Raw genomic sequence first — 62,072 nt, forward strand, 5'->3', positions numbered from 1 at the left:
AGGTTTATAGTAGCAGAAAATCATGGTTGTGCTGTCCTTAATATCTTTTGTTTCTTTTTTTTTTCTTTTATTTATTTTTTTGTTAGTGGATATTTATTCTCTATTAATCAAATCAGCACCATTAATTTTTAATGTCGTCCAAATTTCATCCTTTTTCCTTCCATCAACGTGATAATATATATATATATATAATTTAGTGACGGATCCAAAAAAATTTGATAGTAGGACAAGGCAAAATATATATATATATATATATATATATATATATATATATATATATAATAATAATTTTTATAATAAAAATATTATGTGTACATAAAAATTAGTTATCAAATTATTTATTAATCATTATGTATTCGTATATAAATATATGTATTATTGTTTAATTTATTTTTAATGTGTATTTTTTATTTCAATATATATACAGGTAGTTATTTTCGATATAAATATAACATGATTAGTTTTTATAATATCTAATTTTACAAATTAAAATACTAAAATAATCATTTATAAATAGGATAAAGTATATTTTTTGTCCTTAAAGTTTGACAAAAGTTTAAAAAATATCCCTAAATTTTATTTTGTTTCAATTTTGTCCCAAAAAGTTTTTGATTTGCATCAAATATACCTTTGACGGCTAATTTTTCAAAAAATTTAAGATCGATTCAATAACAATTTCATAAGAACAACCCCTCAACATAAGCAAATCAAGCATAATTTTTATGTAATATTGTTATATTGGTGTTAAATTTTTTGAAAATTTAGCCTCTAATAGTATATTTGAGAATTGATCATTCTAATGAAATTTAATATAAAATATCAAAAATTAAGTAAAAAATTATTATAAGATCAAATTTAATAATTTAGTGGGAACAAATAAATATTATTATCATATACTACTCAAAAGAATTTGGAATCGTAGTGGGGGCGATTGCCCCACACTAAGTATATACATCCGTCTATATATATATTTGAGCTCATTTATTTTTACCCAAAAGTGTGCATATATAAGCTTCATATATCAGCAAAGAATGACCATCATGAGACTTATTTAGAAGGTAGGTAGTTTGGTCCAAGTTGTTAATCCATCTAAAAGCTTATCTGCATTCATATCATTAAATAATGAGTTAAATTTTTGCTATTATACCATCACATTTAATTAAACAATATAGATTCATTAAACAATCTTTTGAGTTTTCAAATCCAATCGAATATGTTTGTTATCATAAAAAATAATATTATTATTTTCTAAATTTAAGATAATAAAAAAGGAAAATTAATGTATTAATTAATTGAGTTAGCTTATTATAACCTAGAGTTCTTTTATTTTAGATTTATTAGGTATACACATATGAATGAATTAGTAAATCTGGATAATCAATAATGTAAGTTGTTTCTAGCCGACACAAATTGCTGGCACCCTTAAAACATTACTATATATGGAAAAAGGATGACATCATTTAGGACCAAGGATGACATCATTTATGACCACTTGAAAATAGTAGATGTCATCAGTTCAAACTCGAACGCAAATAAAAGGCTTGAAAGTGGAGATCAAAAATGATTAGTTGCATGACCTTCTTACAAGTTACAACATATTTAATATGTATTTTACTATTTTATACGGGTTATGTTAGGTAATTAATAATTTTTTTTAAATATAAATAATTACTAATTAAATCAAAATATATTATACTTTTAAATTATATATCTTAATTTTAATATTAGAATAATTATCTACATACTTAATAAAATAAACATATAATATATTTATTGTTTATATTATTTAATATTTTCATTATTTACCTATATTTTTTTTATAAAATCTTTACAATAGTAATTTTTTTTTTAAATAATGAAAAAAAAAAGGTTATAATCTAGTTGCCGCAATTGCCAATTATTGGTGAGAACAACAAACCATATGCATAATGTGGACACAGCTGTCGGACGATTCTTAGCAGATATAGAAATGGTCATCAAGCTTTTTGGACTGGAATATCCAACAATAAAAAAGATTTACATACATAGCAACATTATATATATATATATATATATATAATTAATTTTTAAATAAATTTGTCTTTTAAAATTTTTAAATTAATTATGTTAGGTCTTTTGTTATTTTATTTGTTAATAGTATCAAAATTTATTAACATAACACGTTAAGTAACACTCTAAATCTCTATAATACATTTAGAAGTCTTAATTAATTATTAATAAAATAAATTTATAAAATTAGATTAAATTAAAATCTAATTGAGAGAAGAACTTGAAGTATTAATTTCTTCAATTTGAGATTGATTTAATTTAGTATTATAAATCAATCATGTTAATAGTCAATTAAGATTGTTAAATGTGTATTGAAATATCATTTAACGTGTTATATTAGTAAATTTTGACATTATCTATAAATAAAATAATAAAAGAACAAACATAACTAAATTAAAATCTTTAAAAAATAAATTTAATTAAAAAAAATTTTCAAAAATCAATTTAAAAAATGAACAATTTTTAAAGGATTAATTTGACAATTTATTCCATTTTCGTTTGATGGGTTGCATATAGCAATAAGTTATGGCAGGTCACCACTGCGCTCCCACTAGATAGCTAGTTTCTTTGATGGCTTTTGTGAAGCGCAAACACGATTTGACCGTTTTGTCGATTATTTGGGTCAAAAGACATGTGGTATATCCATAACGAAAACGAATGCATGCAATGCATCTCCAATATAATAACAAAGTTAAGAAACTATTTATAGAGGAGCATAATGCCTTCATTTCTCATCAAATACAATAAACTCGAATCAATCATAATAATGATGCATTCCTCAACCATATTCCAGATCTGCTTCCTCCTCCAACTAGTGCTAACAGCACTCTCTGCTTCAACAACACAGCGATGCCACCCTGAAGACCAGAAGGCGCTTCTCCAAATCAAGAAGGACTTGAACAACCCAGCCGCCCTCTCCTCATGGCAGACCACCACCGACTGCTGCCGCCACTGGAAATTGGTGAGCTGCGACAGAGGCAAAACCCACCGTGTCAACTCTCTCAGCCTCGAAAACATAGACATGAACCCTCACCCTCTTCCCATGCCAGCTTCTGTCTCCGCCCTCCCTTACCTTACCATTCTCGGATTCGGCCCCGGCAACTTCACCGGCCCCATTCCAAGCTCCATCGTCAACCTCAAAAGCCTTCACACCCTCCAGGTCACCAGCACCCTCCTCTCCGGCACCATCCCGGAGTTCCTGTCCCAAATCACCACCCTCACCGACTTAAGTCTCTCCTTCAACAATCTCTCCGGCGAGATCCCCGCCTCCTTGTCTCGCCTCTCCCACCTCCAATCCCTCGACTTACAGTCTAACAGCCTCAGCGGACCGATCCCGGACATATTCGACTCCTTCCCAAACTTCACGTTCTTGTATCTCAGCTCGAACCAACTCTCCGGGAAGATACCAAAGTCGATGGGGAATATAAACGTGACGTATTTGTACCTGGACAACAACAAGCTGGAGGGTGACGCTTCCATGCTCTTTGGGTCCAAGAAGGACACGTGGACGATAAACCTTGCGAATAATAAGAAGCTGGCCTTTGATCTGGGAAAAGTGGAGTTCTCGTATGAGCTTCAAATATTGAATCTGAGTCACAATGAAATCTACGGGAACATCCCGGAGGTACTAACGGCGGTGAGAGACTTGGTTTCGGTGGACCTGAGCTACAATAATCTGTGCGGTAAAATTCCAACCGGATTGTCCAGTATCGCCACTGCATCTGCGTTTGCTCATAACAAATGCCTCTGTGGCTCTCCGCTTCCAAGCTGCAGTAGGCGCCGATCATTTTAGATCGATCGATGCAGCATCAACTGGACGGGACTGCATAATTTAATACTAATAATCTTATGTGGTATCCATTCCTTCTTTAATTTGCAAGGAAGCATTAGCATTAGACAGAAGGATTTGTTTTTTATTATTACATTTTGCATGCAATAAATAATTAATGTTATAATGAAGTCAAAAGGATTCTGACTTTCATTTCCGATGTAATAAAAGCTAGAAAAATTGCGTCTTTTTCTTATCTTATCCTTGTAATCTGTGTTCATCTTTTTTTTTTTTTAATGATTTTTGATAAACATTTGTATTCATCTTTGATTTCCAAATTATATTACAGTACTTTTTATACTTTAATTAATTAGCGTCATCATGATGGTGATAACATTCCTAATTAGAACTAGAAGCTTGCAGATCCTAAGCTAAAATTAAAATTAACAAAGAATGTTAGAAGCTAATTCTTTAATTAGTAAAAAAATAAAAAATTGACTAGTATATATTAATTTAATACAAATAAAATAAATATAAGAAAATATTGATCACTAATTTTTTTAAATGAAAAATGAGCTAGTTATCTATCGGTTTACAATAACCTTGTGCTTTATTTATTTTAAATTTAAGTATACACATAAGTTAATTGATTATATATTATTATATAAAGAAATGAAGTAACTATTTGATGACAAAAGGGAAACATCTTTGTTCTAGACACAAAATGTGAATATTGTTAAACCATATTTAAAAAGTATTTTTATTAAAAATAATTTTGTATTTAAATAAAAAACATATTAAGTATTCTTTTAGCAGACAATTCATTATTTTTTTAATATTTTATTTTTTCTTAAAGTAACATATTACTTGGATAAAATAAAAGCAATTTTTTTTAAAAAGTAAAGTAACAATTAAATCGTTGAAAATTTTAATTTCAAACTAATTAATTTTAAAAAAAAATATCAATTTAATTTTTTATAATAATAAATAATAAACATAATATATCTTTCTATCGATTTATCAAGTAAAATTTATCATAATGTTTTTTATGTGCATTAATAGTAATAAAATAATAAGCTAAAATTATGTACCGATTTTAATATTATATAATAATATCATATGTCTAAAATATCAGGCTATTTCTGTTCTATTTTCTTTCATTGGTTTCATCAATATTCCTCTTCTATTATCTTTCATTATATTATATAAGGTCTAATTTGCCAATAAGCTTCAAGCACCAAAACACAATTCGCCTAATAATTAATAGAAAATATTCATCATTCGTTTCAATTTCGTAAGTGTTCAATCTTTGATGTATTATTTTTTCATATCCTTTGCTTTTTTTTTTCTTTTCTTTTTTTCTATTTACTTCTTCTTCAATGTTTTTTTAAGATTTATTTCATACTTTTCTTCTATATTTCCTTTTCTATTTTTATTTATAACAATCTATGTAAAGAATAATTACATAGTGGAAGTTGTTAAAAATATTATTAAATTAACATCTATAATTACATATATAACATTCATATTTGTATATATTACATATAATAATTCTCAATTCCATGCAACACATCTAGTATTAGATCTAATTATTAATCCATTATTTTTTAATTGTTCTATATATCTTATTAGAACTAATATGATAAGATAAAAATAATTGGTAAAATTTGTTTTATATTTTTTATATTTTATTTTTATTTTATAATAGTCTATAAATAAAAATATGAATTGTATAATAATTATTAAAATTCTCTAATTTAACTTTCATAATTTTATATGTACTGAACCTCCACAAAATCGGATAAAACCGAACAAATACTTCGCCTCAACGGCTCAAATCAAACGAATCACGTCCCGCGGATCTCGGATTAAAACGTCCCACTCAATCTCGGACTACAACAAATAAGAATCACGGAGGCTAACGAACCACTAAGTGAACAGACTACGTTATAAAACCAGGCCGAGGAATTAAGCAACACACACGAGAAAGAGAAAAAACCCAGCATACTCACTGAGATCACCCCTACTCTCATCCACCTCTTTTATTTAATCTTTTATTTTACTGATTTGGGTATCGGAGTCCTTTTTGCAGGTACCACGCTCGGGTTCAGATTCTTGAAGATACAATTCAACCAGCTTGGGTTGCCGAGCTTAGCTCGATTGATAGAAAACCGACGTATAGCTCGGTATCAGTATCCATACAGGAATATTTGGCGCCCACCGTGGGGCCCGATAGTCTAATTTCGCCCACGATCATTTTAATTCTCATAATTTATCTGCATCTACCTTTGTTTTCATTCTTCTTTGCAGGAAGGACATTATGACCGATTACTCGGAAACTCAACAACCCCCCCGAACTAATGCCGATCTCACGGCCGCAAATGCCGCACTCCTAGCAGAGAATCAGCGAATGGCCGAAATATTGGCAGCAATGCAAAACAACGGAGATCGGAAGGTCGACAGCAAAAGGACAAACGCTGACCAGCACGAAGAGCATCAATCTGAGTCAAACGCTAAGACGGGGGAAACTACGCTGAAAATCGAGAGACGACGAGCCAACCCGTTCTCTGAAGAAATAATGAATTTCAAAATGCCCATGAACTTTACGCTCCCAATGACCCTAACACCATACAAGGGCGTCGGGGACCCTAAAGTGCATGTCACGAAATTCGAATCCATGATGTTCTTGAATAGTGACTCTGACCCTATTTTATGCCGATCTTTCCCTACATTTCTAGATGGAGCCGCCTTACTATGGTTTTTCAATTTGCCTGCAGGGTCTATAACTAGCTTTGACGAGTTCGCCAAGATGTTTATTAATCATTTTGCAGCATCTAAAATTTATGTAAGGGATTCCGACTACCTCAGCACAATCAAGCAAGGGCAGCATGAGAGTCTGAAGGATTACATGATGCGTTTCACCACAGCAGCTATGAAGATTCCCGATCTAAACTCGGAAGTACAGCTACATGCAATCAAAAGCGGCCTTTGACCCGAAAAATTCCAAGAAGCCATAGCTGTAGCAAAGCCGAAAACATTGGAGGAATTCAGGGAAAAGGCCACAGGACAAATTGAGATAGAAGAGCTGCGGGAAACCAGAAGAAGTGAAAGACCACCATCTTAGAAAGAGGACGACATGCTGAACAGGTCCCACCATAAGGACCCTAAGAAGACTTTTAAACTAACACCAAAATTCGATTCTTATTCCAAGTTTAACACCAGGAGAGAAGACATCATTAAAGAGATACTGCACAACAAAGTCATAAGGCCACCAGTCAAGGCAGGAACGTACCAAGATCAGAAGTACGTGGACAAAAGCAAACATTGCGCATTCCATCAAAAGTTCGGCCATACAACTGACGAATGTATGGCGGCAAAAGACCTCTTGGAGAGATTATCAAGACAAGGACTCTTGGACAAGTACGTTAGCTCTAGGAGTCGCAAAGAATCAAGCGAGGACCTGCACAAACCGAGGTTCACATCTGAGCACAGAGAAAGAGGAACTTGGCGTAATCCAATAGAAACTCCCGCTTCCAAAGGAGTCATAAACTACATTTCGGGGGGGGGGGGTTTCGCCGGAGGAGGAATGACCAGCATAGCCAGGAAACGAAGTTATCGGACGATGATGACGATGGAAAGATCTCACCAAAGCTTACCCACCCCGACTTCCACCGCCCACATCAGCTTCAGCAAAGATGACTACAAATCGCAAGCACCGAACTTAGACAACCCGGTGGTAATTTCGGTACACATGGGAGAATTAACGGTGAAAAAGGTCTTACTAGACCCAGGGAGCAGTGCCGACATTTTATTCTATTCAACATTCAAGAAGATGCAGCTGAGCGATAAGGCCTTACAACCATCGGGAGGGGAACTGGCAGGATTCTCGGGCGAAAGAGTCCCTATAGCGGGATATGTATGGTTAAGAACAACATTGGGAGAACCACCGAATTCCAAAACATTAGACATTCAGTTCTTAGTAGTAGATTGTGTTAGCCCATACAACATTATCTTGGGACGTCCCTCCCTTAACTCTTTCGGAGCCATAGTCTCCACCATACACCTTTGTGTCAAATTTTCCTTGCAGGACAACACAATAGCGACAGTTCACTCAGATCACAAAGAGGCAAGACAATGTTACAATGCAAGTTTAAAGAAAATCACACAAGGGAAATACCGAGGATCAACTCCGTATACAACTCGGAAAGCATTCCAAGCCTCGCCGAGATGGATCCCAGGAACGACAACAGCCATCCCTCCCCAACAGACGAAATGCAAAAGGTAATACTAAGGGATAAAAATCAATACACTAACATGGTTCCGCTTTTTCTATAGAAAGGCAACAGCATTTGGAAGATGTTCTAAAAGCAAACGCCGACCTCTTTGCCTGGACTCCTGGTGATATGCCCGGAATTGACCCAAACTTCATAAGCCATAAATTAGCAGTCAATCCCAACGTCCGACATATAAGACAAAAAAAAACGAAACCTAGGCACCGAAAAGAGAATGGCGGCAGCAGAAGAAACGCAGAAACTAATTGACGCAGGGTTCATCCGAGAGATTCAATTCGCCTCATGGCTGGCAAACGTGGTAATGGTCAAGAAAAGCTCTGGAAAATGAAGGATGTGCGTCGACTTCATAGATCTCAACAAGGCCTGCCCAAAGGACTCCTACCTATTGCCAAACATCGACAGACTAGTGGACAGTACCTCGGGATACGAAGTGCTAAGTTTCATGGATGCCTACTCCGGATATAATCAGATACAAATGCACCCAAACGACGAGGATAAAACGGCATTCGTAACCGACCAAGGAAACTTCTGCTACAAGGTAATGCCTTTCGGCCTGAAAAATGCGGGAGCAACGTACCAGAGAATGATGGACAAAATAGTCAAAGATCAGATCGGAAGAAATATCGAGATATACGTCGACGACATGGTCGTCAAATCCAGCACTGAGAAACAACACGAAGCCGATTTACAGGAAATTTTCCAACAAATTCGGGCTCACAACATGAGACTAAATCCAGAAAAGTGTGCATTCGGCGTACAGAAAGGGAAATTCCTCGGATTTCTGCTGACAAACCGAGGCATAGAGGCAAATCCGGACAAATGTCAGGCAGTCTTAAAAATGCAGTCACCAAAGACAGTTAAAGAAGTACAGCGACTCACAGGTTGCCTAGCAGCCTTATCAAGATTCTTGCCAGCTGTAGCAACAAAGTCCTACCATTTTTTCAAAACCATGAGAAAATCAAATAAGTTCACCTGGACAGAAGAATACGAAAAGGTATTTGCGGAATTCAAACAGATACTAGGATCACCACCTATATTGAAGAGGCCAAAGCAAGGTAAACCATTGTATTTGTTCCTTTCAATTTCCACTAACACTATTGGTTTTGTCTTGGTAACAAAAACAGGGAAAGAGCAGCATCCAGTATATTTTGTAAGCAAAGTCCTGCAAGACGCCGAGCTCAGATATCCAACAATAGAAAAAATGGCATTCGGCTTAGTAGTCACTGCGCGGCGCTTGAGGCATTTCTTCCAGACACATCCGATCATTGTACACACGGGTCATCCCCTACGACAAATATTATCAAAACCGGACTTAGCAGGGCAGATGACAAAATGGGCGATTGAGCTCTCTGAATTCGACATATCATATCAGTCAAGAGGATCACCCAAAGCTCAAGCATTAGCCAACTTCGTAACAGAATTCACAAACAAAGAAGAGCATCCCAAAGTATGGGAATTATATGTGGACGGAGCATCAAACGAAAACGGATGTGGGGCAGGAATCCTCCTAAAGGATGATGAAGGGGTCCAGGCCGAGCAGTCGATCAAATTCCTCTTTCAGGCGACAAACAACCAAGCCGAATACGAGGCTTTATTGGCGGGCTTACGACTGGCCAAGGAAGTAGGGATCTCTAACCTAACCGTACACTGTGACTCACTACTTGTGGTACAACAGGTAAACGGCCAATTTCAGGTACGAGATACACTCTTAGAAAAATATTTGAATTCGGTCAAAGCCCTAATAAAATCTTTTCAAAATTTTGAAATATTACACATACCTAGAGATCAAAATCACAAAGCCGACATTTTATCAAAATTAGCCACACATAGGGTAACCGAACAAACGGATAAGCTCCGCCATATTACACTAACAGAACCAAGTTTAGATACAAAATCTGTTTTTAGTATCTCACGGGAAGAAGAAGATTGGAGAAAAATATTCATCGCATACTTAAGAAGCAGAGAGATACCAGAAGGCGAAAAACCAAGGGCGTTCAGATACAAGGCAAACCAGTATACTCTATTGGGAGCCGAACTATACAAACGAGTAATCTCCCGACCTCTTTTGAAATGTCTTGGGCCAGCAGAAGCAGAAACCACCATGAATGAGTTACATGACGGAATCTGTGGAAACCACACCGGAAGTAGAAGCCTAGTTACGAGAATATTACGAGCTGGCTATTACTGGCCGGCGATGAGAAAAGATTGCAGAGATAAGGTACAAAGCTGTGACGCATGCCAAAAATGTGCACCGCTTATCCACAACCCAGCCGAACTCTTACACACATCGACTATCAGCTGGCCTTTTCACAAATGGGGAATGGATATACTCGGACCATTACCAATCTCTACAGGACAGGTAAAATTCCTACTCGTAGCTATTGATTATTTCACAAAATGGGTGGAAGCACAACCTCTCGCAAAAATCACAGCCGAAAAGGTACAAAATTTTATTTGGAAGTCAATCATATGTAGATTTAGTTTACCTAGAGAAATTTTATCTGATAATGGTAGGCAATTTACGGATAAAAAAATTGTATCATATCTCACAGACCTGCATATCAAACACCATTTTTTCTCTGTCGAGCACCCACAAACAAACGGGCTTGCAGAGGCAGCTAACAAAGTCATCTTGCAGGCATTAAAAAAGAAATTAACAGATGCCAAAGGACGATGGGCTGAGCTCATACCAGAGGTACTATGGAGCTATAACACAACACCTCACACAACAATAAATGAAAGCCCATTCCGACTAGTATACGACGCAGAATGTATGATACCAGTCGAAATAAGCCAAGGATCCAGCAGAACCGAATACTTCAACGAAAAAGACAACTCGGAGGATAGAACAACCGAGCTCGACCTAATTGATGAAGAACGAAGCCTTGCCGAACTAAGACAGCAGGCAATGCAAGCAACGATAAGGAAACAATATAATAAAAGAGTAAGACCGAGAATACTACAAGAAGGAGACTTGGTCCTGCGACAAATGGAAGAAGTCCAAAAACCACCCGGACAGGAGAAGTTGGCCGCCAATTGGGAAGGTCCTTTTCGCATTTCCAAAGTCATCGGAAAAGGAGCATACTGCCTGGAAACACTAGAAGGAGTGCCCCTCCCCAACACTTGGAACATTTCATCACTAAAAATGTACTACAGTTGAATTTTTTCAATGAAAATATGAGCTGGCCATGTACTCTTTTTCCTGATCACGAGGTTTTTCCCTAAGGAGGGTTTTACTCGGACAAGTTTTAACAAGGCCGACCATATCATATGTCAAACAGTTCAATAAATATCACTATCAACCTATCCATACATATCTCTAAAAACAATGCTAAACGTGTATAAATCAAACAAGCCTTGCAAATTGATAACAACAAATAACAGACCGACCCTATGAAGTCGGAAACGACAATTAAACAAGCAGGGAATATCTATTAACAAAACAACTAGCATACGAAGGCTAGCACAAATATCCACAAGTGAAAGTCAAAAGCCGACAACAAGTCAGAAATAAAGTTCAAAACACTCCGATTAAAGCGGAGAATTACAAAATAACATAAAAATCCTTTTTCAAGGAGGAGGAATGCTTTCAGCCTGATCTTCGACACCTTCATCGTCAGCAAGGTGACCGTCAACAACAATTTTCACCACATTAAGCTTCCCGACATCAAATTCCGGGGAGAACAATGAAATCTGGCTGACAGCACGGTCAAACCCAGCAATGAACATGTCCATCTTTTCCTCCTCAAGCTCATTCAGACGAGCAGTCATTTCACCTTTAACTTTATCATTTTCCTTGAAATCAGCCTGGAGCAGTCTAATTTGCTCCTGAAGACGCCCCACTTCGTCTTCCTTTTCTTTCTTCAGCAATCTGATCTACTCTTTCAGATCCACCATTTCATCTTCTTTCTCTTTCATCTTAGCGGTCACATCGACAACAACCTTTTCCTTTTCCTTCAACAGACGTTCAAAAGACGCATCTTTCTCGACCACAACCTGTTGCTCAGAACTCAACAGCTCGGTCGTGCGACCAACGCATAGTAACCAAGAAGCAACAATCTGCATAAACACATATCTTAATATAACAATACAAACTAAACAAGAATGAAAGGAACGTCGGCAGAAAGGATACCTGAATAAATTTTCCCATCCCCTCAAGCCCTACCCGACGAGTGAGAGCCATGTCCCCAGGATACTGAGAAACACGATCTGCAAGCTCTGCAAGGGGGAATTGGTCGCTCCACAGCGAATGCGAATTGGCACCAGGCAAAAAACCATGCAAGCGACACTGTCGCTCAAATACAGACCTCGTAGCAGGATTCTGATCACCCTCGAAAATCACCTCCAATGACTTCTCAGATTCAGTCCTCCTCCTTTTTGGGAAAGGGGGAGCCTGGGTAGCAGAAAAGGCAGCATCACCCTCCGTATCTTTCACAAGACCAGAAACGCTACCACCTTTTTCACTTTTCTTCTTCAAATAAGCTTGGAACTTAGCCGAATTCAGATTTAGCAACTTACTACCTGCAACATCAAACACAAAGAAATCCGAGGTTAGCAAATACGAAGCCAAAGAAAACAAAAACACAAAAGGTCCAATTACCTATATACAATTCCAGCTCATTCACGTCATTTTCCGCCTCAAATTTTAATAGGTCGGGAATACACAAACATTCTCCCTCAGCAAAATTCTCAATAAGATACTCTAGCAGACAATCCTCTTCCTCACTCCTCTCATCAGCTTCTAGAATTTGTAAAGGCTCCGAACACCAAAACAAAAGAAACTTCTCTATCATCTCATCATCCAAATAAAACGGATATACAGACTCCAACGACCGAACTTTGACAAACATTGACTTGAAATTTTTAAAAGAAGACTTATACAGCAAAAATAGGGAGCGACCAGGAAAACTACTCAAACAGACCCATAACCCTTTATGAACCCCTTTAGACTGAAACAGAGAAAAGAAAACATTTAACGAAGGGGGAAAGCCAAGAAAACCCATCAGAACCTCGAAGACACGCAAGAAGGCCCACGAGTTGGGATGCAACTGTGATGGGGCACAGTTCAACTGGGTCAAAATCCTACACTCAAAATCCGAGAAGGGTAAACGTACATGCAACTCAGTCAAACAGGGGACATACATATAGAAGTAGCTCCAGTCCCCCCCGCCTCACTAGAACAGGGGAGCAACTCAACACGGATATTCGACCCAGCCCTAACAAACCCTTCAATACCCAGAGAAGACTCAGGATCGCAAAATGAAGAGGCACGAGTCTTCACATCATCGTAAACCCAATGATAAGGGTTATCTTTATTTACTTCGACTACCTTAATCTTCTCTTTCTCTTTTTCTCTAACCATCTTTCTTTTTGAAGATCAGTAAGAAGGGAAGAAATAAAACAGAATAGAAGAAACTAAGAGACAGGAAACTAACCTCTGGAAGACATGACTCCTGAGAACTAATAACACTTTTTTGCAAACTGAAAATATGTTCCGTTAAGCATACATGTTTAATTATTGCAAGCCCACTATCTTAGTGGGAAGTGGAAACAACAACAATCACGCGCCCAAATGTAAAACGGTTCGATTCCAATATAGTAAAAGCAGAAAATTTATTACATCCCGGTTTACGAGGTAAAAGATCACCTTAAATTCAAATCAATTTTCAATTCTTACTTTCAGTTTCTCATCTTTTAAACTAAAAAAAAATTTCCTGAAAACCCAAGCTTGACACGCGCGTTGAGCTTATGAGCTCTAAAATATCTCACTACGCCGAGGTATAAAATCCAACAATAAGCTCAACTTGCTGCAAATACACCAAGTCAAGCTTGGGGGCTGTGTACTGAACCTTCACAAAATCGGATAAAACCGAACAGATACCTCGGCTCAACGGCTCAAATCAAACGAATCACGTCCCGCGGATCTCGGATTAAAACGTCCCACTCAATCTCGGACTACAACAAACAAGAATCACGGAGGCTAATGGACCACTAAGTGAACAGATTACGTTATAAAGCCAGGCCGAGGGATTAAGCAACACACACGAGAAAGAGAAAAAACCCAGCATACTCACTGAGATCACCCCTACTCTCATCCACCTCTTTTATTTAATCTTTTATTTTACTGACTTAGGCGTCGGAGTCCTTTTTGCAGGTACCACGCTCGGGTTCAGATTCTTGAGGATACAATTCAGCCAGCTTGGGTTGCCGAGCTCAGCTCGATTGATAGGAAACCGACGTATAGCTCAGCATCAGTATCCATACAGGAATATTATACATCTAACATTTATAGTTTCAAACTCATAATATTCATAATAAAAAAATTGATGCTAATTTATTATTTTTATTATTTATCCGTTATTCTTTTATTTTATATGTCATAAATCAACAATTTTAAATATTTCAAATTTTAATATATAAAGACGGATCAAATTTAAGATATTTGAATTTTTATTTTATAAAATATATTGTGGTGATTTGAAATATTTTTTAGACTTAATAATATAAAAATTTAATATTTTTGTTTAAAAGAAAGATTGTATAATTATTATAGATATAATAATAAGGGAGAGTTTTTTTAGAATTTTATTCACAATAAATTTAAAATTAATTTTTGGTGTAATTAAATAATAAAATAATATAATTATAGAAAAAATTAATTATGTCAATTAAATGAAGAGAGTGATTCGGACTCCTTTGTAAGTGAAAGTGTTATTAAACATGTATTATTTGTGATGTTTTGGCTACTTAAAATTATTAGAATTTTAATTAAGAAATAAAAAATTTTTATTTAATATTAAATTTAAGATAAAAATTCATATATAATTATTTTTATGTAAAATTAATAGTTAAAAATTATTAATAATTTGACATATTTAAATAAATTATTATCTAATAGTTATTAACAATTAATTTTATGTAAAGATAACTGCCCATAAATTTTGATCAAAATTTAAACGTTAAATATATAGGGTTGATCGAACCCTATATATTTAAATTTTTCATATTTGTTTAAGCGGATTAATGAGTTAATTACTAGATCAACCTAACTTGTTAGGATGTGTAGCGTTATTTAATAAACTTTTTTAGGTAGGCAATGTTTTTTTTGAATAATGTAAATTAAACAATAAATTCTAAAATTGGCCCAATAAAATAAAAATATACTACATTTCTAAATTACTCACATAAATCTTAATATTAGGATAACTATCTACGCACATAATAAATTGAACATTTAATATATTCATTGTTCACATTATTTAATATTTTTATTGTCTATTTATATTTTTTTTATTTAATATATATATGGTATTGTTGACAAATTGATCAATTCCGGGCGGATTTAAAGGTGGATGGGATAACTTGAAAGCAAAAAGATCCGAAAGTGGAGAACGTATAAAAGAGGACCACAAGACCCAAACCATTGAATTTCAAAAGTTAAGGTCAAAACCAGACACCGTTTCTTTATAAATATTAAAATAAAGAAATTCGAATTTTAATTATAGGGTTTCAAAAAAGTATAGGTAGAAAATGAAAATATTAAACAATATAAACAATAGATATATCGAATAGTCAATTCAATAAGTATATAGATGATTATGTTCATTATTTTTAATTAGATGACTATTTTTTTTATTCGATTTACTGGTGCATAATTAATAATAATTGGATGTTCAATTCATTAGGTGTGCAGATGATTATTCTAATGTTAAGATTTAAAAGGTAATTTGTGGGTGAAGTATTTTTTGATTTTATTGGATCAATTCTAAAATTTATTATTCACATTATTTACAAAAGTCATTATCTATCTAACAAAATCGAAAAACTATTTATCGCTTTCAATTATTAAAGTAGTTGTCACATTTGTAAATCAATACTTACTTTTTAATTAACTTAGTTTATTGAAGCAAGAAGTGCAGTATAATTTGTTTCGGAAATGTTTGGTAACCAAAGAAAATCAGCCAAAAACAGTCATAATTTATCTTATTTAACATTCATTAATTGTTACGACAATTAATTAATACTAAATAAAACAAGTTCTGGCAATTTTTTTTTGTCTACCTAACATCACACCCAATTTGTTTGATATGCAAACTATACATGGCAACTTGGTTCATATAATCATGGAATAATTGGGCAATTGTTTAATGCATGGGCGCCACCACTACTCTTCCACCAGCATTCATTTATGGCTTTTGTGAAGGACGCCACCCGGTTTGACTTTTTGGTCGCTGCTGAGACTAGGACAATACCATTACCAGTCCATGGTAATAAAATTGCCATGAGCTAGCCGTTTTCTGATAACGAATGAACGAATGAATGCATGCATGCATCTCCCATCCAAACCTCAACTATAAATAAGCCAGTACGTTCCCCTCATTTTTCATCCCAACCCAAAATCAAAACTACTCTAACTACAATAATAATGCATTCCTCAACCATATTCCAATTCTGCTTCCTCCTCCAACTAGTGGCAATAGCACTCTGTGCCACACAGCAATGCCACCCTGAAGACCAGAAGGCGCTTCTCCAAATCAAGAAGGACTTGAACAACCCAACCGCCCTCTCCTCATGGAAGACCACGGCCGACTGCTGCCGCCACTGGAAAGGCGTCAGCTGCGACAGAGGCAAAACCCACCGCGTCAACTTCCTCAACCTCGACCACATAGACATGAAACCAGGTCACCCTCTCTCCATTCCTTCCTCCATCGCCACCCTCCCTTACCTTAACACTATCCAATTGGGCCCCGCCAACTTCACCGGCCCAATCCCACGCTCCCTCCTCAACCTCACCAACCTCAAAGACCTCTCGATCACCAGCACCCTCCTCTCCGGCACCATCCCGGAGTTCCTGTCCCAAATCACCACCCTCACCGACTTAAGTCTCTCCTTCAACAATCTCTCCGGCGAGATCCCCGCCTCCTTGTCTCGCCTCTCCCACCTTCAATCCCTCGACTTACAGTCTAACAGCCTCAGCGGACCGATCCCGGACATATTCGACTCCTTCCCAAACTTCTCCTTCCTGTGGCTAAGCTCGAACCAGCTCTCCGGGAAGATACCAAAGTCGATGGGGAATATAAACGTGACGTATCTGTACCTGGACAACAACAAGCTGGAGGGTGACGCTTCCATGTTGTTCGGGTCCAAGAAGGACACGTGGACGATAAACCTTGCGCGGAATAAGCTGGCTTTTGATCTGGGAAAGGTGGAGTTCTCCAATAACCTTCAAATATTGGATCTGAGTCACAATCAAATATATGGGAACATCCCTCAACAACTAACCACAGTGAGAGACTTGACTTCGATGGACCTGAGCTACAACAATCTGTGCGGTAAGATTCCAGGGGGAGGCGCCTTGTCGAATATCGTTGCATCTGCGTATGCTCACAACAAGTGCTTGTGTGGCTCCCCGCTTCCTAGCTGCACTAGGCGCAGATCTTCCTAGATGAACTAAATTAGTTATCTCAAGGGCATGGATAATCTACTACAGTAGTGCAATCTGCATTCATGTCCCACTACTCTTCCTTTTTGTTGCATGTACCAACGAATAAGATACCCTCTGTATTGCAATAATGTAATAATGTTGTAAGGGATAAGATAGGTACAGCAAATTTTGTAATTTTTAACTATTAATTAATTATTAATAATATTTTTAATAATATAAAATTATTTAATAATATAAAATTATTTAATTTTTTTTATATTTAAATATTAACCAAAATTTAATAAAAATACTAACTCCTAAGTCTTGACACTTCTCATATTATAATACACGTGTCTTGTCTTTTTCTTATCCTGTTCTCTATTCATTTTTCACATGTCCAAATGATTTTACCACTTTTTATGCTTTATCAGTTCCGATATACATGATGGCAGCAGAAACTCGATGCTCGAAGACCCAAGCTAATAATTCAAAAGAATCATTTTGTAACGGAGGATCGGACCCACAATTTTTGTTTTTTTTGTATCGGATAAAATTTCACATAGATAGCTAGCATTTCACTCCATAATAGGATGAAAAGATCATTTATACTAGGCTAATACTGTATATACACTAACATTAGTTATTAAAGTCGATTATTAATATAAAATATATATTAAAATATAAATATATATTAAAAAATAAATTAAATTACACATGTATTTATATATAAATATATTAATAACTAATTTTAAAGACTAATTTTAATATATAAATAAAATTTTTATTTATACTATAAAACATATATAAATGAAAAATGCTAAATTACTGTAAACTCAGTTTTTTTAATTTAGTAATTTAATAATATTTTTTAATTAATATTTTTAAATATTAATAATTAATTAATAACAAAAATTAATAAATTTTATGATTTTCTAACATTTTTTATACATAAATATATGAGAAAAATTTAAAATTAATAATTTTTATTTATATTAATTTATAATTTTAGTTATTATTACATACATTTTATTAGTATATTTAAACTTTTTTAACATCAACTTATAAAAATACATTAACCGACTAAATCTTGGTCAATAAGAGAAAATTAATAAGAACATTTACAAAGTTTCATGAAAAGAAAAGTTCAAAAAAATTTTAATGACATATAACTTTTACTTAAAAACATAAAAACTACTTTATATTGAATAAAGTATTCGTTCTTTATAAAGTAATATTTAAAATATACAACTATATATAGCCATCAATATTTAACTATGAGAACATTTTGGAACCAGTAATTTTTAAAATTTTTTGTTATTATTTAATTAGTACAAATATTAAATTATTTTTAACAAATAACTTTTATTAATTTATGTGTACAGATTATAAAAAATATAAATATAAATTATATTAATTTATGTATGAAAATTCTAATAAATATAAGTACAAATAATATTTTTTTTTCTAAAAATTAGTGCAAAAAATAAAATTGCCCAAAAGAATTGGCTTTTTTACTTAAATGCGCATCTAAAAAACATTAATTCCCAAAATGCGCATGGCTGAAAATTTTTCTGTAAATACGCATAGCCATTTTGTGGCCGCTGCCCGTGAAATGGAAATGAACTCCATTTTAACTATGGTGCCCACGAAATGGGCCACCAATTTCATGCCAACCACACACGAAATGGATATTCCATTTCCATGAGGGCAGCAACGAAATGGAAGGTGATAACTTCAGTTGCATAAAATTTATAGTGCTTGGTTTGATTGATTAGGTGTTTAATAATTTTATACTTAAACATAAATAATTAAGATTAATGTTATAATATTGAGCCAGGATAATGCAATGATTGGCCAAAAACAAGAGTAACATATATATATATATATATATATATATATATATATATATACAAAAATAGAATAATTTAAAAATTAAATTATGATTTTGTTGTTTTTAAAGTAGTTTTTATATTATTATATTTATTAAATATTGTATTTTTTTAAATAATAATTTTTTTATGCGAATAAAATTGGATAAAATAGAATTAGATGTAGAATTTAAGGTGCAAGTAAAATTTGAAAAGAAAAATTGTTGCTAGCAATTAATACGTTATTATGAATTACACTAAAAAACAATTAAATATTGATATCAAATTCTATATTGTTAAAAACATATTCATTAATTCATATACCTTTATATTAATATCAAATTTCTAATTCATTAAATAGCATTCAGCACATATCAAATATTTTTACTAATTTTTTCATCTGAAATTATATCTATTCTCAAATTATTCTATTTTTGCATATATATATATATATATATATATATATATATATATATATATTACTCTTGTTTTTGGTCAATCATTGCATCATCCTGGCTTAATATTATAACATTAATCTTAATTATTTATGTTTAAGTATAAAATTATTAAACACCTAATCAATCAAATCAAGTACTATAAATTTTATACAACTGAAGTTATCACCTTCCATTTCGTTGCTGCCCTCATGGAAATGGAATATCCATTTCGTGTGTGGTTGGCATGACATTGGTGGCCCATTTCGTGGGCACCATAGTTGAAATGGAGTTCATTTCCATTTCACGAGCAGCGGCCACAAAATGGCTATGCGTATTTACAGAAAAATTTTCAGCCATGCGCATTTTGGGAATTAATGTTTTTTAGATGCGCATTTAGGTAAAAAAGCCATTTTAAAATGTGCTCTGCTAGGATTAGCTCGAATAATCCTAATTTCACAAAACACAGTCAACTAGATCCAATATTGCAATGAATGTTGCAACTCAGGGAGAAGGACAACGGAAAAATATGGAGAAAGAGGAGGATGTAGTGAGGGTGGAGAAAGAAGATATTCAATCTGGTGTTGAGAGATGCTCTAGGAGTCTCCTTAAAAGGTTACTTGCTGATCGACCCTTCTCTGGAGGTACTCTACAGGCAACAATGCAGGCAATATGAAGACAACCAGCAGGGTTTAAGGTCACGGACCATGGAGGAAACCTCTTTCAATTTTATTTTCACGAGGAGATGGATATGATAAGGATTGGAAGAGGAGCTCCATGGCTCTTCAAAAATTATATCCTAAATTTGAGAAGGTGGAAGGAAGATGTGCTAATGGATGATGCAGAATTTTCTCAAGTATCTATATGGGTCCAACAGGAGCTTCTGGAACATCATAAAACCAAAGAGATTGACCGGAAGATAAGAGAAAATATGGGAGAGATTCTAGACGTGGATATTTTTCAAGTGAGAGGAAAGGAAAACAGAATAATCAAGGCTCAAATTAATCTTGATATCACCAAACCCTTGCACAGAATTACTAAAGTGGCAGGTCCTAACAAGAAGATAATCGAGGTAACACTTAAGTATGAATGCATTGGTATATTTTGTAATTATTATGGACACTTAGGCCACGAAACAAGAGGCTGTAAAAAATAGCTAGAGGACTCTTTGAAAAGAGAGGTGGATGAGGAAGGATGGGAGAGTGGCTAAGGTCATAACAGGGTGGAAAGCTGGAGCAAAACTCAAATGATACCATTATATATTCCTAATTCTGTAGTGGAAGATCGGATATGGATAAAAGATAAAAAGTCAATACTAGTGAGTTTACTTAAAGGTATAACTAACTTATCCATGGAGGAAAAATCAGAGGAAAAATGGGAAAGAATTGGTAATTAACTCTCTCAATAAGAAGAAACTGCTACTGAATCTTGATGATGAGAGTAGTAAAACCAATGACCGTGTTGGGAGTTCTCAATAATATTCAAGGGAGTGATGAATGCTTTGTATTTAAAGAAGGCAGCAGCTACGAAAAATAGAGTAGCCAGAGGAGACCCAAACTGAAACAATTAGCTGCGAGAAAAATTATTGACATTATAGGAAGGAAAAGAAGATCTCAGGAGAAAAAGGATAATATAGGGCAGAAAAGGGTTTGTCAGGAGATAAATGTTGGTGTTAACGATGGAGAGGGTGCCATCCTTCAAAGGGCATCCGAAGAGCTATGAAGATGATAATGTGGTACTGTCGGAGTTTGGGAAAACTCCTGACAATTTACATCAAAGGGATTATAAAATCCCATTCTCCCAAAGTATTATTTCTCTGTGAAACTAAAGTAATACTTCGACAATGGAGAGAGTGATTATAGGAGCTGATTTTCAGTTGCTGTTTTGTGTTAAGCCGGTTGGTCTTGCGGGAGCTTAGAAGAAAGAGGTGAAATTGTAGATTTTGCCACATGATTCATTCTTTATACATTTCACTTGGGAGGATCAGCAGAATATGAAGGTTTGGGATGTCATAGCAGTACATTTACACACGGATGAGACAGCTAGAGCAGAATAATTTGCTAAGACCTTACGAATTAGAGAGTCGACAGGAAAAATCTAGTAGTGGCGTGGGAGACTTTAACGCAATTAAAGGTCATCATGAGAAGGAGAGAGGAAAGATGAAATCAGTCTCATCTATTCAGAGCTTTACTGACTTTATTTATGAAGGTGATTTGGTGGATCTAGGGTATGAATGAAAGAAATTTACATGGTGCAACAGGCACTTTGGAAGTAATTTCATTCAAGAAATTAAAGGTTGGATAGAGCTTTAGCATCTAAGAGCTGAAGGACAGCATATCCGAATGGTTTTGTTGCTCATTTAGATGATACCGGATCATATTGCTTCCCATTATCAATTAGCTTAGAGAGAGAAAATCGAAGAACTAAAAGAAGATTCAGATTCCAAGAGCGTTGATGTTTAGAAAGGAGGTTTCTACAATTGTTAAACAAGCTTGGGACCTAAATGTTGTTGGTTTTCCTATGTTCAAACTGGCTGCGAAATTAAAAAATTGCAGCCATAAGCTGGTAGATTGGCAAAAATCAACGGCTCCTAATTCAAAAATTCAAATTCAAATCCTGCAAGCAAGGTTGGATGATGAGAAGGCAAAAGGAGTGGCGGCAAATAGCACTACTGTCCGAATTTCGGAGGCTGAATTAGAGGAAAACTTGGAACAAGAGGAGCGTTTTTGGAAGGAAAAATTCAGGGTACAGTGGCTAAATTGGGGTGATAAAAATACAAAATTTTTCACTCTAAATTTCAGTTAAGATGTCGCAGAAACAAAATTCAAGAACTGGTAGACGATAAATTTAGCATTGGATCAAGTTGGTATTGCGGCAGCTGCGCAAGATTATTTTGTTAAGCTTTTTACAACATCTAACCCGATGGATCCAACTGAAGTTCTTTAGAAAATAGGCACTAAAATTGATGACACTACCAACCGTTTTCTTACAAATTCAGTGACAGAGAAGGAGATTAAGTCAGCAACTTTCTCTATCAATCCTTTCTTATTCCCCGAAGATGATGGTTTTACGGCCAAGTTTTTTCAGTTCTATTGATAGCTAATTAAAAAGGATGTGATATGTGCAGTCAAGAGCTTCTTTTCAGGAGGTAAAATGTGAAAGCTTTCAATCATACAAATATTTGTCTTATTCCAAAAGTTAGAAATGCTAACTCTATGAAGCAGGTCAGACCAATAAGGCTGAGTAGTGTTTTCTATAAAATACTCTCTAAAAGCCTAGTACACAGATTACAAAATGTCATGAATAGGATTATTAGCGACACTCAGAGTGCTTTTATTAAAGGGAGATTAATTAGTGACAATATGCTGATTGCTCACGGATTCATGCACTTCCTGAATAAGACCTATGGAGATTATAAATTAGCATTAAATCTGGATATGAATAAAGCATATGACAGAGTTGAGTAGAGTTTTGTATGGGCTATTTTGAACAAAATGGGTTTTTGCAAAAAGTGGATTGACTGGATCAGAGAATGTGTGGAGATGGTTTCTTACTCCATTACTATGGAAGGTCAACCTCATGGTTTCTTCAAACCATGCAGAGGTTTATGTCAAGGCGATCCCCTCTCTCCCTATCTATTTTTATTTTGTACAAAAGGTCTATTCCGTCTGCTCCACAGAGGAAAACGAAGGCTAAAAATCTCTGGTTTAAGGCTGAACTCTAGATACCCTAAGATCAGTCATTTATTCTTTGTGGATGATTCCATTTTGTTTAACAAAGCTACTACTAGAGATTGCAAAAATTTGCATAAGGTACTACACACTTATGAAGAAGTTAGTGGACAGGTAGTGAATCTCGATAAGTCCTCTGTTTTTTCAGCAAGAATACCCCTTCCATTGTTCGGGATCAATTGGCTGGTCTACTCTCAGTTCCACATGTAGGCTGCCAAAACAAGTACCTTGGCCTCCTAGCTGTGATTAACCAATCCAAGAAAGAAACCTTTAACTACATGAAAGACAAGGTTGCGCAGAAGCTCTAGGGAGAAGTAATTTGGTTAAGGTCTATGAAGATAACTGGCTTAATCAAATTAACCCTATTGATATTCGTTTGAATAACACAATAGGCCTTAAACCAGAATGGGTATCAGATATTATACTACCATACGAGTATTGGAACCAAGCAATGATCACAACAAATTTTGAATCAACAGTGGCACAGGAAATTTTAAGCACAACAATTTATCAGAGTGAGGATTGTGTTACCTGGTCTAAAGAGAGGAATGAAAACTATTCCATTGCTTTAGGGTATTTGCTGGCCTTCTAATTTTACCATGCCCCAGCTAAATTCTTACCAGAGCAGTGCAGAGTAAAAGCGGTTTGGTCTTCGATTTGAAACCTAAAATGCCAATCGAAGATTAAGTCTTTTTTGTGAAAAGTGATGCATGAAGTGATACCAATAAAGGAGAGGTTACATACCAGGATCAATTCGGTGTCCCCTTACGCCCTCGGTGTATGGCGAGTGACGAGTTCACTATCCACTTCCTTCTTTTTTGCCTAGACTCAGAAATTGCTTGAAGAATGAATGAGCTTCGATTTCCATCGCAACAACTGAAACCATGGAGATGGTAGTTGTGCGTTCAGAATCAGATTAATAGAGAAAGTGATGCACAAAAAAAATCCAATTTATAGCATTCTTTACCTGGCATATTGAAAAGCTAAAAATTTGAAGGTATTTAAAGATAAATCATCGACTCCGTGAGAGATTATTAGCCAAACAAAAGCAGCAACTGTCGAAGCAATGGTTTATTTTTATGACTTTTTTTTCCTTTTTTTATTAAAGTTTCAGGAGATTAACTAAATATTTATCCTTTTAATTGAGATTTTTTTATTTATCCTTTGCTGTAACTCCAAATAGACTATTCATTTTATTGGATTAATAAAATCTAACTTTGAAAAAAAATAATAATTATATTTTTTATGTTAGAATCACCTAATTTTAATCTAATATTTTTTGTCAATGTCAAAATCTTGCAATCATTCCAAATGTACGATGAAGTTATAATGGCATTAACAATCTCCTGTTGAGTCTCTTTAAGGATCATCAGAAATATCTATCAAAAATTGCCACCAAAAACAACTGTCTCCTTCTCCACTCCCCTCCCCCCCCCCAAAATAGTTCATCAAGGCTGGTTAGACTTATAAGAGTTATGTACACAAAAAATATGTTTTTTTTTTAAAGTTAGATTTTATTAATTCAATAAAATGAATAGTCCATTTGACTTATAGCAAAGGATAAATACGAAAATCCTAATTAAAAAGATAAATATCTAATAAATTTCCTGAAACTTTAATAAAGAAAAAAAAAGAAAAGTCATCTACTAAATGTGAACAAAAAACATCAACAACTAAAGAAAATAAATCATTGTTTCAACAGCTGCTGCTTGGGTTTGGCTGACAAACTCTTGAGGGATCGATGATTTATCTTCAAATACCTTCCAATTTTTAGCTTTTCAAAAGGTAAAGAATGCTATAAATTGGAGTTTTTTTTTGCATCACTTCCATTATTCCAATTGTTGCGATGAAAATGGAATGTCATTCATTCTCCAAGCAATTTTTGAGTCTGGTTAAAAAAGAAGGCAATGAACAGTGGACTTCTTACTCGCCATACACCGAGGGCATAAGGAGGACACCGAATTGATCCTGGTATGTAACCTCTCCTTTACTGGTAACCCTACATGCATCACTTTCCACAAAAAAAAGACTTAATCTTCGGTTGACATTTTAGGTTCCAAATCAAAGACTTCTTTTACTCTGCACTGATATAGTAAGAATTCAACTAGGGCATGGTAAAATTGGAAGGCCAGCAAATACCCTGAAGCAACGAAATAGTTTTCATTCCTTTTCCTAGGCCAGGTAACACGATTCTCACTTTAATAAATTGTTGTCCTTAAAATTGCATGTGCCACTGTTAATTGAAACTTTGCTGTGATCATTGCTTGGTTCCAATTTTCATCTAGTAGTATAATATCTGGTATCTATTTTCGTTTAAGGCCTATTGTGTTATTCAAATGAATGTCAACAAGGTTAATTTGATTAAGCCAGTTATCTTCACAGACGTTAACCAAATTACCTATTCCTAATTTCTAAAAAATACCTTTTTCCAAGACCTTTTTGCTTTCAAGAATGCTTTTCCATTCCCAAGAAGGTTAGTGCCACGTCCTGCTCTCAGGAAAGACGATAATCTAAAAGACTTACTCTTATAAATCTTGTGAATTAGGGATTGAGATCTTGCAATTAGTCACCACCCTTGCTTCCCCAACATTGTCAAGTTAAAAGCCCTTAATTCTTTGAAGTTGAACTCTCTCTCACTCTTCAGTCTACAAATAAATTTTCAACTTATTCACTACATCCTTTTCTCATTATTCTTTTGTCCCCACTAAAACTGCATAGATTCCTTTTTAATCTCCTCTAAGAGGAATCTCTGGTAGCTTAAAGCAACTTAGTGTATAAATTGAAATCGCAGTAGCAACTGCTTTAATTAGAACTTCTCTACCACTAGTACAAAGAAGACTCCTCTTCCAATGCTGGAGCTTCTGCGCAACCTTATCTTTTATGTAGTTAAAGGTTTCCTCTTTAAATTAGTTGATCATAGCTGGGATACTTGTTTTGGCAGCTTACATGTGGAACTGAGAGTAGACCAGCTAATTGATCCCGAATAATAAAAAAGATATTCGTGATGAAAAAAATAGAAGACTTGTCGAGATTCACTACCTGTCCACTAACTTCTTCATAAATACATAGTACCTTCAGCAAATTTTCGCAATCTCTAGTAGTAGCTTTAGTAAACAAAATGAAATCATTGCCAGAGAAACCTGGAATACAAAACTATGAGAGAATTGAGAAGAGGTGAAGAGAAGCAGCACTATAATGTTATTAGAGCTAGAGGAAGCGGAAGGGTGGTCGTTGAAGGCTAGGTAAGTTGTCGAAGGCTGGTGGACAGCGGTAGCGCGATGGTGGTTTAACGGCACGAGGAGAAAGGAGAAGAGGCTAGGGGAGGAAGAAGGAGAAGAAGGGAGGTGTTGGTGGTGGGTTGACGACGACGGAAAGGAAGCTGTGATGGGGTGGTCTCGGCGGTAGCGGTGGTGAGTGAGAGAGTGGGTGAATCTGAAATGAGGGAAAGAGGGTTTGTGATTTGAATATACACCATGTTATCAACAAATTTACCGTCGGAAAAATCCAAGAATAAATCGTTGCGGGTCATCACCAAAACGGAGTGTTTCACTAATTGGAGTTACTGTCGAAATTTTTCGACCGTAAATGACGCGCCAATTTTTTTTCTCCAAATATTACCGGCGGATTTATTGTCGGAAACTAAAATCCACTGGTAACTATTCAACCTTACAAACTCGACATCGTTACCAACATTAAATCTGACGGTACTTATTGCTTTTCTTGTAGTGTGTCCTCACGGCGGCGCCACTATCTTCTTCATGGTGACGTTGGAACCGATGTTCCTCTTTTCCGACGTCGATCAACATCTCTAAATCGCCGATCAGCATTTTCAAATTGCTTCTCACTGACGCAGCCAGTGTTGGCCAGTTGCAACCGATGCTTCTCTGACGTTGTTCTTCTTTTCCGGCAGATTAGTTTTTTGACGGTATCCTATAGATCCAGCTCTATCACAATGAATCTATTTGTTGCCGCTGCTCCTGTTGTATCTATTAGGAATCGCCGATCATCAGCATCTCTAAATTGCTTTTCACCGAAGCGAGCAGCCACTGCTGATCCCTTAGCAAGTGGTGATTCCTTCCTTTTGCTCCACTGCAATGGATTTGGTTTTTCCTCACTACTCAACCGCAACAAAAAAATGTTTTTTGGCCTTGTTTTTTTAATATTGCTATTGTGGTAAGAGAAGGAAAGTTATGTACTTTACTAAGTCTAAATCACATATTAATATTTTTATTTAAGACTTCTTTTAAAAATATTATTGCTACATGTCACCAAATCATTAGTCGATCAATTTTTGGCCTTTCTTGGCCATTACCCTAATTAATAATATGATTTTATGTTTAAACACAATCAATCATATGAATTAACTCTTACGTAGGTTCATGATTATAAAAAGAGTTATGATGATGGCTTATTGAGGGACAGATCAGACTGGTACAATTTCAACCACTTGGAACGGGCCATAGCCGCAACATCCATCTATTCCACAGAGACGTATATATATCAATAACTAGCTCCTTTATTGTAAAGCATTTTCATATTCATTCATTTTAACATCTTTGAATCTCAATTTGCTGTGATCCCTATTTTCAATTAATACCTAATAAAGTCTTATTTCATCTTTAAATTAAGTTGACTGTTTATTTTTAACGAAAAAATGAAAAAACAACTCGATCAACAATCTATATAAAGGGACAGTATCTCATGCATTCTACTCAACCCAAACAAAAACAAAACAAGTCGCATGCACATTAACATGAACATGGGAATCACCATGAAGCAGCTACTAGTCTTAGCCATAACCACATGTGTGCTCACATATCCAGCGCTCGCCGCCGATAAATGCAACCCTCAAGACAAGGCGGCCCTCCTCCGGATCAAGAGCCAACTAGGCAACCCCTCTGATCTCTCCACCTGGAACGCCTCCACTGACTGCTGTGGTGGCTGGAAGGGTGTCTCCTGCGACACCGACACCCAAACCTACCGCGTCAACAATCTGGACCTCACCGGCATCACCCTTCAAAAGGCCACATCCATCCCTCCCTCCATCGGAGACCTCCCGTCCCTCAACTTCCTCACTCTCTCCCAAATCACCAACCTCGCCGGCACCATCCCCAATACCCTCACAAAACTCACCAAGCTCCGCTACCTCTACATAAGCCACACCAGCGTCTCCAGCACCATCCCTGATTTCCTCTCCTCCATCAAAACCCTCGTCACCCTCGACTTCTCCTACAACAAGCTCTCCGGCGCTCTCCCAGCTTCACTCTCTTCACTCCCCAACCTCGTCGGGATCACGTTCGACGGGAACTCTCTCTCCGGACAGATCCCGTCGTCGTACGGGTCGTTCTCGAGTCAGTTCACTTCGATGACGCTGTCTCAGAACAAACTCTCCGGAGTGATTCCGACGTCACTTTCGAATCTAAACCTGGCAATCGTGGACCTGTCAGGGAACTCTCTGGTGGGTGACGCTTCGGTGCTGTTCGGTGCGAAGAAGAACACGCAGAAGATCGCGCTAGCGAAGAACGGGTTCGCTTTCGATATTGGAAAGGTAGGGTTTTCTTCGAACTTGAACACGCTTGATCTGAGGAACAACGGCATCTCCGGGACACTGCCACAGAGCTTGACTCAGCTCAAGTTCTTGAAGAGGTTTAACGTGAGTTACAACAGTCTTTGCGGTCAGATACCTCAGGGCGGGAACTTGCAGAGATTCGATGCTTATGCGTATGCTGGTAACAAGTGCTTGTGCGGCTCTCCTCTTCCCAGCTGCTAAAAAACTCAATGGATTCTTCATCTCTCGCTCTCTGCTCAATGTTCAGTTAGTTTATGTTGTTCTGCCGACATTGGGGTGCTGGATGAAGTATTTGTCGTACTTTATAGTTCCACGTCCTTTTCATGGCAAATAAATTAATAAATAATAAATAAATCATCTGTGCTTGACATAGGGAAATAATATTTATATTCAAGATTTGAGACATTAAATAATATCCATTTTAGTATATAAATTAGATCAAGTGTGATCTACGATTACGATGCAACATGATAGACTAAGCCATAACAAATGTATGGTTTTACAAGAGAAGTGCTAAGGACCAGTAACTTTTGTAATTTGTAGTCATCAAATAATCATCAATAATGATTTTAATGGTATGAAATTGGTGTGAGATTTCATCCAATAACTCACTTTTTCTTGATGGTTACATACTGGCCAAATTTAAAAAAGCTGCTGGTTCCTAGACTTTTCCGTTTTATAATTTATATAGCAAAAAAAGTACATGTTATCGCTCTAACTAATTGATACGATAATAAATGATTCTGCAACAAATCCCGGATAAATATTATGGAAAGAATGTGTGTGTTGCATATAATTTGTGTCATAAATAATTTTAGTTTGCTCAGATATATGATCCTATCTGATTAATTTGATGTGTTTTGTTTTTGTTTTCTTTCTTATTTGTTTAGTACAAAAAAAATTAAGAGGAATGTTAGAGACTAACAACATTTAAAATTTATAGTCATCAAATAGCTATTAATGAGGCTTTTAATGGTATGAGATTAATGTGAGATTTCATTCAATGACTCACTCTTTTTTAATGGTTACATACTAGCCAAATTTTTCCAAAAATTAATTTGAGTCCATTGTTATAAGCATTTGTTGAGCAAGTGTCCATTGCAGAGTTGCGAAAGCAAACACAAAATCTTTTAAAGGGGCCCCACGAGAGTCCTTTTCTTCCGTTGGTACTCATTTAATCATTTTGACTTATGAGGATAACCGAGTGATATCACTCACACCGGAGTTCCGAGCAAAATGTTACAATCTTATAGGTAGCTTAAAAGAGGAAATCACCTCACTAGAAATCTTCGGGACCTATCGGCTAGCAGATGCTAGATATGCCAAAAAATTTGCATTTCACATTACAATTATACAAGCTTACTTACTGTTAAAATGATGACAGGCATAGAAAAACAAACTAATACCTATTCTAAGATAATAATAAGAGTATTATAATAGTATAACATGGATATCATATCATATCAAACAAGTTAGTCATCACTTGATGATCCTGGGCCTATTAGCTTGTGACTTAGATCTGGTGCGGTTAACCTTCTTTGGAACATCTGTGGTTAATGCATACATCTTCACAGCGAACAATTCCTCCGGGAATCCTCTCTGATCCTGTTACAATTAAAAGCAGATAAGAGACTCTAACGATAAGGCTCCAACCTTATTTTTATATAAATACGTGTCCACGAGAAATAAATAATATTAAATGACGACAGGACGTGGCTTGACATAGTGGAAAAGTGCATAACTAATTAAGAAAATCAGCATCTGGAAATAAATACCTTGCAAGGTTGAACTATGACATATTGACAGCTTGAAATATGATACTTTTGTTCTAAGAGATAGGCCAGGAGTTTCTCAAAGATTTGGAGGCCAACACAGAATATTATATGTTAATCGTGTCTCCACTAAGGGGAAGTAGAGAAGACCAAGTGGATAAAGGATTAAAGAAAAACATCTTGGTTTATTGACCTTTTTGGCACAGACGTGTTAAATTAAAAAACCTCTAAAGGCTACTTATTATTAAGTTATAATGGTCATCAAACATAATTGAAAAATAATAATATATCTAGGAAGCATTGGTCTAGTTTATCTCCAATCTCTAATATAACCAAAACTGGAACATTAAAGAATACTATATCAAAAACATTATTGAGGCCGGTTGAGCCTCGGCAGGCACATTTGGTTTTGAATACCTTTGATTTGTAGACATGCAATCCACATCGAGAAAAGAGTTCCTTGAAGTACAAGTCAGATCTTGTAACGCTTCGATCTTCATTATCCAGCACAAATCCTGCAAGGAGCAAAGTAGAATCCAAGATCCAAAACAAAATGGTAAACTTTCAATTTCATGTTTCAGATAAATAAAATGACCACAGCCACTGAAATTACTAACATCATATGAAGGGTCAAATAAAGTTTGGGGAAAAATCAGAAAAAGCAACAAAAGAGAAGCTAGAAACTTCAAAGTTAGATAACCTACATTATCTCATGCAATTTTTAAATAAATATATTATGTGCTTAGAAGTGGTCAAAAACAGTTTTAACATGTAATCAATTATTCTCTTGGACTGTTCTAAGCTGTATTATATGACTTTGCCAAAAACGTCTCATCCAAAGAAAATGTGTTGTGATATGTCTTAAGTCTTAATTCGGTCAAGGTTTGGGACTTTGGATATATACTGTATTACTGTATAGATTTCAGAACAGCAAACTAAGCAAATTCTTTGTTGAATGTTATACATGAAGTAAATCATTTACTGTGAACGGAGGAAAAAAAATAAAAGCACCAACAGTAAATTACCACTTCTAGCAAGATTCTCCTTCAAGATGAACAATCCACCTGGTTTGAGGCCAACCTAAAGAGTTGTCAAAGCCATTAGCATGGAAACATGAGACAGTAGTGACAAATTTTATAACTTCATTCAGTACATGTGAGAGATAACAGATATAGTAGACATATCCTGCATACTTATGTGAATAGTGAAATTAAGAGAGTGGAAATGATTGAGTCCACAGTATTCAATTGAGACAGATATAATAACTTCAACTCAACACACATCACAAATGTACAAATTAAATGAAAGGTAAGGGTTAAGGAACACATCAAAGTTATAAACCTTCAGTCCACAATAACATTATGATAAATTACAGATGACAGAAATATACATGACAGTTTATTCTGTATCTCTGAACAAAGAAACAGAGAGACTCACTCATAGTGAATAGCTGAATACATCACATACTATTTATAAATGGTAACTAAATTCTTATTATGTTATCATCCAATGAAATATTGCAAGAATAGCTAGCTAGTACCAAGGCAAACCACATATATGATAAATGCCAACCAAAAATGACTGATGGATAAATATGTAGACTTGAGTAAATCTATAATTCTACAGAACCTTCCCTAATTCAAATTAATTGCACCAAATGTTCTCTGGAGGCACTGTAAATGCTCTGATTCCAGAATAACAAATATTAATAAAACAAAAAAGAGAACAACTTACCTTTGCCCTCTTGAAAAATGAAACAAAATCATCATCAGTTAGATGACCAATACACCATTGAATCCATATTACATCATATCTTCCAGATTCTGGTGTAAAATCCTACGACAGGAAATGCAAGAGCTGTTAAATGATGAATAAAGTAATAAATCGGCTTTGAGGCTATAAAATGTGTAGTTGGCCAACAAGGCAACAAAACATGTACTTATCTATCATGGGCACAAGGAGGGGAGTATGGGGGGAGCAATCATTAAATACCTTAAGGTGAAGTACACATACCTGAAGAGGAACACAATAAAAATTAACTGCTTTGTGAGTATCTGAATTCATATGATTTTCGGGGCCCAAAGTTTGACGTGCAGCCTCTAAGAAGTGTGATACTGGCTCAAGAAGATCAACCTGAATTTTTTTTAACAAGAGAAAATTTAGGGGGGAAATTGTTCAATTACTTTAAATATATCAAGCTTGAAAGAGTTCCAAAATGAACTTTTAAAAAATCTATATTTTATCAGTAAAAAAGTTATAGACACATGACATCTGTAAGAGAGGCGCAGTCAAGCAGATATGCTAGGCATATAGATTAAAACAAAATAAGTAAAACCTAAACTGCATTACTCATGTGCCAAAAGCACAAAATTAAATTAGGAAAAGATGAGGAGAGGAAGAAGGGGGAAAATAGCCACAGACATTGGCAATTTTAGGCCATGGATATCAGTAACATCAAACTAAAAAGGACATATGCTCCAACTAATTGTAGCACCAATAACAATAAGTTTAAATATGCATCAGTTGATGGATTACAAAAGAACACAAGTTGCTACAGCTAGAATCAGACACAGTATATAAATGCAATGCAAGGATGAAAAAGTCTGACAGACCTCATTGAAGTGTCTTATTAACAGATTTTTTGTAATTCTGCCAATGCCAGAACCGCAATCTGGAATTCAATATATTGCTTATTAGATCTCCCATGAATAAAAAATTCAACATTTAAAGCAGTTATACATTCCATGAAAGCAGGTCTCCTTCCCTAACACACTAAAAAGGAGGAGTGAGTACCAAGAGCAACAAGTGGTTGGTGTCTAGCATCAGCTGGAAAACGTTCAGACAAAATAATCTTCAAAAACTCCTCACTGCATTTGATATCAGGTTCGTTCACATTTGCAAACCCTCCCAATACCCCATCCATGGATGCCTCAACACCCTGCTCACACAATCCAGACAAAGCATAAAAATAAAAACAAAAAATCACTACAAGCACTCAACACTATCCAATAATAGTTCATTCATAACCTTCCCATGATAAACCCAGTAATAAAAAAGCATAAAGGAATTGAATTTAGCTGAGATATCATAGAAGGGAATGGAGGAAGCGTACCTCCCAATAGGAGACGCCGTTACGGTACCAAAGGGTCTTCTTGTTGGGGTCACCGGCTTGCTCGGTCCACATCTCGTCGGGGCTCTTGAATTCACGGCCATCGGAATCTAAGCCGGCGGCGTCCATGCACCTAATTCGACGGTTTGGAGGGAAAGACACAGAACAACGATGACTACTACCACTACTCAGACTCACACAAGTGCGAAGGAACCCAATAACAGAGCATTCTCTATTACTAAAAGCCCAATTTGCTTTCATAACCTTCATCCAAATCACTCACACTTTAGTTTTATCAACCCAACAAAAAGCAAATAAAATAAAATAATTGATGTCCTATTCAGTGGAAATATCTCAAAAGTTATATACAACTAAGAGGTTTTTGTAATAACAGTTGACAGATTAAAAAAGGACTTAAATTTAAGCTTTTGTTAAATAAATTTTAGGTCTTTCTCATGGTTTCATACGCTTCTGTTTTACAAGAGTTTATTTCATACATAAAATACACAAGGATTAGATATAAAATTATCTCTAAGAGTGTGTGTATTATTTATACACCTAGATATTGACATGCAAAAAGGAACCGAGAAGAAATATTAGACATACAATATCATTTCTATATTTCTAATGCTAGTTTGAATTTATCTCTACATAGATAGAAGTATATATTTAACAAGTTATGTCTTGTGTCCCTTAAATCTATGGCCTCCATGGGATCTTGTTATTGTATGATTTGCAGATGGCAAAACACGGGTAGCCTTGTAGGCTCTGGCAATGCTATTAGATATGAAGGCCAAGCTCGGTTGCTCACTGTTTGATTGGTCTATGCACATTAATCCAAGGGATACAGCCTGTTTAACTTGATGAAAACTAGTTTCACCTAGTTCCATTCTCTCATCAATCATCTGTTGCAACTCTTCAGGATCAACACTTCTCATATACTTAATGAACCCACTTGCATCCCTTTCAAACTCTTCTTGACCCTTCCTATTTAGTATCACTTGCAGCATGAATACACCAAACTTGCATATATCTAAACCAAATAGAATAAATACTGATTAGTGATTACTAGACAAGCCATAAAAACAGTACTATAACAATAATAATAATCAAAGGGGAAGAAAATAAGAAATTATGATTGTGTATGGTAATTGTTTATTAATCTTACTTCTTGTAGTACTAATGTTATGATCTACAACTTTGAACCTTGAAATTAATGGTTCCAAATCTTGAGTCAATAGAACACTACTTGTGTTGAGAACATAGTCAACTTGAGGCCATTCCTCCTGCAGATACTGCATGCATTCTACAACTCCCATTAACACTTTGACTCTATGACTCCATGGTGGTGGAGCAGACTCTGATAATAACCACATTTCAACATTCTCCTTTCTTGTCCATTCTGTGATAACAGCCCTGAATTTTCTGCTCTTACACCACCCTAGAACCCTAACAAGGTTCTTGTGGTCTAACTCAGAGAGCACCTTGCATTCTTCAACAAATTTACGATATCTCTCCCTTGATATCTCATCCCAATACATCTCAATTTTCACTTGTGTGCCGTCTCTCAAGACCCCTTTGTAGATGTGAACAACATCACTCTTCCCTACTAAATTCTTGCTTGAAAAACCAGATGTCGCCGCGTTTAGAATTGCAGGTGTGAAGGTCCTTCTTCTTTGAAGTTTTCTCGGAAGAAAATCAGGCCTTTGAAAACAAAGCCATGCTAAGAAAATCACCATCAGAATGACAAGGATGGGAAAACCAACCAATAAGATCACAACCTTCAATGTGAAGAACCTTCTGTGATCCAAGAGTGCACCAGAATGAAGAAAACTTGAAGAATTAAACCTTTTGAAGAACTGTGAATCAGATAGTTCTTCACTCTCAGAGAAGCAGTTATAGGATAGGTTAAGGAAAGTAAGGTTGGTGAGAGGAGTGAAACTCTGAATTGGAATATCACCAGAAAACTCATTGATGCTTAAATCAAGAGCATGTATTTGAGTGCAATGAAGAACATCAATAGGAAAATTCCCCTTCAAAGAGTTGTTTGACACATCAATGGAAACTATGGTTAGGGGGCAATACCTCCAGAAGAATTCAAATGACAAGTAAAGAGGTGCAATGTTTGGACGGTTTCTAAGATCAACTTTGGGGAAGGATTCTATGCAATTGGGGTTCTTTGATTCATTGCAGAGATGGCTAGCAACAATGGTGTATTTGAATATTTCGTCAAAGTTCATGGGAGAGGAACTGCAGTACCTAAGCGAAGGGTTATTGAGACAGTTTGTCATGATTGTGGAGTTAAATTCTGGAGGTGGATGCAAGTTTTTTAGGTCTTCTAACACTGTTCCACATAGTGTCATGGAGCATAACCATAACCATGATAGAATATAGAAGTAGCAAGTTGCAGAAATGGTAGCCATGAATGAGTTCAATCTTTTTTTTTTTTTCTTTTCAGTTTAACAATTATTACTCAATTAACGTCCTAATAACGGTTGGCAAAGAAAACTGAACTGTAAACAGGGGAATTTCATGGGAACCAAAAGAAGAAACATTTATTAGTAATTAGTAGGAAAATAAAAAGAATAAACAACGGAAGAATGAGTAAAATCCTACTTCCCCTTGTGTTGCGAAAAAGTTTGGGAGAGACTTTGGGAACATAGGGATTCATAATTATCTTTTTATTTTTCAGTGCATTTATTTATTATTTTTTAATTATTACTAAAATAAATAAATAATTTTAGATATAATAAATATGAATAAAACTCTAGGGTAAAAAATTTTGATATGAAAATAAAATGAGTGATATATTTTAATATGGTAATTTTTGGTGTTTTTTAAAATTGTGGGAGTACACAAATCGGACCCTCCGATTTGTGTTTAAAAAGTTAAAAAAATTCAGAGTACACAAAGTATTAAAAAATTTGAAAAAATTCAGAGTACACAAATCGGACCATGCGAGTTGTTTGATTTTAAAATTTTGCTTAATAAATCGCATGGTCCAGACTTGTGGTTATTATCAATTTTTGTATGAAAGGAAGAACTCGCATGGTCCGAGTTCTATTCACTGACACCACATGATTGTGAAGTACCTGTATTCCCCACATCTGAGTCCAACACCATTTTTTTTTCCATATTCAAATTAAAAAGTGAAAACTCTACAATTAAATAAAATATTTAAGTAAATATAGAGAAATTATGCTATTTGAGTAGAGATTGTAGATTGAATCTCTCTCCTAACTTAACAAATTGTTGTACACCTTATTTAAAATCAAAATACGAAATTACTTAACATTGCAGGCAGGGACGGACGTAAGGGGGCGAGTGGCGGCCTCGGCCCCCAACTTTTTTTAATAGTAATAAGTTATTATGTATACTTTAATTTTTTTTAAAAAATATTTAGTATTTAGTCTAATATAAATAAAAGTTCAATCTAATTTAAATATTAATAATTTTTAATATCTAAAAAATAAATAACAATATTAAAAAAATCTGAAAAATATATTATTACTAATATTTTTTAATTAAATAAAAATTTTTAAACCTCATAAGGTAAATTTTTTTTCTTCTTGTGGCCTTTTTTTATTCGTTTGGTATTAATTCTCTCTGTTTCAACTGCTACAATTAAGAGACCTTTTTCAACTATGAATATTGTGAAAAATAACTCAGAAACAAAATAAAAGATGAATTTCTTACTAATTGTCTTTTAATTATATTGAAAAGAAAATTGTTGAAAATGTTGACACAAATTCTATTATCGGTGAATTTTATGATACAAAGAATCGACCACTTTATTAGTAAAAAGTATACACATATTTTTTTACTTTAAAATATATTCTCTATTCGTATATTTTTATAATACATCTTATATTATATATTTTTTTTATATAATTTTTAATATTATATATGTTATTGGCCCCCATAATATCATTTCTGGATCCGTCCCTGATTGCAGGAACAAATCCAAGGGGACAAATATAGGCCTTGGCTCCCTCACTTTTTTTTTTTTTAACAAAAATTAACAATTTTAAATATATAAAAGTATTATATATTATATAATTTTATTTTTTGTCTTAAAACTAGAGTAAATAATTGTCTTATATAAATCATTAAATCATTAAACTCAAAATTGAGTAACAATCAGAAAAGTATTATTGCCAATTTTTTTTAATAAATTTTCAAATCCTCAGACCTTTAAACTATTTTTCTCCTTTTTAAATAATTTTTTCTTAATTTTCATATCTATTATCAAATAAAACATACTTTAATATTTATAATAACTAAAAAAGTTTTTATATATTATAATACATACATAAAAATAAATTATTTTAAAATTTATTTATTTTTTTATAATATTAAATTATAATATTTTAAATAAATTTATTAAAATAATTATATCTTATTCATAAATATATTTTAAATGCATATAATAAAGTTATTAGAATAACTTATTTATAGCATTTTTTAAGGTAAATAACATAAATAAACTAAATGACCTTTAATGTTTAATGTTACGTAAATATTCTAAAATAAACTAATCTATATGTATGTCCTGAATGATTCTATATAAATGAAAGAATTTACACTTTTTAGTAGTAAATTGAATCAATTAAATTCGATTTAGTAATGATTCTATATTAACATTAAAACATAAATGTCAATAAAAAATACTCTCCATTTGAATTCAAATAAAATATCTAAAAATTAAAATGAATAAGAATAAAAATCTAATTTTCGTATTTTAGTTCAAATTCCAGAAAATCTATATTTTTATAAATTTGTGAATTTAAAACAAAACAATAAATAATTTCTAAAAATTTATTAAAAAATATTTTTTGATTCATTATTAGTATTTAAAAAATCATTACCGGAACTTTTGATATTAAAAAAATTAATATAAAATATAGCCTTCTTTGACTATTATTGAAGGATTCGAGATTTCGAGATAAAAGAGAGGGTAGTAGGACCTGATAATATCCCGATTGAGGTTTGGAAGGGCCTTGGAAGAAAAGGTATCAACTGATTAACCAAGCTTTTTAATGAGATTTTAAAGTCAAAGAAGATGCTTGATAAGTGGAGAAAGAGCACCTTGGTACCTATTTACAAGAATAAGGGGATATACAAAGTTGCGAAAACTATAGAGGAATTAAGCTCATGAGCCATACCATGAATTTATGGGAAAGGGTGATAGAACGGAGGTTGAGAAAAGAGACATAAGTAACAGAGAACCAATTTAGATTTATGCCAGGCAGATCCACCACCGAAGCGATATACCTGTTAAGAAAGATGATGGAAAAGTATCGTTGTAATAAAAGGGATCTATATATGGTGTTTATTGATTTGGAAAAAGCGTACGATAGGGTGCCAAGGGAGGTCTTATGGAAGAGTCTTAGAAAAGAGGAGAGTAAGGATCGCATATTTTCGTACAATTAAAAACATGTATAATAGGGCCACAACTAGTGTGAAGACTCAAGGTGGTGTGACAGAGGAATTTTCTATTGGTATAAGATTACACTAGGGATATTCCTTAAGTTCATATCTTTTCACATTAGTCTTGGAAGTACTTATAGAGCACATTCAAGAGCCTGTGCTATGGTGCATGCTTTTTGCCAATGATAGCGTCCTTATGGGAGAGTCAAGGAAATACCCTAACAAGAAGTTGGACTTATGAAGAGAAGCTCTAGAAGTGTATGGTCTGCGCATAAGCCGTAGCAAGACGGAATATATGGAATGTAAGTTCGGTCTGAGAAGGAAAAACCCTAATATAGAGGTGAAGATTGGAGAAAACATCCTACGAAAAGTTAAAAGTTTTAAGTATATTGGGTACATTATACAGGATAATAGAGAGATTGAACATGATGTAAATCATAGAATTCAAGCAGGTTGGTCAAAATGGCGGAGTGCATCTGGTTTTATATGCGACAAAAAAGTGCCTTTAAAACTTAAAGGTAAATTCTATCGCACTGCTATAAGATCGGCTATGCTTTATGGTACGGAGTGTTGGGCGGCTAAAGGGGAGCACAAACATAAGCTGAGTGTGGCAGAGATGAAGATGTTGAGATGGATGAGTGGTCATACGCGATTGGATAAAATAAGGAACGAAGATATAACGGAGAGAGTTAGTTGGAGTAGCATCCATTGTGAAAAAGATGGTAGAATCGCATTTCAGGTGGTTTGGATATGTGAAAAGAAGACTGACAGAACACCCAGTCAGGAGGGTGGATGAGATGGAAGATGGATAAAGGGTGAAAAGCAGAGGAAGACCTAAGAAGACCATCTATGAGGTGGTCAAACGAGATCTACATGTAAACGGCCTCTCTGTAGACATGATACATGACAGAACTCAATGGTGTCGTTTGATTTATGTAGTCGACCCCACCTAGTAGGACAATACTTTGTTGTTGTTGTTGTTGTTGTTGTTGTTGTTGTTGTTGTTGTATAGCCTTCTAAGATAGCATTGGAGTTAAAACTTGAATAACGATTAGTTATACAATATAAAATAACCAACTATATTTATACGATATGTAATATAATTTGAAAAATAATTAAAATACTATATGAATTAAATTATTATTTAATTTGTGAAATTAAGTATAAAACGTATTGCTTTGACGATGTTACTTATAATTTAAACTTGAATTTTTCAAAGTATAACGTTATCAAAGTATAAGTTTTATACTTAATTTCACAACTTAAATAATAATTTAATTGATATAGTATTTTAAATTGAATCCAATTGATTCAATTTACTACTGGTACAATATATATATGCTAAATCAAATTTAATTGATTCGATTTACTATTAAAAATGTAAATTAAATCAAATTATATAGAATCATTCAAAATATGTATATACGCTATTTTATTTTAGGATATTGGTGTAATATTAGAAGCCATTTAATTTGTTTATGTTATTTATCCATTTATTTTTATGATATGAAGTAAAAAAGTATAACTTACTGTAATAAAAATATAACTAATTAAATATATTTTATCGAATCTAAAATTGAAACAAAATTATAAGAATAACATATAGTATACGGAATAAAAATTTATTTATTCTCACTTAATAAATAAATTTGACCCCACTTTAATATTTTAAAATCTATCTCTATTTCCATAATATATAGAAAAAAGATCTCACTATTTTATAATAATATCATATTAATTATAAAAATAATTACATAATAATAATAAAATAATTAAAAATTAAGTCAGTAATTTAAATTTAAGTACTAAAAGTATAACTTTTGTATGCTCTCTAAAATTTTAATTCTCTTCTCTTGCTGTTCGTTCTTAATTTTCTGTCTTCTAGTAAGATTCATTAACTTCCTTTTTTAATTTCTTTTGATTCAATTAAAGATTTATTTTTATTTTTTTATATTTTTTAATTCATTCAATTATTTTGAATTTTATTTTGTAGTTATATTATTGTATATTTTTTTATTACATGGTTAAATATTATTGAATAATAAGATTCATTAGTAATTTAAATTTTAAAATATAGTAATATTAACTAACAACAAAGAGCAGTTAAAATGAAAAGTAAGATCCAAATATACGAATATCTATTGATGTTTCTTCTTTTGAAGTAGTTCTAGTTTTATTAGTAATAACAACATTAATTAAAAAAAATTAATTATGAATATTATAAAGAATCGATTTCATAATCTTATAAGAGATAAATTTTTAAATAATTATTTAGTAATATATATAAAAATAAAATATTTAATTGTATTAAAATGAAATAATTATTCAATCTTTTTAAAATATAAAATTTAAAAAATAAAATTCTAAGTTATGTTATTATTTAAATTATTATATAAGTATTTTAATTTATTAGTTAAATAGTTAGAAGATTAATTATATTTTATTATAATAAAATATAATTATAAAATTATTATTATATTATATATATTTTGTCTCTACTAATAAAATTTTTTGAATCCGTTACTGTTATAAGGATGAACAGAAAAAGAAAAAAAAAAAGCGTAGCAACAATAACAACAATAAAAGAACCACTATGAGAAGAAAATTCGTGAAAAAGAAGGATGAGAAAAAAGCCGGGATATAAAGTTTACGTTAGTGGGATAATTAGAACGTATATTCACGCTTTCATTAATGAAACTAATTTTTACTAGGTTTAGACCAACTTAATTGAATTTAGTGGTCAAAAAAATTATATGTATAACAAAACTGAATTATAAATATTAAGTCAAATAAAATATCCAACTTGAGTTGGTTTAGTACCAATTCACTCGTATCGGTCAACTACAAACTTTTAAACCAAGCCCAGATTTGCGAGGGATTAGATGTTATGGTCTCGGTAACATTATTCTTCTAGTGTTATTTAATTATTTCGCTTACCAAAAATAAATAAAAAATATAAATATGTACTATTACCATAAAATATATATAATATAATTTAATTTTAATGTATTGTGTAGATATTTTATATAGTCATTCAGTTGTATTCATTTTTTTAGAAGATAATTTACATAATTAATATAAAAAATAGTTATTTTGTTGATTTAGTAGTATTATATAATTAAATACACATGTAAAACTATTTGTATTGACCGTACATAAAAAAATTGATGTAAATCAAAATTAAGTATATCAAAATATGATGTAAATATTATTTTTCATTAAAAAAAATAAATAAAAAAATTATACCATTCTACATTTAAAATATATTTTATATTGAGTATTCATATTTAGTAAAAATATTTATGTATTATTGTATTAATAATAATTTGATCTAAATATTTTTTAAAATGTCTCCAAATGTTAACATATTTTGACAACTGAAATATATGTATATCTACTTAATACTTTGTATTTTCTTTGTTCTAGGCCTTTGTCCCTCTCCTATATACAAAAAAATAATATAATATATATATATATATTAATACTATTGTGTATATTAGAAATGTAAGAGTATATATATCTCTATAAATTTTGATCTTGCATTAAAATAAATTGGATTCGATTTTATCTGATAATTTTTAGATTGAATTAGAAGTATTTTAAATTTTTAAAAACCTTTGATTTTAACTATTTTTATGAGTATTTTTTATACATTATTCCTACGTTATTGTTTTAAATAATATAAATAAAATATTTAATATAAAAAAAATAATTTAATAAATAATATACTTTTTTAAATTGTTTGCTTTAATTTATGAATTTTATCACTGTTCAAAACAGATAGAATAAAAAAATATATAATAACTTAACAAATTAAATAAGATAGGTAAAATTCAATCTAATAAAATACTTTTCATTTACAGTTATACTAACTCTTGCGATGGATTTAGAGATAGCAAAAAAATATGAAAAAGAAAATGATATAACGAAGATAAGAATGAAATTTTGTGACAGACAATAAACGGCGTGTCTGTGCGTGCCAAAAAGTGACTGAGAGGTAAGGCGTGTTCTTTAATGTTGTTGGCTGAGATAGACGGTGTGATATCTACGAGGAAGACTGATCTAATGCAAGATTCACGAGATCAGTTTACATTTTCTTAGATATTTTATACCTTCTCTCACCGTATATACATGGTATTCTATAATAATTTTTTACTCGTCTTCTTTTATTCTTCCAAACGTTTAAATTCTTATTCTGTATAAACAGATTTTTGTTAACATAAATTTTAAATACACATTTAAGGAGTACTTACAAAAATATTATACTTTTTTTAAAAATATAATTTTTTATATTTTTAATACATAATTTTTTTTTCAAATTTTCTATTGTTATAATTAAAATGTACTCTTAGAGTATAAAATAGTTAAACCATATAATATTCTATTTTATACATATATAATAGAAGTATATAGAATCGAATTTGATAACCTTAAAATTATAATTAATTTTATATTTTATATTATATATTTATATTAAAAAATTTAATCTCAACAATATTTATATTAATAATATGTAATCATTTTAATAAATTAAATTAATATAAAAAATGATCCCATTGAAATATTAGTATATATATACAAGCAAAAAAAACCCTTAAATAGGTACCATTATAATATTGAGACTTTGACCATTTTTTTTAACTTTAACTAATAAAAATATATTAAATATTAAATAAGTATATATCATAAATTAAATTTTATACATGAATATATTTGTTAGGAGGACACCAACCATCAGATAATTTTTTAATTTTTATATTAAAAAAATTAAAAGATAACACAAGGTCAAATGATGAAAACAATAGTTCATCTCATGTATTATCTATCAATCCCCCAAGAATAACTGATTTTAAGACATTTAATGTAATTAAAATTTTCAATAAATTTCCTTCCCATTAATTTGACCAATGCACTCAAGCATTAATTAAAACCAACCAAATGAAGATAATTTCTCTACGTCTCTCTGTCTCTTGCCTTATAAATAACACCACAATTCATTTGAGGACAGATAACTTAATTTGGCACATTAATCAAGTTAGTGTTAATATTGTGGGAATAGTTGAGTGCTATCATAGAGTGAATAAGCTAAGATGGTGGTGTTGGGTCTTTCTGCTGGTGTGGTTACAGCCCTGCTGGGTGTAGTTTTGGTGGTAACTTTGATTGTAAAGAATGTGAACTGGTTTTTTTACGAAGCTAAGTTGGGAGCGAAGAAGCGCAGTCTTCTTCCTCCGGGTGACTTGGGTTTACCTTTTGTTGGTAATATGTGGTCTTTCCTCTCTGCTTATAAATCTCCCAATCCTGAAACTTTTATCAACTCATTCTACTCCAGGTATATTTTTTACTATATATCCATAATTAATTTCTCTAGTTAGTCCTTGTAAATAATAATAAAATCAGTTGCATGGAACTTTTTTAGCTTAGATTAAACTTCATATTCATATACTGAATGGATGAAGGTGTTATATATTGGTAATGTCAAATCAATAAAACTAGACATGCATGTTATACTATATGAATATTCCAAACAAATTTATACCGATCAGTATTTATTTCAATAATAATCATTGTAACTACCAATATTGGAAGAGTACATACAATAACATTATTATATTTAGTTGCTTAATTCCTTTCTTTCTTCGGTTTATTAGTTTACAGTTTCATTGACTTTTAGTTATTTTCTTAATATTATATTATTTTAAATGAAAAATCTCTTTCTTTTATCAAGGATATATATTTTTTTTATGACTTGAAGTTGCACTCCTTATTAGTAACTTTCTATGACATGCAAGCTAATAATTTTTAAAATAGGTATCCAATTTTTTAAATTTTTTATTTGCCACTTGGTTCATAAACCGTTTTAAAAAAATGTGTGTTTGTTTGGTGAAACCATTTCATAAGAAATTCATATTTTTTTATTAAATTAAGCTCTTGCTAATAAGCACTTAGAAGATAGAGAATATTAAGATAAAGATAAAATTACTTATATTCATGGTAGTTCATATTATCTTGTTTTACATTTTTCCCTTTACAACGATATCAGTTCATGTTTATAATTCTCCCATAAGCTATAAATGAAAAAATATAAAATTTGACCGTTGATCGGGGACTATGTTTGTTTTGATTTAGGTATGGGAAAACTGGAATGTACAAGTCTCTAATGTTCGGAAGCCCAGGAATCATTGTTACAACACCCGAATTGAGCAGAAAGATTCTGACGGATGATGAAAACTTCAAGCTTGGGTGGCCTCGATCAACAATTGAGCTTGTTGGAGAGAAATCTTTCATTGCAATGGGCGATGAAGATCACAAGCGTCTTAGGCGTTTGACTTCTGCTTCAATCAACGGCTTGGAACCACTCTCCATGTACTTGGCTTTCATGGACGAACTCATGAAAAACGAATTGGAAAAATGGTCCAAGATGGGTCAAATTGAGTTGTTGACTGAACTCAGAAGGCTTACCTTTAAGATCATCATCCACATTTTCCTTGGCGCCTCCAGCACTTCTGTTATGGAAGCTTTGGAAAAGGAATACACTAAGCTCAACTATGGCATGAGAGCTTTGCGCATTGATCTTCCCGGTTTTGCATTCCACAAAGCCTTCAAGGTGGATTCAGGATGCTGTTCATTTTAAATAGAATCTTTTATGTTATATTAGACACATGTGACTAATTATATATATGATCTGTGATATTCAGGCTAGAAAGAATCTGGTTAGCATATTTCAAAGTGTTGTGAATGAGAGGAGAAAGGAGAAGTTAGAAAATCCAAACAAAACAGCAAAAGATATGTTGGATCAATTGATTGATGCTGAAGACGAGAACGGTAGGAAATTGGCTGATGATGAAGTGATTGACATTATGATAATGTATTTGAATGCTGGACATGAATCTTCTGGACACACTACCATGTGGGCTACTTTGATTCTTCAACAGCACCCTCAGTATTTCCAAAAGGCTAAGCAAGAACAGGAAGAGATAGTGAAGCGGAGGCCACCAAATCAGAAGGGTATGACAATGAAGGAATATAGGCAGATGGATTTCCTCTCAAAGGCAATTGATGAAACTATGCGCTATATTACCTTCTCTTTAATGACATTCCGGGAGGCAAAGCGTGATGTCAAACTGAATGGTTAGTCCCAATTGTTTTTTGTAAATTTTTCTTTTTTTTTTTGTTCTAATTGTTATTAGTATTGTGTAGATAATTGTAAGAATGATGAAGAGTGATGAATTTGTTTCATTTTGATACATATGGTGTAGGTTTTCTTATTCCCGAAGGTTGGAAGGTTTTTGTTTGGTATAGGGCTATTCACCAAGACCCTCAGGTTTATCCTAATCCAAGGATATTTGATCCTTCAAGATTTGATGTAAGTAGTATATAGTAGTATCCTTTATAATATTTTTGTACATCCGATGGTCAAATATGATTTAAATTTGTTATTTTTGTTTGATATATAGGCCCCCCGCAAGGCTGGTGAGTTTCTGCCATTTGGGTTGGGAACCAGATTGTGCCCTGGGAATGAGCTTGCCAAATTGGAAATCACAGTGTTTCTTCATCACTTTCTGCTGAACTACAAGTAAATGTTTTATCTTCACAATTGTTATTGTTATCGCTACATACTTTAATTGATGATGTAACCAATAATATTGTTTTTTTTTTTTTGTGGCCACAGGCTTGAGCATACAAATCCAAATGCTCCCATAATGTTCCTTCCTCATACAAGGCCCGTGGACAATTGCTTGGCTAGAGTTGTCAGACTTACCCCTTATTCCAATTAGCTATGAAGGGATCATTATATATATGCTATGTTATGTTTTTCTTTTCCTTTTCGTTTCGGTCGGACTCCTGAAATAAAGAAGTTTCGTAACCATAAATCAGCATCAAACACTGTCTCAATTTAGTCACCAAAAACACTGTCTCAATTCAAACCCAATTCGTAAACTCAATTTACATTTTAATTTAACAAATAATACTAAATTGACCAACACTCACAATTATAATTAATTTTTATTAATTAAACACATAAAATATGTGTAAATTATTTGTAATTAATCAATAAAATTTTTTGACATTCTTAAATAAAAAACTTGTAATTTTAAAAACGAAATTTCCTATTTTTATATGAAATTAAAATCAACGAAAAACTTTGAAGAAATTTTTTATCCGAACTGATAAAGGAAGAAGTGTCAAAAATTATTTATGCCTCCTAAAATTCTAGTTGACTGAATTCAAGGAACAAAAAACTTACATTTTTTACTGATCAAAAATGACCCCAATACATAGAAAAAGAGAATACAAACACTGTTATTAATTAAATTTTTAATTAAAATTACAAATCTCAAAAAATCTAAGCAAAGAGATCAAAGGGAGTCATGATTTCCTCCCTCACCCACGGTCTCTCTCTTTCTTTCTTTACGGTTCGATGAAGAAATAAAGGCAATGATGAATAATGGAATGAAAGGTGATCATGTGTCATTAGTGCTTTGCATATATAAAGGAAATGTGGCATTGGTTTATATATATATATATATATAAATTTCATTTTCTTTTCTTTTGTTCCTTCAGAAGGCTTCGGCCATAATAATAATAATAATAATAATAATAATAATAATAATAATAATAATAACAACGATAATAATAATAATGATTATAATAATGATAATAATAATAATAATAGTAGGAATAATAATAATAACAATAAAAATTAATTTTTATTTTATTAAATTATTTTTGTTAAAAATATTTTTTTTAAATTATATTTTAATATAATATATTAACTCTTAAATAACTAATTATTTAATTTTAAAAAATTTGGGTTTTACATAAATTAATTTTATTAAAAATAAAATTTTTTTATTTATGAGATATTTAATATATATAGTATCATGTATATATTATGATGACATTTTAATTATTATGTGAGTGATTATTATTATTATTATTAGTTATTTGTTTGTTTTATTACGTTAGTAAATAATATTTAGACTAAAAGAGAAAAAATATAATTAAAATTTTTTAGTTTGTTTAAAAGATCTCTTGTAAGCATATCTAACTTTTATATATATTAAATATTTAAATATAATAATATTTAATAGTGTTGTATGTTTTGCGACAATAACTCAAAATATTAACTCAAATGAGTAACAACTTAGGTCCATTGTCTGGATTCTAAATCCGAATTAGGTTCATTATATTAGAACTCAATGCAAATGAAGTTCACCTATCCCATTTCAAATCGCCTCAAATTGAATTTCCGTTGTTAGTTAGAGATGATAATAGATGCTCGTGTAGACAGGGCAAACTTCCATTCCCGTTCTTTGCTCCTATTAAAAAAAAAAAACATATGTCCTCTCTTTATTTTCGTCGCAAGTCTCTTTTTAATTATCCCCTTAAAAAATGCAAAATACCCACAGTTATCTATAGATATTTTTTGAATTTTCTTTTAAATAAAAAAAATTATAATATAATAATCATAAAATAATTAATTCAATATAAATCAAAACAATTCATAATTATATTCATTATAATAAATAAAATTTAAAAAAATATAAAAACATCTTCCAACAAATTACATAACATAATTTTTTGAACAAAACTGAGCGATGTAATGACAAACTTAAGAGGCAGAGAAAATAAGTTAAAGATAGAAAGATGCAAAATCAAACCTAAGGATGTGTTTAGAAAAAAAGTGTTCGAATTGAAGGCAAGAATTAAAGTTACTAAATTCAAAAATATATATATTAGAAAAAATGGGTAATTTTATATTCGCGTTGTTTTAACAAGTCTTATATATAGAGAGGGTAACTATGTCCCCGTCCCCATCCATTTCATGTGGATAGGTTCCCACAATCCCACCCATAAAAATTTGACATATTTCCATTAAGTCTCAAATTGCGATTAATTCTTACGAATATCTATTTGACTGTTTTTTTTTATCATTCCAATTGTTAGCATTCGTCGGTTCTTGACGTGGAATTATACCAGCCACTTAGTCAATTCTTAGATAACCAAAGTCCAAATTATATCATTCTCATAAAATTACATGTATCTTATTATAATAATATTAATAAAAAATAAATGTTTAAATACTAAATGAGTCACATTTTTCATATAATTAACCATGACTAATATCACATTTTATAACTTGTGAAATCATATTATAAATTATTGATAAGTTTAGATTATAAATATAAATTGAAAAAATTTAACTATTAAATTTAAATGGCCTTATTTTTAAACGGTATAAGTTAATAATTTTTTTTCAATTTCTATACTAATAATATTAATTCTTCTAACTTTTTTAGTCTATGTTCCCCAATATATTGTTCCTTTAGAAATGTTCAATTACATAAATGCTATCTACTTCGTTATACAACAGTCCAAAATCTTAATTATTTGATTTCTAAGGCGAGGACCTCTACATTTTCAAGAATGTGGTGAAATTTTTTTATCTATGTCATCATGTTACAGCAAAATACACCAACCTCTAAATGGAGATCGAAATCAATAACCAAATGAAAAAAAAAAGAAAAAATAAAATACATGAATGTGAAAGTACAATTACACAAGAATTTTTCTAAGCCATAATTCAAAATTCGCCTATCCATTCTCTCAATCAAACAACATATTAGAGCGTCACAATTTCTGTAGGCCACCACGTAGACTTTTGAACATCTAAAAAGTCCTCATTTTTTTTAGTGTAAGTCATGCAAACCTCCCAGTTCATAGACTTTACCATGCTCTCAAGCTCATTAATTACCTCAGCAGTATCTTGAACAATAACCATACTTTTGGGTCTCAGAATCTGATCAATCTCAGTCACAACAACTTGAAAATTGCACCTAAGAGACCAATAAATATATTAGCAAAATGACACAGATAATTATTGTCTGTTGATATGATTCGATAAACTATTGATTTTGATGAATGAGAAATGAAATAATTATACACATATTTTCTTGAGTATTGAAAACAGATAATCTGCTTAGAGAAAATCGTAGGACCTAGGATAAGTGCTAAACGATTTACACCAATCATGACACATGCTAAAAAGACCGTGTTCATATATAATAGAAAGTGTATCTAGAGTATCTAGTGAAACCACATTTATGACCTAAATATTCAAATCTTTCATAGCTGTAGCAAACTTGGAGACAAAAAAAATTATAAAACAAAGGTAGTGACAACGATAGATTTATATAATTCGGATTAATATTTCAAAAGTGATTTTTCTTACTCTCTGTAGATTGATCTTATATCCATAACATTTTGAATATTTGGCCATTAAATTTCTATCCCAACACGTTTTCAGTGTTTATAGTCCATGCTAAAATTGTCAAGAACAGGCTTTTCATAAACTCCAACTTGAGAATTTGTCAACCATGGTCCATGAATACTTCATGGTTAACATATTATATATAGCTCTGAGTGGGAGTTGGAGGGTCTAGTGGCTTGTATTCACGATAAGTCGATAGTTGCCTTCTTGCCACGACGTCTTATAGGAAGAAAAAAATTGTTGAAAAAATTACCAAATAAAAGAGTAATTGATAAAAAAAAATGAGATCCTCTTCTAGTATATATGATCTTTTATAATGATAAAATAAAAATAGAAGGAATAAAATTTTGTATTTTTATATTACAGATAGAATTTAATATTTATCCTAATAAAATTAAATAATGGATTAGTTATAATTAATATATTTAAATAACTAAAATATATGAAATAAAAATATTTCTAAAAATTAATCAAATTAATTAGTTAATACAAATAATTAATATAATTGATTTGATTTAACTTATTGAATTAAAAAAAAATAAATCAAGAAATAGTTGATTAAATTTAATGAATTAAAAAGACAAATAGCGAAACGCTCTCTTAGGAGATAATAATTTTCTTAACTAATTTAATCTGTGTTTATTATATTCAATTAGAATAAATAACAAATTATCTACTTTAATATGCACCTTATAAATTAATAAATTAAAATAATCGATTAAAAAATTATAATTAATTAATTGATATAAATTATATAAATTGTGTGATATTTAAATATTTAATTAAATTAATTAGTTGATATAATTAATTTATTATAATGAATTGTGTTTAATGAATTAAAAGAAATAAATTGAAAAATACTTCTAACAATTAATTATTTGATATAAATTATAATAAATGTGTGATATGTAAATATATAAAATATAATCAAATCAATTAGTTGCTATAATTAATTTACCGTAATAACTTATATTTAATGAGTTAAAAGAAATAATTTGGGAAATAGTCTCAGAAGCATGCCACATCAACTCTATCATTTAAGTGCAGAGATCCAATTTTTATATAATAGAATAGATAGATAGATAACATAAACAAACTAAATAACCTCCAATGTTACATAAATGTCCTAAAACAAAATAGTCTATATGCATGTCCTGAATGATTCTATATAAATTGAAGGATTTACACTTTTTAGTAGTGAATCGAATCAATTGGATTCCATTTAGTAATAATTCTATATTAACTTTAAAATATAAATATCAATAAGAAAATACTTTCTCTTTGGATTTAAATAAAATATTAAAAAATTGAAACGAATAAGAATAAAAATTTAATTTTTGTATTTTAGTTTAAATTCCAGAAAATCTATATTTTTGTAAACTTGTGAATTTAAAAAAGAACAATAGATAGTTTCCAAAAATTCATTAAAAATTATTCTTTGATTTCTTAGCATCTAAAAAATTATTGCTGAAATTTTTGATGCAAAAAAAAATAATATAAAGTATAGCCCTCTAAGTTAACATAGGTGTTAAAACTTAAAATTTGAATTTTGTCCGAATCAAAAGTAACGGATATTTATACAATATCAAATAACCAACTATATTTATATAATATGTAATTTAATTTGAAAAATAATTAAAATACTACATCAATTAAATTATTATTTAATTTATAAAATTAAATATAAAACTTATTGCTTTGACGATATTATTTCTAATTTAAACTTGAATTTTTCATAATATAACGTCATCAAAGTATAAGTTTTATACTTAATTTTACAAATTAAATAATAATTTAATTAATATAGCATTTTAAATCGAATCTAGTTTATTCGATTCACTAATGGTACAATACATATATATACTAAATTGAATCCAATTGATTTGATTTACTACTAAAAAGTGTAAATTAAATCTAACTGATTCAATTTATATAAAATCATTCAAGACATGTATGTAAGCTATTTTGTTTTAGGATATTGGTATAATATTAGAGGCCATTTAATTTATTTATGTTTATTTACCTACTTTTTTATGATATGAAGTATAAAAATATAATTTACTATCATAAAAATATAACTAATTAAATATATTTTATCGAATCCAAAATTAAAAAAAATATAAGACTTAAGATAATTTTTTTATATAACAAATACTTATTAAATTAAAAAATATTAATCATAATTATATATATTATTAAATATATAATATTATATTTAACTATACAATATTTTAATTTTCGGTTCTCTGTCTACTAATTTCTGAATCAATCCTAACAATACACAAACAAATTCCTCTCCCTTTTTTATTATCACTATTTTTTTTCATTTTTTCTTTTTATTTTATCTTTTTATGATTTTTTTTGTATTTATCCTCTTAACAAAAATAAAAATAAAAAAATTAAATAAAAAAGAAAAAGAAACACATAATGCTACAAAATTATTAGAAAGATAAGGAGAAAAAATGCAGCAACAATAACATCTAAAAGAACAATGATAAAAAGAAAACACACGAAAAAAGAAGAAAGAAGAAAATGCAGGGTACGAATATTTACGTGTCATTAATGAAACTGATTTTTATTGAATTTAGACTAACTTAATTAAATTTGGTTGTAAAAAAATTATGTGTAACAAGACTAAATTATAAATGTTAAATTAAATAAAATAATTTTATGTTATTCTCCGTAGCATTCTTCTAGTGTTATTTAATTATTTCACTTACTTGTATTATTCTTTTTATATATCCTCTGATGGTTTCAGTGGCTAAGAGAAGGGGGGGGTTGAATCTTAGCCCCTTTTTCGCTTGCTAACACTTGCTGGATTCAGAGGAGACTTTTCTGTTTTTAGCTCGTCCCTAGCCACGAGACATTTTCATTTTGTCTCGTCACTTGGCACGAGACATTTTCGGTTTTTGCTCCTGTGCAATAGAAAACAGAAATGAAGTAGGAGAGGAAGAAAATCACACCAAGATATATCCTGGTTCGGCTGCTAAGTGCAGTGCAGCCTACATCCAGTCTCCATCACAACAATGATGGAATTTCACTATAATCAAACAGATTACAACTTGTAAAGTGCTAACCCAACTTACAAGGGGATTCCCACAGAATCATGAAACACAACATAGATGAACAAAGGAACTCTAAGACACCTATGGCTTTTTCTTTTAATTTTGCACTCTCTGCCTCTTTCCGCTCTATGGCTTTTTCATTACAAACCTCACTGTTTGCCTTTTACCATGAGACTCAAGACATGACAAAATTAAACAGAAAAATACAAAACTGAATACATTGAAGGAGAAGAGAAAACTGTTAGCTCAGGTAGCTCTGAGAACTCTGTGCCTTGCACTCTCAATTTTTCTCCTTGCTTCAAACAGTGGCTGTCCACCCTTAATATAGAAGAGGGGAGCCTCCACTTATTGAAGCCAAAACTGAACCAACTTCTTCTTCCTTCAACAAAACCGGTTCGGCCACATAGAGAGAGAAGAGATAACCATGCATTAACCAACATGCAATTACCTCTAGTCCTTTCTTGATCATCACCCTTCATCAATCCGAGCTCTCCATCCTTGGCTTGCTCTCCAAGATGGAATTCTGGCCCTTGATGCTTCATGATGATGATGACTTCATCTGCTTCAATCTCTGCCTTCAACCATCACTTCGCCACTCTAGCTACTTCCTGTGGTGGTTGAGCAGAATCGAAGACAAGCCATGCTTCAAGAATCTCCTCCAGCTGGCCGAATCTTCTTCTTCCATTTTGAGCATGAAAGACTCAAGATAACCTCACCAAATCTAACCACATTTGGTGAATATCTTAGCCACAGCTCATTTTTATTTTAGTATGTTTTCTTGCCATCATTGTGATGGTCTTTAGGCTTGCTTTCTCTTCATCTCGGTAGCTTACTTTTGCTTCCATGGCTGCCAATATTTTCTGAGTAAAGACCGAAGAGAGAAAGAGTTGTGAGAGAGAAGAAAGAGAAAATATTCAATGGGTTTGAACAATAATCAATGAACAAAGAGAGAAAATGTAAAAGTTAATTCAAGTTTCCCACTTCCCTTTGTTGAGTAGCGTGTAGTGTCATAATAACCATCAAATCAATCTTCTCTCTCTTTCTTATGTTTCCAATGTATTAATTACATTTGAAATCCTTCAAAATAATGAAGTGGAATCCGTTGGAAGCATTTAGGCATTTCATTTGCTTCATGGATTCGAATAAGGCATGGAAACATTCATCAACATTGGGCTTGGTAGCAACAATATTTGATCTTGGCCCATTAATAACATTTGCTTTCCTGATAAAATTTGGAACATGCATAAAGCAAGTGAAAAGCATGTAACCCACTTGGGCTTAGAGCAGAAAATTATTTGGGCCCAAGTAACATTAAAACAGCCACATTTATTTTTGTTATTAAAACCAAGGCTGAGTGTAATTTGGGCTTAGCACAATAAATTTGTTTTCGGCCCAATATTAATCCTGCACAACAAAATTATTTTAATTAACACATTAACCAAGATTAGCTTAATAATTTTGCTGTTAATAATGTTTGATCATCATCAATTTAGTTTAGAGTTTTCCAAACTCATCAATCTCCCCCTTGATGACAAACATTATTAAAATTGAAATGGAAAGAAATTTAAAGATAGAGTAAAGAATACTCCCTTTGAAGATTGAATTTCTTCCCCTTTCAAATTGTCACATGGCTCCCCCTTAATATGTGCTATTTTTATCAAGGGAAGCACTTAACCTGTAACAATTGGATCAAGCTTCAAGTAACAATGTTATTCAACATATTTTGAAATGTTGAATGCTTGATTTATGAGCAGAATTGGATGATAATCAAAACTCATTTGTTATCAATAATTTGATTTTCTGCTCAAACATACACATATCAACAGAACACAAACCAGTGTTGTTCAGAAAATTTCCAAATATTTTCCAGTCCAGATATCAGAGCAATGTCATTCAAAATAAGGAAAATATTTTTGAAACACATAATAGCACATCAAAGCATGGCAGATGTTAGATAACACAGTTTAAAGGAACTGCCAAAAATAAATTTTCAACCCAACAAGTTTGTCAAATATGAACCATCAGCCAGGCATCACCATAAATCAAACACCAAATGCAGTTCATACATCAAGTATCATAATAGAACAAATGCATTCTTTGAACAAGGATAGTCATGAATTTTCAATTTGAAAATTTCAACCCTTGTCCCCTGTTTTTCCAGCCCCTGTTTTATTCCAATTTCAATTTTGGAATCTAAATTTCCTCCCCCTTTTGGCATCAAGGGGCATAAAAACCTGCAACAAGAGACATGAGCAATACATAATATTTATAACAAAGCAGTAATTGTTCAGAGTATCATACGGCAGGGAGTATCAAGTCATGCCTTTACAAAAAAACAAAAGAAGGATTGAGCCTATTGGTGCCAATATCAAATAAAAGTAGAGGAATAGTCACTAATCAGCAGAAACATTGAACTCAGAACCAGAATCATCTTCAGAATCTCCTGTTCCCATTTCATCATCAAAGGTTTGAATCATGAAACCGACCCTTTCATAGCACTTCTTCCAGGCTTTCTCATTTGCATATGCCAATTTTCGGGCAGCCTTGCTTGACTTTAGCATCAATTTGGACATATTGCGGAATTCACTGAGAGCTTCCCTGATGGATGCCGACACCTTTGAGGGTTCAGGGTGGCTTTCCAAATCGCTTAGAGAGGGTTCGGAGGCAACAGATTTCTTGCTTTTCTTGTTCGAAACTCCTCCTCCTTTAATCTGTGACACTTTGTTCTCAACAGATTCATTAGACAAATCAACCTTAAAATATTCAAATATACATGTAAGAAACATGCCATAAGGAAGATTAGCCTTTTTTGTGCTTCTTACTGCTTCCCACATATGACGTGTCATAATATAAGCAAATGAAATTGGAGTGGAAGTAATAAGAGCAAAGAGGATGATAGAGTCAGAAACTGTTACTCTATGATGAGAACCACTTTGAGGAGTGATGATATGAGTGATGATACGGTGTAACAGAGAGTTCTCTGGGCCGAGGGATTTGTGAGTTGGGATTAATCCATCAAGCCCGGACAGGTTGGCACAGATGTGTTGCATTACAGTTTGTTGAGTAACTCCCACTTGATCATCCCATTTATCAACCATATAAACCTTTGGTCCCTCATCTTCATACCCAAGGGCAGCACCAATGGTTTGAGGAGTGAGGGTTATGTAAACACGCTTGACATAAGAGTGGATTGACCCACCAATCAGGCGCATGTTTGCATAAAATTCCCGGACCAGCCCCGGGTATACCAATTTCTGAATGTGAGTCAGAGGAGTCCATTTCAGAGCATCAAACAAAGACGAAAAGTTCATTCCTTTGGTGGCAAGATTTGGAAGGTTCACCAAGTAAGAGGGGCAGAGATTGCGCTGCAGAAGAACGTCTTTGTGAAATTCATAGAATGCACATGAGTGGAAGCGAGAAGGATCAAAATGTGAATGAGTTTTGTGGAATTTGTTTTTGAACTCTAGAGATTCCAGATTGGGGGGTTCGCTTGTGTCATGCAGAGCAAAGGTTTTCTGTTTCTTTTGGGAGCTTTTTGCATGAGGGGTAGATCTTTTTGGTGGTGATGGAGGTGGAGTAGTCTGAGATGCTTCTTCATCTTCTTCAACATTTGGTTGCTTGTTCTTCCCTGTCTTGCCTCTCCCTGAGGTTTTCTGAGCAATAACCTTTCGGCGCATGGTTTCGGTTTTCTTGGAGGGTGGTGACTGAGAAGAGGATGAGGTAGAATGGAGATGGATATGTGTATGGGTTGGAGGTGATGAGAAAGGTGGGTTTTTTGGAATGGGGGTTCGGCTACTTCGCCTAACAGCGGTTTTCTTTTTCATGGTGGATGAATGAGGGGTTGAATATGAAGGGGTGATGGCCGAATGAGAGGAGGATGAAAGGAGGTTAGAGGTGCAATAAATGAGGATTGGAGAGAGATGATGGGAGGTTAATGACCATAATGGCACGGTTATTATCCAAATGGGAGTTTCAAAAAGTGATAAAGAGGGAGTTTTTCCTTGAATCAAGGGATTTAGTTGGAAGGAGAAGATATGATTTGACAACATGTATCTTCCAACTAGATTTGAAAAGACAATCTAAAAAATTTTGTGACTTTATTTTTTCAAGGAAGGAATAACTAACTAAACTGCCATGGTGGGGTCAGAATTTATTAGGTGGGGCCCAGAAGAATTTAAATTTGTGTTGCCTCCCCCTGAACAGAGCTCCTCCATCAAGCTTGCGTTTTTTATCTCGTCCAAACCTACGAGACAAAACTGAACAGAATCAAATATTCACAAATTTTCAATAAAACTTAAATCAAACATTCCCAATCTTTTTCTCAAGGTGCAGAATCTGTCTTCACAGAGGGGTTTTGTAAAAATATCAGCAATTTGGTCTTCTGATTTTACAAATTGAATATCAATAGTACCCTTTTGCACATGTTCCCTAATAAAATGATATTTTATCTCAATGTGCTTAGTTCTTGAGTGCAAAACAGGATTTTTTGAAATATTTATTGCACTCATATTATCACAAAATAGGGGTATACTATTGATTTTTAATTTGTAATCTTCCAATTGTGTTTTTAACCAAATTAATTGAGTGCAACATGCAGATGCGGAAATATATTCTGCTTCAGCGGTGGATAAAGCCACTGTGGCTTGTTTCTTGCTTGACCACATGTTGAGAGAGCTTCCAAGGAAGCAACACATGCCTGACGTGCTTCTTCTATCCACTCTATCTCCCGCATAATCTGCATCACAAAACCCTACTGCACAAAATTCATCAGATTTAGGATACCACAAGCCATAATCACAAGTTCCCTTAATGTATCTAATGATGCGTTTAACAGCCGTAAGATGGGATTCTTTTGGGTGAGATTGAAATCTTGAACATACACCCACACTTTGAACAATATCTGGTCTAGAGGAGGTAAGGTACATGAGTGAACCTATCATTCCTCTATACCTTGTTTCATCCACATCTTGACCATCATCATCCTTTTCAAGTTTTGTGTTGGGATGCATTGGTGTACTCATTGCTTTGGAATTTTCTAGGCCAAACTTTTTGATAAGTTCTTTTGCATACTTTCCTTGGTAAATAAAAGTACCACTAGGAGTTTGTTTAATTTGGAGGCCAAGAAAGAAGGTAAGCTCTCCCATTAAACTCATTTCAAACTCACTAGTCATGAGTTTTCCAAACTCTTCACACAAAGAAATGTTGGCCGATCCAAATACAATGTCATCAACATAAACTTGAACAAGAAGTATGTCATCATTAGATGCTTTAATAAATAAAGTAGTGTCGGTGGTACCCCTTTGAAATTGATTTTCCAACAAGAAGGCACTAAGCCTTTCATACCAAGCTCTTGGAGCTTGTCTAAGCCCATAAAGAGCCTTAGATAATTTAAGAACATGATTTGGAAACTCTTTATGTTCAAAACCGGGGGGTTGTGCCACATACACTTCTCTATCAATAAAGCCATTAAGGAAAGCACACTTAACATCCATTTGAAACATTTTGAAACCTTTATGGGCGGCATAGGCAAGAAGCAACCGAATTGCTTCCATTCTAGCTACCGGAGCAAAAGACTCATCAAAATCTATACCCTCTTCTTGATCGTAACCTTGGGCCACTAATCTAGCCTTGTTACGAACAACTTGTCCATCCTCACCAAGTTTATTTTTAAAGACCCACTTAGTACCCGTTACCTTCATACCATCCGAATAAGGTACTAATGTCCAAACCTCATTCTTGTCAAATTGAGCTAGCTCCTCTTGCATGGCTTTGACCCATGATGGATCTTCAAGAGCTTGTTTGACATTGTTGGGCTCCATTTGTGACAAGAGAGCTAAGTTGCTAGGTTCGGTTTGCCTTTTGGTGGAGGATCTTGTTGTTACACCATGAGAGGGATCACCAATGATGAAGTCATGAGGATAACCCCTCATAGACTTCCATTCTCTAGGTTTTCGGCCAGGTGTTGAACTTTGATGAACTTCTGGTGGTCTCACTGTTTCAGTTTCTCGTGTCTGCTCAGGAGATAAATTGGAAGTTTCTCCTACAATCTGACGAGATAAAACCGGGCTGACAGATTCTTCATTTTGTACAGATTTGGGATTTTCTTTACTTGTTGCAGCCTCTTCACAATCTGAATCAATATCCTTCACAATACTGGGAATTAAGTTAGAATCACAAAAGGTAACATGTATGGATTCCTCTATTGTCCTATGCTCCTTGAGATAAACTCTATAGGCCTTGCTTGTGGTGGAATATCCAACAAACATTCCTTCATAGGATTTTGGATCAAACTTTCCAAGGTTTTCTTTATTATTAAGCACAAAACATTTGCATCCAAAAACATGAAAATACTTAAGATTTGGAGGGGTTCCTTTCCATAGCTCATAAGGTGTTTTCTTTAACCCTTTTCTAATGATTGTTCTATTCAAAATATAACATGCTGTGTTCACAGCTTCAGCCCATAAGAATTTAGGAATTTCACTCTCACACAACATAGCCCTAGTCATTTCTTGAAGGCTTCTATTCCTTCTTTCAACCACTCCATTTTGTTGGGGGGTTCTAGGACATGAAAAATTGTGAGAGATCCCTAAGTCATTACAGAATTTTTCAAAATCTTGATTTTCAAATTCTCTTCCATGATCACTTCTTAAATGGGCAATTTTCAAATCCTTTTCATTTTGAATTTTCTTACAAAGGGTGGAAAAAGCATAAAAGGCATCATTCTTATGAGCAAGGAAAAGTACCCAACCAAATCTAGAGTAATCATCTACCACCACAAGACCATAATGTTTACCTCCTAAACTTTGAGTTCTAGTAGGACCAAAAAGATCAATATGTAACATTTCCAATGGCCGTTTGGTTGATATTCCATCTTTTGATTTAAAAGAGGATTTTACTTGTTTGCCCAATTGACAAGCGTCACAAGTAAGATCCTTATCAAACTTGATGTTTGGAATCCCTCTAACCAAATTTCTTTTAACTAGCTTAGAGATTTGATACATGCTAGCATGTCCCAACTTTCTATGCCAAAGCCATTTTTCAGATTCAAAAGATGTGAAGCATGTTACATTTTGTTCCTTTAAATCCTCAAGAGTTAATCCATACACATTGTTGCATCTTTTAGCTTCAAAAAGAACATTCCCAGTTTTTTCACACACAACTAAACAAACAGATTTCTTAAAGATAACTTCAAAACCCAAATCACAAAGTTGACTAACACTAAGCAAATTATGTTTCAAGCCATGTACAAGGAGAACATCATTTATACAAGAAGAAAAGTTTTTACCAACTTTCCCAACAGCCACAATTTTTCCTTTTGCATCATCACCGAAAGTGACAAGTCCTCCATCATAGTCATCAAGCTTTATGAAGAAGGTTGCCTTTCCGGTCATATGCCTAGAGCATCCGCTGTCCATATACCACACATTTTCTTTCCTTTGGGATGCTAGGCACACCTACAAAACAATGCTTAAGTAACCTTAGGTATCCAAATCTTTTTGGATCCTTTTACGTTAAACCATCTTCTATGTCCTAAGCCATTGTAATCAAAAACAATTTTATAAACCTTGTTACCAACCATTCTTTCACCGAAAAAGCATTGAATGGGAAAGTGTCCATTCCGATTGCATAGTCTACAAAATCTTGGAGTTGCCTTTTTGTTAAAGTAGGTGGGATCTTGAAATCTTATGTCATTAGAAGATGAAGCAATATTTTCAAAATGTGAATTTTCAGATTTATGAAACCCCAACCCAGCCTTATCATAAAGAGGTTTTTGACTAGCCAAGATGTGATTTAAACTTTCAGAACTTTGTGTAAATTTGGCTAAGTCTTCCTCAAGTCTTTTAACCTTTTTAAGCAACTCTTCATTTTGTTTAAAACAGTCCACATATGCAAGAACACAATGGTTACTTTCACAGCTCCTAACTTGGGCTCTTAACTGCTTATTTTCTTCAACAAGATCACAAGCAGTTTCGGCCTCTCTCACTTTTTCTTTTAGAAAACTGTTTTCGGCCTTAAGAATGGTAATTTGCTGTTCAAGTTCTTGATTTTCCAGCAGAAAACATCTTATTTTTTCAGAAAGGTGGTCTATCATAAGATGGAGATCTTCAGTGTTAGGGTTATGAAAGACTACCTGATCTATGTGGTCTGCCATGAGACATGTTTGTGACTTGGTCTCGGTTTCTTCATCATCATCATCAGAATCATTCTCCAAGTCTTCCCATGTGGCCATCAGTCCTTTCTTCTTTCCTCTTTTTGGCTTTTCCTCCTTCTTCAGCTTGGGACAATCAG

General features: G+C 32.9%; 6 protein-coding genes across 6 annotated transcripts; 4 read left to right on the forward strand and 2 right to left on the reverse strand.

Moving 5' to 3' along the window:
• The first annotated feature begins 2,741 nt into the window (after positions 1–2,741).
• Positions 2,742–4,073, forward strand: LOC107631575 (polygalacturonase inhibitor 2). Its single transcript, XM_016335064.3, has one exon. The coding sequence runs from the start codon at positions 2,768–2,770 to the stop codon at positions 3,839–3,841; it is 1,074 nt and encodes a 357-aa protein (XP_016190550.2). The 5' UTR covers positions 2,742–2,767; the 3' UTR covers positions 3,842–4,073.
• A 12,344-nt stretch (positions 4,074–16,417) lies between these two features.
• On the forward strand, positions 16,418–17,793 carry LOC107631572 (polygalacturonase inhibitor 2). The gene has a single exon (XM_016335062.3). The coding sequence runs from the start codon at positions 16,433–16,435 to the stop codon at positions 17,552–17,554; it is 1,122 nt and encodes a 373-aa protein (XP_016190548.1). The 5' UTR covers positions 16,418–16,432; the 3' UTR covers positions 17,555–17,793.
• Positions 17,794–28,070: 10,277 nt separating this feature from the next.
• On the forward strand, positions 28,071–29,739 carry LOC107631573 (polygalacturonase inhibitor 2). Its single transcript, XM_016335063.3, has one exon. It carries the CDS (start codon positions 28,308–28,310, stop codon positions 29,334–29,336), a length of 1,029 nt encoding a protein of 342 aa, XP_016190549.1. The 5' UTR covers positions 28,071–28,307; the 3' UTR covers positions 29,337–29,739.
• Positions 29,740–30,455: 716 nt separating this feature from the next.
• LOC107631571 (alpha amino-terminal protein methyltransferase) lies at positions 30,456–34,418 on the reverse strand. The gene is made up of 8 exons (XM_016335061.3): positions 34,020–34,418; positions 33,701–33,845; positions 33,520–33,578; positions 32,921–33,040; positions 32,642–32,743; positions 31,933–31,987; positions 31,325–31,422; positions 30,456–30,740 (listed from the first exon to the last, which is right to left on the reverse strand). Exons 1-8 carry the CDS (start codon positions 34,284–34,286, stop codon positions 30,615–30,617), a joined length of 972 nt encoding a protein of 323 aa, XP_016190547.1. The 5' UTR covers positions 34,287–34,418; the 3' UTR covers positions 30,456–30,614.
• Positions 34,419–34,693: 275 nt separating this feature from the next.
• Positions 34,694–36,439, reverse strand: LOC107633864 (Leucine-rich repeat protein kinase family protein). The gene is made up of 2 exons (XM_016337461.3): positions 35,185–36,439; positions 34,694–35,049 (listed from the first exon to the last, which is right to left on the reverse strand). The coding sequence occupies exons 1-2, from the start codon at positions 36,437–36,439 to the stop codon at positions 34,694–34,696; spliced, it is 1,611 nt and encodes a 536-aa protein (XP_016192947.2).
• Positions 36,440–44,397: 7,958 nt separating this feature from the next.
• Positions 44,398–47,354, forward strand: LOC107631569 (ent-kaurenoic acid oxidase 2). The gene is made up of 6 exons (XM_016335059.3): positions 44,398–44,775; positions 45,573–46,050; positions 46,142–46,574; positions 46,703–46,809; positions 46,901–47,019; positions 47,116–47,354. Exons 1-6 carry the CDS (start codon positions 44,537–44,539, stop codon positions 47,219–47,221), a joined length of 1,482 nt encoding a protein of 493 aa, XP_016190545.1. The 5' UTR covers positions 44,398–44,536; the 3' UTR covers positions 47,222–47,354.
• Positions 47,355–62,072: the final 14,718 nt, after the last annotated feature.

The sequence above is a fragment of the Arachis ipaensis genome, chromosome B3, assembly GCF_059453495.1.
Source record: "Arachis ipaensis isolate K30076 ecotype BB chromosome B3, ASM5945349v1, whole genome shotgun sequence".
Classification (NCBI taxonomy): Eukaryota; Viridiplantae; Streptophyta; class Magnoliopsida; order Fabales; family Fabaceae; genus Arachis; species Arachis ipaensis.

Bases quoted from the DNA above. Each gene is read 5' to 3' on its own strand.
- LOC107631575 (XM_016335064.3), top strand. From the start codon at position 2,768: ATGCCTTCATTTCTCATCAAATACAATAAACTCGAATCAATCATAATA.
- LOC107631572 (XM_016335062.3), top strand. From the start codon at position 16,433: ATGCATGCATCTCCCATCCAAACCTCAACTATAAATAAGCCAGTACGT.
- LOC107631573 (XM_016335063.3), top strand. From the start codon at position 28,308: ATGCACATTAACATGAACATGGGAATCACCATGAAGCAGCTACTAGTC.
- LOC107631571 (XM_016335061.3), bottom strand. From the start codon at position 34,286: ATGAAGGTTATGAAAGCAAATTGGGCTTTTAGTAATAGAGAATGCTCT. The intron at 31,423-31,932 runs GTAATTTACTGT...TGCTCCTTGCAG, and splicing joins GGAGAATCTTGCTAGAAGTG to GATTTGTGCTGGATAATGAA. The intron at 30,741-31,324 runs GTATTCAAAACC...TAATTGTAACAG, and splicing joins TGCATGTCTACAAATCAAAG to GATCAGAGAGGATTCCCGGA.
- LOC107633864 (XM_016337461.3), bottom strand. From the start codon at position 36,439: ATGGCTACCATTTCTGCAACTTGCTACTTCTATATTCTATCATGGTTA. The intron at 35,050-35,184 runs GTAAGATTAATA...TATTTGGTTTAG, and splicing joins TAACATTAGTACTACAAGAA to ATATATGCAAGTTTGGTGTA.
- LOC107631569 (XM_016335059.3), top strand. From the start codon at position 44,537: ATGGTGGTGTTGGGTCTTTCTGCTGGTGTGGTTACAGCCCTGCTGGGT. The intron at 46,575-46,702 runs GTTAGTCCCAAT...CATATGGTGTAG, and splicing joins GCGTGATGTCAAACTGAATG to GTTTTCTTATTCCCGAAGGT. The intron at 46,810-46,900 runs GTAAGTAGTATA...TTTGATATATAG, and splicing joins TTGATCCTTCAAGATTTGAT to GCCCCCCGCAAGGCTGGTGA.